Raw genomic sequence first — 65,650 nt, forward strand, 5'->3', positions numbered from 1 at the left:
GCAGCCCTGTTTAGGGAAGCTTTTAATCTTTAAGAAATTAGTGTATTCTAATATTTGTGTTGGAAGCTGCCCAGAAATAAATAAATAAATATATTATTACTATTACTATTATTATTATAATTATTAGTGTGCTGCATTGAAGCAGCAAGTAGGAATATGGCATGTCTCCTAACTCTACAAAACCATTGAACATCTAGAGTGCCTGGTAAACGGCAAATGGCAGAGCCTGTGGCAAAGTGATTCCTTTACCCAAGCTGCTTTCTCATATGCACTAAACTTGTTAAGGGGTTGTGGGCTGTGTTTGCTAACTCCACCCCCAATATCCATGAATTAGCATTTGGAAAGGGGAGCATATTCAGCTGTATATGTTGGCTCCCCATTGGGGGCAGGCCATGTGACATGATGTCACAAGCAAAGCCATAATGTATGGTCCCACACTCCCCATATTTATGGGTAGAAGCAGGTTATGGAAAGGACTGTAGAAGCGATTAATATGCTAATCATTTGGGGAGGGGGGGAGTTACTAGGGTACAGATACTTAACTGTATTAAGGCACTTAGTAAGCTGAGCAGATGGATTCACTGTTTGCTCAGCTGAGGGTCCTTCAGGAAGATTCGCTCCTCACAAGATTCATTGCTGGCCAATAACAGGAATGCATTCAGAAAGCCCACGAATGACATGAATATGCATAACTATTCATTAAAACAGGCCCCATATCAATAAATCAAATCATTTCTAAAGGCCACAGCTTTCCACGTTCTTGACTGGGCATTGTAGAGTGTTCCTGGGGATGAGGGGAGTGTCCTGGCAAAATTCTTCTTCTTCCATGTATACTCTTGCAATGGAAAGGGGTCAGCTGTGCAACCTAGAACACCTGTCCTGGTCCCTATCAGTCTTGTCAGAGAAAGTCCTTATACAGCCTGGATAGCTCAGTTGGTTAGAGCATGGTGCTGATAATGCCAAGGTTGCAGGTTTGATCCACGAATGGGACAGCTGCATGTCCCTGCACTGCAGGAGGTTGGACTAGGCGATCCTCAGGGTCCCTTCCAACTCTACAATTCTAGGATTCTCTCTGTGCCCCATTTTCTCTCTGCCTCGTCATTTCATGTAGGAGAAGAAACCATAATGCTTCCTTCTTTACTAAAAAGGGAGAAAAAAACACACAAATATGTTATCAAACCGTTTGGAGACACAAATTAATCAGTTCTCCAGATATAGTTGCAGAAAGAACTTTATTCTTACAAATACGTTTCTAAGAAAAAGTTTGGCTAAGTGCCTCTAGCTGTGAAAGAGATAGGATTAATGAGCATGATTTGGCTTCCCCATGCATCTCTAATGTTCCAGCTCCACATACAACCCTGTTATCTGGTAATTAGTTAATGGGAGCTTATTCTAACCATCTTTGCCCATGCAGACAGCCTTTCCCACCCACCATCAGTGGTATTTTATGCGCTTTGGAAAACACCACTTTCTCCCCCAATAATAAATGCACAGAAGAGAATAAGAGCAATAAACACTCTCTTTGCTGTCTCCGATTGACTTTGCTCGCATCCACACCATACATTTCAAGGACATGGCTACCCACAAGGAATCCTGGGAACTGTAGTAGACTTCTCACAGAGTTACAGTTCCCAAGATAATTTGAGAGAAGTTATGTGCTTTAAATGGATTGTATGGGTGTGCCCTTTGTTTCTACATTGTCTGGTGTGGGCAGCTCTTTATTTCTCAGCCCTATACGGCCTCGGTCCAGTATACCTGAAGGAACGTCTCCACCCCCATAGTTCTGCCCAGACACTGAGGTCCAGCGCTGAGGGCCTTCTGGCGGTTCCCTCACTGCGAGAAGCCAAGTTACAGGGAACCAGGCAGAGGGCCTTCTCAGTAGTGGCACCTGCCCTGTGGAATGCCCTCCCACCAGATGTCAAAGAGAAAAACAACATCTACCAGACTTTTAGAAGACATCTGAAGGCAGCCCTGTTTAGGGAAGCTTTTAATGTTTAACAGACCATTGTATTTTAATATTTTGTTGGAAGCTAGAGTGGCCGGGGAAACCCAACCAGATGGGCGGGGTATAAATAAATTATTATTATTATTATTATTATTATTATTATTATTATTATTATTATTTATTAGCTGAGGCTGCCTATAAACTATACCTTTGAAGTATATTCAATGCACAGCCCCCCCCCCCGGGCACTGTAGTTTACCGTGTGGCATCACGTCCATGGCGCAGTGAGATGCCACACCTCAGGAGGCCTGACAGGGCTTCCTGCAGCTGTGGGAAGGCCCAGCAAGGTCCACCTCTGCAGAAGGTAGACCCATTGGTGCCCATCATAGCAACGGGAAGGCCCAGCAGGTGCCACTACAGGCTTTCAATATTGGGGGCCCAGTCCCCTCCTTGAAAATTTGGGGGTCTCAGCCTCCCACCCCCCAGATGGGTGCCTCTGGTGTGAGCCTGAGTTGGCAGGTGTCATTTGAGTTTCACCTATGTCATACAGAACATAGGGAAGGACTTAGGCTGCAGTTTACACACCACTTCACACTTGAGTACTTGGTTCAAAACTGACATAATCCCTTGATGTCAAGGGACTACTGCACTGAATTTTGCATTACAAATTTGCTTGGAAGTAAATCTAAATCACTGGGGCTTAATGCCAGGTAAATGTGTTTAGGATAAATCTCATATCCAAATATTCTAGACTGTGGGTAGTGTATGTAAAACCATATTGGAGCAATGCTTGCTGGATGCACAGAGGGAAGCGGCAAGAAGAATGGGCAACTGTATTCAGCTGCGTTTTCTGCTTGAGTCTCCTCTCACTCTCACAGACAGGTATTTCAGCCTTGCTCTTGCTGGAGGCGTAAGCCAAAGGGCACAAGGCTCTCAGTCGGGGGCAACCCAGGGAAAGCTTATCTTCCTTTGCATTCCAGATGAGAGGTGGATGACTAGGATGCCTCAGGCCTCAGGGTTCTGTTCTCTCCCCCATGCTTTTTAATATCTATATGAAGCCGCTGGGAGAGATCATCAGGGAGTTTGGGCTGGGTGTTCACCAGTATGCAGATGACACCCAGCTCTACCTCTCTTTTAAATCAGAACCAGTGAAGGCGGTGAAGGTCCTGTGTGAGTTCCTGGAGGCAGTTGGAGGATGGATGGCGGCTAACAGATTGAAGTTGAATCCTGGCAAGACAGAAGTACTATTTTGGGGGGACAGGAGGCGGGCAGGTGTGGAGGACTCCCTGGTCTTGAATGGGGTAACTGTGCCCCTGAAGGACCAGGTGTGCAGCCTAGGAGTCATTTTGGACTCACAGCTGTCCATGGAGGCACAGGTTAATTCTGTGTCCAGGGCGGCTGTCTACCAGCTCCATCTGGTACACAGGCTGAGACCCTACCTGCCCGCAGACTGTCTCGCCAGAGTGGTGCATGCTCTGGTTATCTCCCGCTTGGACTACTGCAATGCGCTCTACGTGGGGCTACCTTTGAAGGTGACCTGGAAACTGCAATTAATCTAGAATGCGGCAGCTAGACTAGTGACTGGGAGTGGCTGCCGGGACCACATAACACCGGTCCTGAGAGATCTACACTGGCTCCCAGTATGTTTCTGAGCACAATTCAAAGTGTTGGTACTGACCTTTAAAGCCCTAAACGGCCTCGGTCCTGTATACCGGTCCACCCCCACCATTCAGCCCGGACACTGAGATCCAGCACCGAGGGCCTTCTGGCGGTTCCCTCATTGCGAGAAGTGAGGTTACAGGGAACCAGACAGAGGGCCTTCTCAGTAGTGGCACCTGTCCTGTGGAATGCCCTCCCAGCAGATGTCAAGGCAATAAGTAACTATTTTACTTTTAGAAGACAACTGAAAGCGGCCCTGTTTAGGGAAGTTTTTAATGTTTAATGCTGTACTGTTTTAATATTCGGTTGGAAGCCGCCCACAGTGGCTGGGGAAACCCAGCCAGATGGGCGGAGTATAAATAATAAATTATTATTATTATTATTATTATTATTATTATTATTATTATTATTATTGGATCATCTGAAGTGCTAAGGAGGAGTGTAGAACCACTGGCATGCTGCGAGGACTGAGCTCATGCTCATGGTGATATTGGTGCTTGTTTTGTGTCTTCTGCCCTATCTGTTTGTTTTGTGGTCCCCCTACTGATGTTGTTTATTTGACATGAGGTAGGGCTGCTCCATACTATGTGTGGTATGATCCTGTGTACACATTAGTTGAGCTCTACCCATCAGCAAGTGCACACCCTTTCACATGAACACTTGTACCTATGTAGAGACAGCTTGTGCCTGTGTTCACAGTGTAGTATATGTGAACAAGCCTACTGACATTCCTATAATGGTAATGTGACTCCATGATAATGGGATTTACTTCTAGGGTTCAACTACTTTCTCCTGCTTTCCATCTTTTAAAAGTTCAGCTATCTTCATCAGCTAATGGCAATGATGGCAACGTCCCAGAACAATCTAATGAGCACCTCACTGCATCTACTCCCAAAGCGGCAGAAAATGGAAGAACCTGCATTGACAAAAAAGGTTTGGAGTCTATCAAAGAGCAAAAAGCATTTGGCCATCGTAATTCGGCTTCCCAAAATCTTCACTCTCCCTATAATGGATTTCTATGGTCACTGCTTCCTTGTAAATTAAAAACAGAGAACGATGTTTCAAATGCAGTCTTGCAGAAACGTTGCAGTGCCCAGCTCAGCAAGTGCAGTGAATAAAGACCTTTTAAATGCCTTCCAAATTCAGAGATAAATGGGTTGAGCAAGCAGAACTGAGAAGCTTTCAGATCAGCTCCAGATCAGAAATTCAGGCTATTATATATAGTAAACATAAATGTAAGAGACAAGACTTACTTAATTCAGAGTCAATCTGCCATCTTCACCCTGGGCTTTGCTAATGCTAGGGCTGTAGCCAGCCTCACTGTGTGATCCCAAGTTGTTCAATGTTGGCTCTGCTTTCTCTGACCCTTAGTGAGACGGACACTGCTCTTACATTAAATGGGGCTTCTCTAAAAAGCTGCAGAGGAGACACAGAATGCACAACAATCTACCTAGAATTAGCTTAAGGTTTCAGGACTGGAAACTGTCTTGGTCTGGTGCAGTCAGAAACATTGTTTTGCATTATCCTATGTACATAAGCGCGGACCGTTGCAACATCTATTCTAGAGTTGTCAGCTGAAACCACAAAAACCATATACTGTATGCAGGAAGGAAGAACTTGCCAAGAATTGATCACATATTGCAAAGTCCTGTTCTGTGTTCTCCACTTCACTTCAGAAAAAGGAAGTAGCTGTCAAGTAACTTAGCCTGTGTATATTTTTCTTTCACTGAATAGGGCACACTTATAAATATCCCTTCGGCACCTGAGACTGATGCCAAAGATAATTGCATGCTCCTTTGCGCCTGATGCATGCAAGTGGAATGTGCACCTCATCCATCTCTTATCATACACAGCAACACAAGAGGCTCTTCCATATTCACAGAGTGATGAACATAATAAAACTTTTCAGGCATTTTCTAGCATGCCATTGGAGATGATGGAAATGGACCAGGGAGTTCCTTAATATAATAACGTTCTTCAGCAAATGCTATCACTTATAATGACCTTTGTGGTATCTCCTGGTCTGTGCGAGCCAGCTAGGTGTTACTTTCCTGAGTGAGGTCCATATGCAATCCACCTGAGCTGAAAAAATCTGAGTTTTTAGCCAACAAACCTTGCTGACTCTTGCGACATCATTTCCCAGTCATTTGCTGTGTGCAAATGCAAACCCTTAAAAATGCCCCCAAAATCATGTGTGTGAATGTGCATGTGCATGCATTCACACACATGCACACATGCAGCTCCTATTCATTTCCGTGGAGTTCCCTGGTGGAGTCTGACTCACATTCATGGCAGAGATCAGGGTGGTTGGGATTCCACTTGGATGTTCTACTGTGGGTACCAAAATTACTTGAGCGAACCTTGTTTATGAATTGACCCCATGTTCCTTGCAGATGGATGCTGGTGGAACCTGTTTCTAGGATGTTGCAGTGGTTATTCAGGGGTTGTAGCTGAAGGTAGGGATGGTGTCAGTGGGTCCCACAATGATGCATGCAAAGTCGGACTTGGTGAATGGCTTTTTCAGCATTCTATCATTACAAAGCATGTACTGTAAATTCTATTCCTGATCATATGGTGACACTTTGTCCCATCAGGAGAAAATTTGCCATGGGAAATCTACTTTTCCGCTAGAGAAGCAACGGTTTCTCTGGAGACTTCTCATTTTGCTGTTGTGTTATTTTAAGATGCCAAAGAGCTCCAATGGGAAATGCCAGAAAATTGATCTCTGCTCCGTTTTGTCATCCTAGTTATTTGTTAATTTTAGTTCCAGGCAGGCTGTGTCCCTGCTCCAAGCACTGGAGCATTAATCTAGCCTTATTAAGGTTTATTGTTGAAGAAAGTGGGCTGAACACAGCTACCCTGCTTGAAGTTTAGTAAGGGCCAAAATAGATGTGTGCTTAAAAGATAGGCAGTTATAGACCTTATTTCTCCTTAATTCAGGGATGGGAAACCTCATGCCAAGGGCCAAATGCAGGCCTCTTTATCTGGTGCTTGGGACCCTCCCCAGACCACACCTTCTTTCTCCAGGCCACACCTCTCGCTGGCTTTGCATTGCATCCTCGGTTAAGTGCTTTTTCCTGGCTGGAAGTCTAGCTTCTCTGGACAGACAATAGAGAGGGGTGTGTGGAATGGGAGTCCCTTCCAAATCTATAGTTCTGTGATTCTATGAAATTGTTGTGGAGCTCAGTGGTGACAAGTCCCCCCCCCCAATTATAGAGAAAAGAAAACTATCTACATTTGTTTTTGCAAGTGACATTTGTTTGTATTCCCTTATACTCAGGTGGGCTTATGTAGTAGGCTGCCAGCAACTCTGTGTTGTAACAAGAATACACTGTATACTAATTATTCTAAAACTGAGGTGAGTGCTTTTGAATGCAATGAAGGAGGATTTTACTCATTCAGTGTTTTGGGAATAAATTTAAAAATCACTGATATGATTTTACTCATCTAGTGTTTTGGGATATTCCCAAAACACTAGATGAGTAAAATCATGTCGGCATCTTATTTGCCAGCTCAGGGAATTGTAAAAATTATCGCAGTGCTGCTAAACTGTCTGTATAACATCCAGTCTGAGGTTCTTGAGCATCAGTGGATCGAAATAGAAACATAAAATAAGATCTACACTTTAGCAATTCTTCACAAAATCTGAAAACAACATTAGGCACATCAGAACTCTGTTTCTAGAAATGATAATCCAATTAATCTTTTAAACTACTTGACTAACAGCACAATCCAAAGCATATTTACTCAGAAGTAAGCCCCATTTCTCTCAATAGAACATTACTCACTGATAAGGGTGCTTGGAACTGCAGCCTACATTAACATCCCAGGTACCAGGAATATTGACTAACAGAGCAATTTATTTTTTTCCAATAATGTTATAGTTAGATAATATTGTGGGGATATTGTTTTTGTTTGTTACTATGCTATGTATTTTTGTGTTTTTATATTGTAAACCTTCCTGTGATCCTTGGATGAAGGGTGGAATAGAAATTTAATCATCATCATCATCAACAACAACAACATTTCCCCCCAGCAAAAACTGGAACATGTTGTCCCATGCAGTACAGAAACAGCATTAAATGGAAACTTACAAACTCAACTAAATTCAACCCTGACTTACAGTGTGAAAACCCATGCAACATAACAGAATAATGCTTGCAAGAGGTCAGGCCAATCCAAGCAGCAAAGCCATTGCTGCATCCAGAGTCCTGCCTGCTTCTGCTTGTCAGGGTGCAAGGTTGGGGTGTGGCTTTTTTTGCTGTGCCTGGATGGTGCAGCAGAAGGGCCTCAGATGGGTCAATCCTGGAACAGCTTTGGATCCAGCATGTCTAATTCCAACCACTATGCAGCAGTTGGTCAAAGGTATGCCTTCGTTTGCTAATATGAAGGAGTACAATACGAAAGGGAGCCAATTCTCTAAACAGCCTTGGTTGCTGCCATGGACCATGGACCATGGACCTCTCTGCCACTGCATTTTTGCATGACATGTGACTTTCCTCCACACTCTACAGCACTTACTGCTGTGAAAACTGTACACAGAACAAATACAGTTGCACCTCTCAGTTTGCTCTTTAGTTTTGTCACCAGCACTTAGTTATTAGTGTTACTGTGCGGTAACCAGGCCATCATTCGATTTTAAAAAGATAGCTTTTAAATGAGCTCATGTTGAGGCATGGTAGATGGATGAATATTTTACAAATAAGCATTTTAACTATTAATTAAAGTGCTAAAGGTGGGGTGGTCGAGGGTTCTTGGCAGAGAGAAGTGCAGTTGCTGCGGGACCTCTGCTGTAGCAGAAGCCTGAGCTCTTTCCACAGCAGCCATTAGAAAGGCCCCCCACATGAGGTATTTGAAGTTATTTTACACTGTTTTTAATATTGCATTTTTATATTTTAATTGTTGTAACCTGCCGTGGGACATTAGGGTGAAGGGTGGGCTATTATTACAGTCGTACCTTGGTTCTCAAACGCCTTGGTACCCGTACGTTTTGGCTCCCAAACGCCACAAACCCAGAAGTAAGTGTTCTGGTTTGTGAACATTTTTTGGAAGCTGAACATCTGACACAGCTTCTGCTTGATTGCAGGAAGCTCCTACAGCCAATCGGAAGCCGTATCTTGGTTTTCGAATGGTTTCAGGCGTCGAACGGATTAAGTTCAAGAACCAAGGTACCACTGTATTATTATTATTGTTGTTGTTGTTTAGTCGTTTAGTCGTGTCCGACTCTTTGTGACCCCATGGACCAGAGCACGCCAGGCATTATTATTATTATTAGGCAGAATGGGACACCTAGAGATTTACAATCCTAAGTCCCATGGTTCCCTGGAGGGGGGGCCAATCATCAAGAGCCTCAATTAGGCCAGCCTGAAACTGGGGTAATGAAAACATCCCCAGAAGCCGGCAGAACTTCAGAGATAGGCGAGGAGAAAGTGGGTAGTGCTCAGCTACTCTCATGACGTTTACAGTATTTCTTCTAGTCTATGGACCTACTTATACTTGGATGGTTCTTCTCTCCTTGTTGGCAGTGGGATAACTCGGAAATGCATTGTTCCAAATTCGACAAAGCGAATCACTTGGTGAAAATACCTATTGACCAGTTTTAAGACTGAACGATTCTTCATCTGTTATCCTCTCTTGCCTGCAATCCCTGTAAGGGCTTAGACATCCTTTGCATTGATATCTGCAGTTCTAATCATGGAGCAAAACAAACCCGTTACTCCGAGAACAGAGTGCTCAACAGTGACTCAAAAGAAATCCTAGATGCAGCAATTAGGTTTGGAAAATACTGCCTGTTTTTGATTTATTGGTCTCAACATCTCTTTGGCACGGGAAGCTGTACCAAAAAAAATTAAGGGCATAACAGTGTATTTTGGCATAAACAAAGCTCAGAAAATATGGGCTGAGATCACTTGAAGCTAAACTGTGGAAGTAATGTGATCAAGCCAGATGGCTGTCCAGCCTTTTGGTCATTTTGAAGCCTGCATACTCAGTGTCTAAATGAGATAGGTGAGCTCCCCAGCCTGATTGAGACTACATATTCTGTGCCTAGAAGTTGCTCCTTCTGTTAATTCCAAGTGTGTGGGTTATGATTGGGTTTATTTTATTATTATTATAATAATAATAATAATAATAATAATAATAATAAAGTTAATAAATAAATAAAATAAATTATTATTTCTACCCTGCCCATCTGGCTGGGTTTTCCCAGCCACTCTGGGCGGCTTCCAACATAAGATTAAAAATACATTCATCAGTCATTAAAAACTTCTCTAAATAGGGCTGCCTTCAGATGTCTTCTAAATGTCATATAGTTGTTTATTTCCTTGACATCTGATGGGAGGGCGTTCCACAGGGTGGGCGCCATTACCGAGAAGGCCCTCTGCCTGGTTCCCTGTAGCTTCACTTCTCGCAGTGAGGGAACCGCCAGAAGGCCCTCGGCATTGGACCTCAGTGTCCGGGCAGAACGATGGGGTTGGAGACGCTCCTTCAGGTATACTGGACCAAGGCTGTTTAGGGCTTTAAAGGTCAGCACCAACACTTTGAATTGTGCTCAGAAACGTACTGGGAGCCAATGTAGGTCTTTCAAGACTGGTGTTATGTGGTCTCGGTGGGAAACATATCATGTGGGAAACATATTCTTTGAATACTTAAGGAGAGTTTCTTATTATTTCAGTATCCAAGGCCTAAAACATGGAGCTTCAGCTTAGTAAACCCAGTAGTATGGGGTTGGGAACGTTAATCAATATGCATTGAGGAACTCACGTTATGTTGTTAAAGAGCATGTAGCATCTAGACATATTGTTTGAAAATTCTTTTGGAATTCTTTTCTTGTTTACTTAAAAAAAAAGACTCCCACACTATAAGTGCAGCCCTTCATTCTTGATATTCTTAACTTGACCTTCACTTCTGTTCCTCCACAGGACTATGGACAAGGATGTGAGAATCAAATGACTGATCACAGGAAAGAGGTGTGCATTGAAACCAAAGTGACAGTGGCTCCCAAACCTTTCGCCCCATGAGCCACTTGAAAATTGCTGAGGGTCTTGGCAGACAACTTAATGACCTTTCTGCCCATTGCAGGATTTGTAATGCAGTGTGCTAGATGCTACATGCTAGTATCTCCACTGCTTCTTCCCGCCTCCCCCTCCTTAGATTGCATTTTATGGTATCGCAATCTGAATTCCACAGAATTGTAAGTGGCCTTTCTGAATGAAGCTTGTGGACCCCAGTTTTGAATCCCCTGTTATAAGGAATTCTTGTAATAGGGAGGTCGTGATGCTTCTCCAAGTTAGTGTTTTTACTACAACCTTGCTGCATTTGTTGACTTTGAAACTTGCTGGGAATGTGCCCCCTGCTGCTCATCATCCAAAGCAGTCTTATACATTTTTTTTGGGGGGGGGTATCTTTTGCAAGAGATAATTTGTGTGGAGAGGAAGTAAAGAGGAAATGATGAACGACACTTCAATTCTGCACTAAGGGTCCACTCAGAAGAAGTAAGCCCTATTGAGTTTGGTGGGACTTACTCCCAAGGAAGTGTATATAGGGTCGCTGTCCAACACTCTTATTCCTGGTTGAACACACAAAACCACACATACATGCACCTGCACACACTGTGTGAATACAACGGAGCGCCCTTCTTCCTTCTGTCCCGCAAAGAACTGAAAATCAGAGGTGACATGCTGACATTCCTGCCTTTTGTATTCTGGGGGAAAGCATGAGAATGTAAAGGCACAGTCTTAGTTGTTTGAAAGTAGATACGTTTTACCAGAAATAACCAACTGATAAGGTGCAATCATTATTTTGCAAGGCCTTTATCCAAGCTATTCATCTCCGCAGACAAGGAGGCAGGCATCTCTTTTGTCAGGCTCCAGTGACTGTGCAGTGAACATTTCACCCACTGGGGCTGCAGTTCATATTTTCAGTTCTTTAAAGTGAGTTATGGCGAAGAAACCATTCTCAGTTCATACATTCTCCACCCCCCTGAGCTAGCCCATAAAAAAGAAATACCAGGAGTGCAGGGGGGGGGGGGAAGCAGCAGCGGCAGCAGTTTAGTTTGTGATTGACAGCTGTAGCTTCAGGCCAGAAAATTATTTTACCAGGTTTCTGCCATTCTTTAACTTCAAATATGGCTTTGTGTGACTGATTAGCCATGTTTACATGGATACTTAGTGCTGACAACTTCTACCCAGCCGATCTTGAGATACAGAGAGGAATGATCTGGTGTAACTCTATCTGTTCTGACCAATAAACACTACTTATCATCTATATCAAGCATATCATAAAATCACAGAATTGTAGAGTTGGAAGGTACCCCAAGGGTCATCTAATCCAACCCACTGCAATGCACGTAGTTCCCCATCCAGTTTGAAACCATACCCAACCCTGCTTAGCTTTGCAAATTTGCTAGCAAAGCTGCACCTGAATTGTTTCCCTTGCCTCAACAAAAACTGCATTTGTTTGGCATGTTTTGGCTTGACCCTGGGTAGCTCCAAGTCATAATGCCATCATGCCATGTTAGATTTGATATGATAAGAGAGATGTGGTAGATTGAAAAAGGCTTTAATGAGGAAGAGTGTGCATCAAACTGTGCCAGCCAGCTATTTATTTACTTGCACTTCTTTCCTGCCTTTCTTCCATCGTGGAATTCAAGGCAGTGTATGTGTGGTTTTTCAGCAATTTCCCATCCAGGCATTGACGAGACTTAAACTTGCCTAGCTTCAGCAAGCTGCTGTCCTTGTGTGCCTAGCTATGGAAACCGAGGAACCTCCTTGGGTGTCTGGGTGAGGTAGTAGCAGGGCAGCTAAACAGACTAAGAGAAGTATCATGCACCCAGACACGAAACTAGCCTCAATGTATTCAATAAAAGACCCCTACCATTTCCCCCAAACTCAACTGCTCTGTTGGTTCTCAGCCACAACAAGACACACATGATCACAAACTGTAGTCTCAGTTCTTTATTGATTTCACTTATTTTCCCAAACGACTGCTTGGGTGATATACTTCAAAACAACAGTAATAAAATAAAATAAACCTTTTGACAAACATTGGTTCAATAATTTAAGTTGACACGTCATGGGATAGTTGGGATGCATTACATGTTTTTGTGATTGAGAAAGTTCACCCAAAGTTACATCTAAAAAGCAGCGGATTGGGAACTCTAGGAGACATAAGAGGCAACTCCTAGGGGCTAAGGTCCCATTGGCTCCTCCCAAAAAATATTTGAGCCCCTCCCCCAAGTTGATGGGCATTGCCATTCAAATGTGTCTTGTGATTGATTGTGAGGGGCAGGGCTTACCTGGGCCCCTCCAATATTTTGGCACCCCTGATAGAAGATCATACTCTATGTCAGGACATGTCTATTCTATGACACCCATTTGATACTTTGTGTTGCATCCAACGGAGCACTAAGTGAATCTTCTGTCAGCACAAGGATTTTTGCGAGTGTTTTCCCTCCCCCCCCATGCACACCCCCTAAATCTGTCCTAGGGGTCCCACCAAGCCTCTGGGGGAGGAGAGGGAAAGACCTACTGTGCAAGCAGTGATCCTTGTGTTGATGGAAAATTTTAGTTGAATGCCACCTTGCATCTCTGCTTTTGCCATTTGACAACACAGCAGCCTCTCAGTCCAGGCTCCCATGAGGATAGCCAGTGCTTGGGGGATATTCCCTCCCCCTTTCAGGGACTGCTGTTCCCCCCAGGAATGGGAGGGAGCACAAAGGTCTCCGTGTAGTGCTGGCTGCTTGTGGACCACGATCTCCCAGAGATCCTCTGGAACCTGCTTCTCCTCTGGAAGTAGCCGCTGCTGCTGTTAAAGGATCGCTGCCTGTTCCTCAAGTACTCTTTGTAGTTTTTGGTCAGCAAGGTGTAGAGGAAAGGGTTGATGCAGCTGTTGCTGTAAGTCAGGCACGTGGTCAGGTAGTTGATGTTCCTGGTGGCGTTTTGAGACACTGGGAGGGGGTCGATGTATTGGGAGAGGAGGTGCCATATCCAGAAAGGCAGGAAGCAGGTCCAGAAGACCAGCACGATAGTGAAGATCAAGTACAGCACTTTTTGGTTGGGCAGCCTCTTGGTCTCTTTCAAAGAAGTCGTTTGGGACACCCAGTAAGTCCTTGCCAGCCGGATGTAAAGGTACCCAATGACAACCCCGGGACCCACAATGCTGGTACAGAAGAGGATGGTGATGTAGATCTTGTAGGACATTTTGCTCCAGGTAGGGAGGCAGATGTTCTTGTCCTCTCTTACCAGCTGGATCATGATGAGCATTGGGAGGGTGAGGAGCAGAGACACAACCCAGATGATGATGGCAATGGCTTTCCGGTAGCTCTTGGACCTTTTCACGGTGTCCAGGGGCTTCAGCACTGCCAGGTATCTCTCTGTGCTCATCACCATCAAGGTGAAAATACTGGTGTGCATGGTGAGGAAATCCAAGCTGAAAAGGATCCGGCACCCAGCTTCTCCAAAGTACCATCCCCGGGTGAAATATGTCCCGACAATGAAAGGGATGGTGAGAAGGTAGAGTAGGTCTGCTAGGGCAAGGTTGATGATGTAGATGTACATAGAGGCAGAGTATCTCAGATAGTGGCACATTACCACCAAGGTGTAGATGTTGCCTGTCACTCCAATAACACACATGATGGAGAGGATAGTCCCGATGGTGCAGGTGGCTATGAAGTCCTCTGTGGAGGCCCCGTCCCAGGTTGTATTGTAGGAAATGTTGGGGTTGCTTCTGAGTAGGTTGCCCTTATCTGTGCCCACCCTCGCTGTTGAGGAGACTGTGCCCTCCATCCTCTTAAATGATCTAACTCAGCAGCCCATGAGCAGTGCAAAGTGAGTTCATCTCAGCTGGGCATTCTGGGCACAATAAGGAGGGCAGAACAGGCTTCATTTTTCAGCTGTTATTGCTTGTGCCGAAGCAGAGGCAGCTTCCCCGAAGTTTACACCAAGTGGTTTATTCTAGAGAAAGAACACGAAGAAACAGTGTTAAGGTAAGGAGAATCACAGAACGGGAGGGCTGCAAAGGTGGACGTTTCAACTTCAGTCTAGACTGTGAGTTTGGATAAGCGACAGGGTTGCAAACTGGCAGGCAGCCTGAGTTTTGTTAGCTAGTTAGGAATTTGTCCCCTTCTCATTCTGATTTTCTGAACAGCTAGTCCAACTCTCTGCATTCGTAGAACAAGATATTTCCTACCTTAGATACCTTAGATGCCTTAGGTGCCACCAGCAGATTACAGAAATGAGCATTGTCCAAGGTGCCAAAGGTGCTCTATAGCAGGGGTGGCTCCCCCTGGGCAAATGTTTCTGGTCCTCCAAGACCCAAACAACTTTTATGGTGATAGCAAGAGGGGAAACATAATAAACATGGCTCACTGTGCTTTCCTGGAGATAAAAAACGCCTACTCTCTGCTCATCAGACCCTCATCAATTGCAGTGATATGTTGTGATCTTTGGGTGAAGAGTGGTATACAAATTTTAATAATAATAGTAATGCTACTACTACTAATAATGTAATAAGCAGGGAGGGGGGATTTGTGTCCCTATTAGCTGAAATGAGGGGGCTGATTGTCTCCTCCCCAGAAACAAATGACTGATCTGATGAGCTAGTAGGGAATGATTTGCATCTCCATTAGAGTACTGTGCTAGGCAGAGAGATTTAACCCTCTCCACTCACCCCAGCATTATTATTATTTTCCTGCTTAGCCCAGCACTCATCAGGCCAGTCATTTGATGAGATGGGTGATAACCCTTTCTTCTGTTAATCTGCACAGATCAGCTGAGGAGGGAGAACACACGTGTGTGTGTGTGTGTGTGTGTGTGTGTGTGTCTTTTGTCGAACGGGTATACATGTACACATGCAAGAATGTGAGATAGTCATACCTACTGCTGGCATTCAGACTCCAGAGTGTTGGCCAAGGATGAATGCAACTCTTGCAAAAAAAAACCCAAACCAAACCAAACCAAACATAAAGCAACCACCCTGGCTCCAAAGGCCAGGCATAGGCAACCTTGGCTCTCCAGATGTTTTGGAACTACAACTCCCATGATCCCTAGCTAACAGGGCCAGTGGTCAGGGATCATGGGAGTTGTAGTTCCAAAACATCTGGAGAGCCAAGGTTGCCTATGCCTGCTATAGGCAAATAATACATTTTACTAAATTGAACCCCAACAGCTTTTGGTAAACTGTTCACACTCTTCAAAAATGAATCACCAATAATGAATTGTATTTCTATGTGGCTAAAGAAATGGCCACATGACTCAGCCTCTGTTTTTCAAGGAGCCCAGGCTGACTTCCAGGCTTGTCATCAGTTTGGGATGAGGTGGCGATCGTGGGCATGCTGTTACCCAGTGGTACTGCTTGGCACAACATTCTCATGTTGAACCACCAGACAGGCACATTTTCAAAACCTATGTGTACTGATTTGTCTTCTATCTTTTTAAAAAAATAGGAGACATTGGAATCCAGTCAAGAGTTTTTGATGCTTTGGCTGGTAATGGCGCACTGGCAGAGGTGTGCAACTGGGGTTCTTACTGCCAGTTTCTTACAACTCAACCTCCACAGTCTCCTCTTAAAGCCCTCTCAGCAAGAGTCCTTCATCTCACCTTGTGGCAAAGAATTTCACCAATTTGTTGCAGGCTGTGCGAAGTTAATTTGTGGGACTGGCTACTGCCATAAAGTTGGGTGATGGTTTCAGAAGGGTGTCAGAGTAACAAACGCTAGAAAAGAAGTATTGTCAGCCTCCAGAATCAGATGGGCTGCTCAGAAGAACAACAACAGGGGAGGGCCATTGCCATGTGGCCATCGGGTTTAGCATAGTGGGGAGCAGGATGCTAGACTAGAATATACCAGTAATCTTGTCCAGCAAAAGTGATTTCCATGTTCACCCCGAACAGCAGGGGTCTTCCATGGGCACACTTGGAATTTTGAGATGGTGTAAGGTGGCCACCTCATGAGAAGAGAAGACTCCCTGGAAAAGACCCTGATGTTGGGAAAGATTGAGGGCACTAGGAGAAGGGGACGACAGAGGACGAGGTGGTTGGACAGTGTTCTCGAAGCTACGAACATGAGTTTGACCAAGCTGCGGGAGGTAGTGGAAGACAGGAGTGCCTGGCATGCTCTGGTCCATGGGGTCACGAAGAGTCGGACACGACTAAACGACTAAACAACAACAAAGGTGGACTCACAAAATGAATGTTGCAGGACATGGCATAACACAAAAATGGATGCCATGTGAGGCAGGATGCAACATCAGATGGCTGCCGTGGGGCAGCATTAATGGCTGTCACACCTGAAAGAGCAGGAAAATAAAAAATGTCATGGGCACGCCCTCCCTCATCACCTGCCCCCTATCTATAGGCAGCAGGGAAAGGCACCTATACCAGCCCCCGCTACTCACAAAGAGAAGCTCTTTGCACCTTGCTTCTTTTCAGAAGAGATGGGCTATTTGGTGCCCAATCCTACCAACCTATGAAATGTGAGCATGTTTAAGGGTGGTGGGGTATTCGATGTAGGAGATGCTCAGCCAGTGCAAACAGGCAATGAGCAGGAAGGGGAAAGAGGCTGCTGTGCATTGTGGATTTCTGAAAGCATATTTACTGAGCCCTTTCACATAGGAATTACCAGCAGAGAGACATTTTTTGGGGGAGCCACTGCGATCGCAGCAATTTAGCACAGAGAGAACACATCACCAGTCCAAACCATGTTTTTCCCCATGATCTTGTACGTCGGGGTGGAGAACCTGTGGCTCTCCAGACATTGTTTGATTCCAACTCCCAGTTCACATAAATGTAGGCAATAATAAGTGATTTCCCCCCCATGGTCTGTACTGCCCAATGTTTGTTTTTGCATTTCTTAATAGTGTTTCCTGAGAAGGCTGAAAACGGGTCACAAAAATATAGAATCATGCATGAAGTTTTGACAGACCTCCAAGACACATTTGCTCCTCCACACACTCTCTACTGATTTGGAGAGGGGGGGGGACCATTAATATATTTCATTAATATTTCCGAGGAACAAATGATAACAAAGTACTTTCAGGCTTTTGCCATGAAGGAAACTGGAGACAGCAGGTGTTGAAAGTGTCACCAGCCTGGCTTGAGCACAGATCTGTCGCCCAGCGCCCAGCACAATTCCTTACGTTACAAAGCAATGTGACATAGCAGGGGGCATTTTTGTCCAGACTCAGTAAAAGGGTAGCATTTTAAACTGAGGCTTGCTTCTTAACAGATGTGGAGGCAGAGATTTAAATTATCTTGTTTGCCTCTCTTGAGGATCGCACACTTCTAAAGTTCCTCTATCCTTAACACAAGCAGTTCAGTCTTCATCAAAGAACAGGTTAGTGAGGCACTTCAGGCAAATTAGATCAATGCATTCATAGACAAAAAGACTGAGATAGTCCATTTGCTTTGATACATATAGTACTACTCCAAGGATTAAGGCAGCCTAGTCCTATGCCTTTTACCTGTAATGTAGCCCCACTTTGCATTCGACTTGCAGCTTTGACAAAATGCAAATAGCATTGGCTGGGGAGCTATTATCAGTATCATAGTAGGTATGGAAGGGGGGATGTAACTGTTTCCTCCCCCTGCTGCAGTACTGAGGAAAATCCTTCTGTATTTGTTTTGATGGTGAAATATCCCATTGGAGTCAAATTCCTCTTCCATGCACACACACACACGCACACAAGCACACACACACATGAATGAATGAATGAATGAATGAATGAAAAAGCTGCACATTCAATCCAGTATCACATATAATAATAACACTTCTAATTTGCCCCAAATACCAGCCCTAGTTTAGAAGTGGCACAATGATGCTACTTCTAAAGTATATCTTGATGTGTGCTCAGTTTGGAAATAGGCTAATAAGACCCAGACGATAACACACCTTCCTAACAATGAGAAAACACAAAAGATCCTCCTGAGTTGAGGGTAAGAAGAAGAAAAGACACAAATTGCAGTGTAAGAGCATCAGCATGTCAAAAATGAGGCACAGGCACAAACAAACATATACATACAATGTTTGCATTTTGATATCAACTGCCAAGGCATAATGCAGCCCTTGGAGGCATTAAGAAATAAGAACTATCCTTCCTGACCTTCAGCTACATCTTTCATCTCAGGTGACCAGCACACACATTTCAAGGAGTTTCCCCAGAAAGATAAATAAACTCCATCTAAAAATGGAAATTCCAGATCCAAACCTGACTTATGTGAAATTCCAGTTGATGAAGTTTCTTCTTTCTTGAGTGGAGTAAATAAATAATGGGTGGCTTGGTGAAAATGTCTCCACAGGATCTTCCTAGACACAAGGAAACGGTGCAAAACCCAGTGATCAGAGCATCTGGGATGACTGTGTGAAAGAGAGCGAGAGCGAGAAACCTCACTAAGTATGTTTGAAATGTGTGCCCTCCCAATCCTTGCATTCACTTATGCCTGCTATTTATGCTGCTCCCTGTGACGCTCAACATTGTTGAACTGCTACTGCAGCAGGCGAGCTAGCCGGGATCCTCTCTCTCTCTCTCTCTCTCTCTCTCTCTCTCTCTCTCTCTCTCTCTCTCTCTCTCTCTCTCTTTTTAAAGAAGCAGCACTTCAAAAACCAAAGCTGGTTGCTAGCCCAAGAGACAGCAAGCCATGCATCGTACATCAGGACTGTTTCTTCCTGACTGAAAGGGCTACTTACTGTATATACTTACTCCTTGAAACATCCTTAGCCTTTCCCCAAGCAGATCTCTGAGTAGGGAGGGGAGGGGATCCAATATTCTTTGCAAAAGCTTGGGAATAAAAAACAGGTCTGGGGTTTGTGTAAGAAAGGGTTAAATCCTTCTGGGGAAGGTGCCAGCGGGAGAATTGGCATTGAGATTTAATTCCAAAAGGGAGCTGTGAATTTGTTTGGGTTGGAGGATTTATTGACAGCTGATCTACTACTCGGGTATCATAAGTGACACCTTTAAGACATGCTGTCCTGATGATAATAAACAGCTGTCCAACTTGTTTAGGGCTCTCTGCTAATTTCTCTTTCGACTTGGGATGACTGTGGCAAACTAAAGGGGGAAAGATGAGCGGACTGCTTTGAAAATGAAAACTTTTTAGGACTGGGAGTGGGAGAAGCTGCTTCATGAAGATGAAAGAAAAAGGAGCTGAACACAGGTAAGGGCTGCAGATGCCGGGGCCAAATCACTTGCTCCCCTTGCTCTCCTTCAAGGAGCATTTATTGTTGACAGAATCATTCTCAGATGGACCCTTTACTAGAAGGTGGAATCTTTCCTTATACTGCCTTCTTTTAATTATTAAGCTTAAGCTTTGGAGCCTCTCAGAGTGCAGAGCTCAAATTTTCACAATACAGTAGTGCACTTTTCCATAAAACTTATTTGTGGACTGATCAATAATGATCAAGTTCAAATATGATACTGGTGTGAGGATACACATGGCACGACATAACAGTGACCGATATAAGAATGGTGCTTTTTTTAAAAAAACAAAGCATCAAGTTTATACTATATTATTGACTAATGCAAAATAATAATTTTCAAATATTGCGGAATGTGTGGTATTGCAAGTCTCTACACGCAGATATGCAGCCAATTTAAATAATTATTTTCTTTGAGCATGGTATAGCAAACAGTGGGTAATATACAACACAAGATCTGAAGGCAATTCAGAAAACCCTTCGGAACACCAGGATAGTTTTGAAAAACCCTACAGTTGTACTTTTTAGAAATGTTCAACAATATACCCATCTGCACAAATATTTGAAATTGTATGTCTCTTAGCTACATTTAATATTTCACACGTTTGTAGAAATGAAGTGGAACTTTGGGCACATGTTAAAAAGCTGCAAGGGAGCAGTTCGTGGCAAGTGTGGGGAGCTTCTGCGAGGGTTGTTGACAGGGGCTTGTATAGCGTCTCCATCATCTTTCTGAATCCAGCCCCAGCTTGCTCTGAAAGGAAGGGCAGGCTTGGACTCTGTGTCTCTTCACTGCACTAAGAGCTCTTTGGCAAAGTCAGTTGGTTCGGCTAAGAAATTGGTTGATTTGTGGATTAGCACAACAAACTGTTGAGCCAGTCTCTTGGTTGCATCCACGTTACCTCACTTCAGTCATATTATTAACACATCTTCATAATCTAGGGCTGCCATATTTCAAAAAGTGAAAATCCGGACAGAAAAGTTGTTGAGCTTTTTGGGCAAAATCGCTTTTTAAAAATGCAGTTTTTGAGCTATTTTTATGGGAAAACGACATTGCCGACACTGCCAAATCATAATCTAAATTATCAGTTTATGTGCTTCAGTATTAATACAGTGTGGTGTGAAGGAGAGTGGTAACTTATGCTTCGTGCTTTGTATTTTATATAGTAAATAAACCCTGTTAAAGTGCAACTTGGTATTTCCTTTATTGCCCACCTGAGTCCAAAAAGAGCCCCATGGCAAGACCATCCCTAAAATTGGAGTTTCCTCGATGAGCCCTGACTCTTTCTTTGCTCTGCTCAGTTCCTAGGTTCTCATCTGCACAGGTCTTCTATTCACTCATTTTGATCTGGTCTGTTGGTCTTCAGTGCTTAAGGCCTTTTCATTTTAACTTACCTTTGAATTTGTTAGGGTACATTAATTAGAGAACTAGAGTAGTACTATATGTGAGCGGGGGGATTTAAACTTCAGCACAGCCATTAATTTATAGAGCAGCCTGAAGAAATCTGTAAGAGGGAGTGTTAGCACTGGCTTATGACTATTGACGTGTCACAAGAATTTAGTTCTTAGGAAAAGTACTGATTATTATTGTACAAGTGTTATAATTTGTGGCAGGGGAAGGAAAGCTAAACAGAAAGTAAATTTCAAAGCACCGGGCATCAGCAGCAGAGGATGGAGTAGCCAGGAAATATGGCTGATCTTTTCAAATATATACATACCTTTTAAAGCCAAATAGAGTTAACTGCATTCTGAGTGGGTAGCTGAGATGTGATAAGATGATGGGCTTAAACTGGTGGGAGGAAGAGCTAGTTTAAATATGGGAAATAGTTTGCTAACAAATCTGGACTAGAAGAAGTATTTTATGGTTTATTTTGTGGTTTTCTAACATTTGTTACAGGCAGCAGAGCCAAAAAATAAAGCACCAATTAGCAATAAAATATCAGTAGTTGAAGCACTTTCACCAGTATAGCCACCCAACAGCTTTGGGATAGATAGCCATGAATTTGTCCAATGGTCATAGACTGGCCTTTTAATTTCCCTCATCCCTCTTGCTATAGCATCATCATCATTTTGCCTTGGCTATGTCATTCTGCTTCCTCAACACCCTTTTCCTTCCTGTACATGCTTGGATCCTGATTACCATTGGGCACGACGGTTGCATAGCTGCCAAGTTATCCCTTTTTTAAAGGGATTTTCCCTTATGCTGAATAGGCTTCCTCGCGAGAAAAGGGAAAACTTGGCAGCTATGGACGGTTGTCATGATGGTGCAAGCGCTGCTCACTCATTAATGTGTGAGATTTACCTGGGAAGAGATATAATCCATTGCCTGCTTAGCTCTGATCCGAGGCTTAAGGCAGCATTTGCAAACCACTCATAGATTGTTTCACTGTGCTTCAGGAGAACCAAATTATCCCATGCTAATAAGTCTTTGCAGCAGAAGTGAACTTGTCGTTGCTGCTGTTGGCATTTCGAAGATGGTTGTAGACAGATCTTCTCGGGGGGGGGGGGGGGGCAGGTGGCTCCTGGTGTCAGTCAAACTGAATTAGGACTCTGCATTGTTTTCCTCATTCACATGCCATTGTAATGACTATCAAGGGGAAGGGGAAAGGAATGCGACATCATGATTGCTACACTGCCCTCCTTTGAGCTGAATTTATCTCACCTGCTCTTATGTTCTGTATGTAATAAACTGTGGAGTGCATAGCTGCCAAGTTTTCGCTTTTCTCGCCAGGAAGCCTATTCAGCATAAGGGAAAATCCCTGTAAAAAAGGGATAACTTGGCAGCTATGGTGGAGTGTTGCTAAAAAGAGGAAAAGGGGGTCTCCAAGTATCTTTCTTGCCTAACCACTACAAACCATTCTCAGACCTGTTAGGATTTCTGAGCCCTTAGCACATAGCAGAGACATTTTTATTTTATTTTTTTTAGTATTAGGAGGTCTAAAACGTGTTTCTGTATCCACATGTGTGTTTCAAACTATATGAAACTGATATTGTGAAATAGAAGATTGGTTTTATGTGTTAGCAGAAATTGCAGTGGTTGGTTCTAGTTACTTGGTTTCCTTGCTTGCTTGCTTAAAAATCACCCTACAGCTCAATTCCCATTGTTTCAAAGTAATATAGCGACAAGGGAAGATGCCTTCTTCAAAGTCAGGCAATTGGTCAATCTCAATATAATCTACATAGGCTGCTGGTTTTATCTGGGATTTCACATGGTGTTACCTCTCAGTCCTACCTGGAGATGCCGGGGATTGAACTAGGCAGATGTTCTACCACTAAGCTATGGCAGGAACCCCTTTGCAGAAGATACGATGGCAAGACAACCAGAAGATGGCAGCTTCAATGATATAGAAAGGCACCAGCTTCGCTGCCAATGTCAGATGTATCAGCAGCACTTGGCCAGCCTACACTGGACAGGCTGATGCTTCAATTGCATAGCAACCACAAATCAGTTCTCAAAACAACAGCATGGGGAGGACAGTACCAAAACCACAGGTATTTGAGGAACTGGGTTCTCTGTTAAGAGTGAGTGAAGGATGACAGTGCTACAGAGACGGGACAGCATGGAAGCAGACTTTTGAAAAGCCCCCTTTCTCAGGATATACCGGTAGTGATCTATACAAGGTTGTATCCAACTTTGGTCCTATTCAGATTAGACTCATAGAAATTAATGGCTAAATTAATGGACTTAATTTCAGTGGGTCCACTGCAGGTAGGATATCATCGGATACAAAACCTATTAGCCCAAAATGGACAGTTGTCCATTGTATAGTTGTTTCAATGCCTGAAAGCTCAATTTATGACCATTTGCCATAATGGATTAAAATGCCACCATGGATTTAAAATGCCCTCCTCAATCAATATACTTATATTGTGCTATTGTATTGATTATACAATACAGCTCTACTATGGAAACATAGGGAATTCTTTCTAGAAGCAGTGAGTATTTTTGCACAGAATATTTTTACACCAACCTGAACAGAGCTTGTAGTAGAAATATCATCGTTAAAGAGGCTTTTTGTGTGTGTCTCCAAGCAGAGTGTCTTTCTGATTTGTCCCGTGCCAAAAGATCTGAACTTTCCTGCTTATTAACAATGCTCCCCTAATGCTGAGATTTACTTGTAAAGGGGAACGCAGAGTCTGTCTACTTTTTCAAATGTTTGACATCATGCCTTGTTTTCATATCTCAAGAGTCTATGCAGAAGCTTCCCAAGTTGTGGGAACTCACACAAACACTTTTTTTTTCTATTTACAGCAACTATCAGGATCCTTCTTGAGCTCTTTTAGTCTTTAACCCCCCAGCCCCCCAAAGCCTTTTGAATCCTTGATAATGGGAACTGAACAATTCATTGGAGAGTGTGGGCTGACTGCCCTTGGCAGGCAGGGGTCATTGGTTGGCTGTGAATACAAAATCCTAGTTTCATATTTAAAAGCACAAAGGATACTGTAGATATGTTGATGCTCTTTTTATTGAATTCTATTGCCAAGTGCCTTTTCAGTAAGTTATAGAAAAATAGCAATGGAAGAAAAAATGTTGGGTGTGTGGGTATGTAGAATGATATTTAATGTTTATAAGGCTGGTCGTGATCTTTTCAGAAGCAAAAAAAAAAAAAAAAAAACACCAAAAACTGACAGAGCCAAGAAAGTGACAGGATGCAACTATTTTTAAAAAAACAACTTTTTCCCAATTAGTGTTCTCTGTCCAATTAATATTTCAAAAGAACCATTTTGCTCCTGCTCCCAAATTGGCCACAATAACATACATAGAAAAACTACATATACAAAACAAGGCAGAGGGCCTTCTTGGTAGTGGTGCCCACCCTATAGAACGGACCCCCTTCAGATGTCAAGGAAATAAACAACTATCTGACTTTTAGAAGACATCTGAAAGCAGCCTTGTTCAAGAAAGGTTTTAATGTTTGATATTTTATTGTGTTTTTAATATTCTGTTGGGAGCCGCCCAGAGTGGCTGGGGAAACCCAGTCAGATGGGCGGCATACAAGTAAAAAAATACTATTGTTGTTGTTGTTGTTGTTGTTGTTGTTGTTGTTGTTGTTGTATTTTTGCCCTCTGATTCTTGGAGGACTATAAAATGTCTCCATATGTGATCAGAATGCTTCCGGCTAACTGCTTCCAAGGAGAGACTATAAAATTTAAGACAGGGGTCAGCAAACTTTTTCAGCAGGGGGCCAGTCCACTGTCCTTCAGACCTTGTGGGGGGCCGGACTATATTTTGAAGAGAGAAAAAAATGAACGAATTCCTATGCCCCACAAATAACTCAGAGATGCATTTTAAATAAAAGGACACATTCTACTCATGTAAAAACATGCTGATTCCTGGACTGTCTGCGGGCCGGATTTAGAAGCTGATTGGGCCACATCCAGCCCCCAGGCCTTAGTTTGGGGACCCCTGAGTTAAGAACTCTCTCTAGCCTGAGGTGTCAGCATAACTAAAAAGGCTGTTTCCTTGATCACCAGAACCTAATGGATCTCAGATGACAGAGATGCCCATCAATCAACATCAGAAGATTTTATTCACCACTGGGCAGGTTCATGTGGAAGCAAGTGGCCAACTTCTCACTTGACAATTTATACTTTTGTATAGATATGCAAAGGCTAAACACACACACACTTACATGTTGTGAAGGTCTGTCCTAGATGGACACAGCAAGGTCACAGCCTGAGGCTACTGAACTGCTTATGCAAATATTGCAGCATGCAGTTTAGTTGCTCACCAGCCACACAAAGTAGCTGCACACAAGCTCAAAAGCCTCAGCAGCTCTTGATGATCTTCTGTGAAGGTTTGCTTATTTTTGCTGCCTTGCTCAGGTAAAAGCAGCAGTCCAAAAGGGCAGTAGCCAGTGCCTTCTATCATTTAGGGAATGAAGCAACATGTATCCTGTTTCTTTGGATGGTTAATGTGTGAGTAAATTTGTTTATGTGTGGTTTTGGTTTGAAGGTAGGGTTGAGGAGTTGGTTCAGGAAACCCTAGGAAATATTGTCCATTGAGAAATGTTTCTTGAGGAAGCTCAAAACAGCTGCCTTTTTCCACACAATTTTCTCATTCACGGTTTCACTGCATGATGGACACAAGTCTTGGGGAGGCCACAGGGTGCTGGGAATTTCGTCACCCTTGCTTTCAGCACCTATGCAATGTAAAGCAAAAGTGAAGTTCAAAATATTACCATCACAAAGCACAAAAGGACATTCTTACATAGTATTCTGGTTGGAACTGAACTGTCTGCCACTCCAGCTTCTGTCTGCTATACCATGTGAGTGACGTTCTTCAAATGAAAGTGTTTGCTTTCCTTTAAAAAAAATAGGGATGAGGAACTTGTGACCATCCACATGTTGTTGGTCTCCATCTCCCATCAGCCCTGGCATGTGCAGACAACAGCCAGGGATGATGCAAGTTCTTGTCCATATCTGATGGGCCACAGGTCAGAGACATAGTTTACAAAGTTTGAAGAAATCTGATTTTGAAGAGAGAATGATGTACATACAATGATCGCTGCCAACACTCAGATTTTAACTGACGTGCACTGCAGTTCTGTACTGTGTGTACAAAACTGTAGTCTAAGTTTTTGATACTTAGATAATAACAAGGCAAAAATTAAACCTATTAAATTCTGAGATAAATTTAAGTAGGGTATTCTTGGATAACCCTTCTATCTAAAGAATATTATATACATAACAAGTTGTTGCGAACATAAAGGACATCAAGGATATGGAAAATTACCTGAATCAATTACAGGAGAGATAAAGTCTTAAAGGAAAATCTGAAAGAGTTACTATAAGAGAAGACAGGAAACCAGGAAGAATAGACGTGGACAAAGACTTTTGCTGCAAACGTACACATTTTTCAGTCAGATTTTGTAACTATTTCAAACAGAGGGAGTCAATAATGATTAATTATCAAGATGACTCTGTTATTAAGAACATTTAATATCTTAGAACACATCCTAGCTGTGGAAAGTTTATGTTTCTATGAAGAACTGCATTGTGCAGTTTCATATTTTCAGCAATTCTTTATACGCCTCCTTTCTAGTTTTATCTTTCTAAGATCTCAGTTTCTCCAGAGGCTACAGATGCAGACAGCAGCGATAAAACCTGTGACTCAAGATCTTGCTCTTCTTTTACTTTCTCCCTCTTTATTCAAGGACATGATTAACTTCGGTCCATTAATTTCAATGGGTCTACTCTGAGTAGAATTAACATTGGCTACAACCTCTAGAGACTATTTTTTTGTTATTAAATAAGTCCAATAAGTAATTGCATTAAAAGCAAAGCAACAAACAGAGGCAGATGGAGGCAACTAAAAACAGCTAAACAAAAGAGAATGTTGTAAACAGTCACTAAAAAGAAAACCCCAAAGCCTGAGTGCAACAGGTATGTCTTCTTCAAATGCTGCTGAAATGGAAACAAAGGTGCCTGACATACCTGTAAAGGTTGACCAAAGCTGAAAAATAGCCTCATCTTGGTCCTTCACTTCGGTGATGAATTCTGCTGGCAAGCTTGCAAAGCGCTTTGCAGCCGGTGAGAAAATATAGAAGTTCGTCATGAATTCTCTTGCTGCAGGAAAGACTTCTAATGATGCTAAGGGAAAGCAGAACAGAGAGAAAGGGCAAGGATGTCACCATGAGAATCACAGATCAGTAAGGTGGTGGTGGAGGAAATTGGCCTGTCCACACATACAAAACATCTTAGGCCTTGCAAGGTGAATTCAGAAACAGGCTCTTTTCTTTCCTCAAGGACAAATACTTCACAGTCACCACAGATAAGAAGAGCAACAAGATATGAGGCGAGTGCTTTTCCACCTCTACTCTTGAACAGCAATGGTTGACTTCAGCAGTTAAGTACTTCATTTCTGGATCACTTCACTTCTGCATTGTCCACACCACACTGCCAAACACTATTTTTTGTAGCACAAGGGAAATGACTGCAGAACCGTTTCCCTGTCTGCCATTCTGGACAATATTTCTGTTAGGCTGAAGGGAAAAGAGGCAGAGCTATGCACCTGGCCTCCCATCAGCCATGAGCTTACCTGGAGGGACAAGGCAACGGGAGCCTGGAGCAGCAGGAGTGCAACAGCAGAAGCCCATCAGGCACTCCCTCTGCTGTGCCCACACCACACTGACCACTCTGCCACCTCCTTCCTCCACCTCTGGGTAAGCAATAATACGGCTGAGGGGAGGCCATGTGTCTGGCAGATCCCCTCCCCCCCTTGTTGTAATGGCACAGTACCAGAGGCCCATTTTCAAGATAAGAAGAGGGCTTTCCTCTTCCCCAATTTTGGTAGAGGGTTGGTGGGCCCCTAGAAGTGTCTCTGTGAGTCTGATCTGCCCTACAGGCTGCAGGTTTGCCACTCTCTGCTCCCGTAGCTCAGACAGTACCTGGAGGTAGCTAGAGCTTCAATATGGATAACCAAACAGAAGGGACTTTGCTTACGGTTTGCCCCCTCGCTTTTCAGTGCTTCCTGCACTGCCAGCAGGTGGAAGATAATCCGGAGAGAGCACAAATAACTTTCGAACCCAGGTATGTTTCCTTGACATCCCACACAGTCTGGAGTCTCTGGAAAGCTGGCATTCAGACCCTGAAAAGCATGAGGAAGCTCTTTTAATGTAATAGTAGTAGAGGGTGAGCTTCGTCATCACTCCCCATCTTCCCTCTGTGTATGTGTGTGTGTCACTTGGCACATTGTTTTTTCCTTGCTTTTATTGTTGAGTCAAGAAATCTAATACAAAAAAGAAAAATATCCTAAGAGAACAGAAAGAAGAGGGAAAGAATATGCATAACATTAGCCCTTTCTTCTGCCTTCCAATATATTATGTCGACTGAGCAGTTCTTGTTGAGGCATCAAAACCAAAAGGAAAGAAATTATAAATGCCACTGTTGATCACTTCACTTGTGGTTCATGAGCATAATGTGGTGTGTGTGTGTGTGTGTGTGTGTGTGTGTGTTATTTAAAATGAAAAATCTCATTTATCACATTTGTAGCTAAATTGTATCTATATTCCTTCTTTTTAATTTACAAGGTAACCTGTGGGAGGGGAAAGGACCATGTACACAACCAAAAGCAAGAATTCAATTACAGGAGTGGGTATGAGAAAGTAGCTATTTTCACTGCCTTATTTTGTATAATTGTTTTTTTCTTATTTCTACAGTTGTCGAAGACGTGATGGGGCGGGGCACAGAATGCATACCATTCTAATTCAGATAAAATCTCCTAGTTTCTCTATTTCTCTCATTCATCAAACTTTGTGTGTAATTATTTTAGCCTCTGCAATTTCCCACACATCCTACAGGATATAATTTCCATTCTTTATATTTTGATACCACAACAATTTTCTCTGGCTTTTATTTTTGTTTGTGTATATAAATAAGATGAATTAAAAAAAATAAGATTGATCAGTTCTCCACATTTTTCTCAACTAGAATAAGCTTAATCTATGAAGATATTATTTGGGTACACTCTATGTTTTTCTCAGTCTGGGCAGTGATGGCCAGGTCCCGACACACATGAACGTGAAGCCAATGTGGTGCCTTCAACTACAAGTCCCATCATCCCTAGCAATTGACTATGAGATGGGAGGTGTGTCCAAAACAGGCTTCTGCTGCCATTGAACATTCCCCCAGGAACCCCTGCACCTTGCAGAGGACATTCCACAGCAAAGATATAGAAGTTTCTTGGCACATGGTGGTGTGGGGAAAGTTCTCTGAAGATAAACATTTAAAAGCTACTCAATTAGAAATTCTGGAAAATGGGGGTTGGGGGAAGAGATGCCATGGACACATCTTGGCTGGAAAGAATCTCTTTGTTTAGTTCATGTACCTCTTTTGCAGCTTTTAGAGCTTCTATCCATTCATCCCGTGAAATATTTGTCGACAAGTTGGACTCCTGCCACACTTCCAGTTTGTGAAGGTAGTTGTGGACCGCAGAGCGCTCAGGAAAATACTGAAACAAAGCAATAGGAAACAAGATTAACAAGAGGAGCCCAGTAAACTCTGAATGAAAAGTGGTGTGTGTATGTGGGTGAGTGAGTGAGTGAGTGAGTGTGTGGCTCTGTAGGCTATTTGCTGGGCTGTGTACATACTGCAGGGTTATGTAAAAACAAAGTACTGGGTTGTACACCACCAAGTCATCCCCAAAGAGCAAGGATGTCAACCTGAATAATTTGACTTCCTCTCCTTGCCCCCTGCCCCTACAATGTGCTATCGGGGTTCTACCAACCCACTTGGGCAGATTGGGGAGGGGCTTGAGACAACAAATTGGAAGTTCCAATGTGCAGGTGGAAGTCTTTGCACTCAGGGGAGAATTTGGATGGGCACAGAGTTCAGGTACTTGAGAATCTTAGTTTTTCTTTCTTTCCAAACTCAAAACTCCCCTTGTACCCAGGTATGTGTATGTACTAGGAGCTCAAAGGCACAATTTAACTTTAAATGAATGTCAGCTTGACACATTGTATGAACCAGGAATCCTGTTCCCACTACAAAGGAGTTAAGGTTAAGCAATCAGCTGTCTTGCGCTGCTATTATCAGAAAGCTGATTAAATATTTGGATTTAATCTACCTTCCAGGTAGAAACACAAAGCACTGGTAACCTGAGGTAACCCAGGATGATACAGTGGTCCATGGTGCTGAAAGTGTCATGTCCCTGCCATTATTTATTAAACAAACAAACAAATGTTTCTGGGGATTGAACCCGGGGCCTTTTGCACACAAAGCAAATGCTTTAGCACTAAGCTATGGCCCTTCCTCACTCCTGTTAAGACTCTCCTGGCACCAAAAGTTGAATATCTCCAACACAAGGTTCAAGAGCACCTCTGTCTGCTCAGGCAAAGCAGGGTAGACAATACAACCAGAGATTCAATCCTCTCTTCCATGCTTTACCCAAAGACTGGGTTCATACATTGCAAGGGGTTATTCTCACGGACCCTGTTTTTTTTAAAAAAAAATCAGGCACCTTGCCTTGCAACCCACACGCCAGAGGTATAGCATCAACCATATGTTTAATTCATCACATTAAGCAGAGAAGAATTACATTAGAGCAGTAAGGACCCTTCCTTTCCCTCCAGGTGTCTCTGGCTCCTGTTTCTTGCAAGTGAGCAGCTGCAGTAATTCAGGCAGTTGCTCAGTAGCCTGGATGCTCCAAGCCTCTGAGTAAGCAGATCAATCAATCTGAAACCTGGCTTGCCATCACAGCATGGGGGTACAATACAGATGTCACGATGCAGCTTTCTCTTCAGTAGTTCAGCAGACAGACACCTCCACCTGAGCTATTCTTCCTCCATTGTCTCTCCTTCTCTCTGCAGGTTAATTTGCTCGGATTTGCAAGCTCAGCATGCTCCAGATGGATTAGGAGCTCACAGAGCCGTCTCTGAAGAGCAGCAATCCATTTCTTAGCCTAGTGATTTTTTTCCAGGCAACTCAGTCAATAGCTCTGTGATTTCAGCCCGCAACCAGGAACAGGCTGACAATCCATTCTAAAGTTCCCAACAACTCTTCCCTTTAATCAAACAAAGTTGTTTCAGAGGAGGTAGTTTAAGGCCTTCCCTCTAGTGCTGACTCACATTTCAAACAGTCTAAGCAGCATACCAAGCAGGAAACTATTCTCTAGTCTATCCCAAACTCCCATAGTTCTTCTGTATTCTCTTCCTAGTATTAATTTTTTGGGGGGGGGGGTGAACCCCACTGCTAGATTGTATGCAGGAACCATTCTACTATTCACACTATGTCTTCCTTCAAAGTCTTACATCGGTGTCCAACTTCAGGTACAAACTCTCAAAATTGGATTTTTTTTCCAAGTAGGAAACTCAGAGTCTGAGATGGAACTCGGATACCGTGTTTCTCATATTTTAAGGCATCCCCAAAAAATAAGCCATGACAGGATTTCTAAGGGTTGGTGAAAAATAAGACATACCCCGAAAATAAGCCATGTCGTGTAGCCCCGACCGAGCGAGAGGCGAAGGCGCGGGACCCAGCAGGAGCTCCCTGCCTGCTTCCCCGAGCCGTCGCGCATCGGGGGACAGAGCCGAAGATCGGCGGGCGCTCCTTGCTGGGCTTGACAAGCCCGGCAAACAGCGCCCGCCGATCTTCGGACCTGTGCTGTGTGACAGGCAGGGGTGGGGGGAAGCGGAGATCGTTCTCCGCTCTCCCCCCACCCCCGCCTGTCACCAAAGATCGGCGGGCGCTCCTTGCTGGGCTTGACAAGCCCGGCAAACAGCGCCCGCCGATCTTCGGACCTGTCCTGTGTGACAGGCGGGGGGGGGGAAGCGGAGATCGTTCTCCGCTCTCCCCCCACCCCCGCCTGTCACCAAAGATCGGCGGGCGCTGTTTGCTGGGCTTGACAAGCCCGGCAAACAGCGCCCGCCGATCTTCGGACCTGTCCTGTTGGACAGGCGGGGGTGGGGGGGGGAAGCGGAGATCGTTCTCCGCTCTCCCCCCACCCCCGCCTGTCACCGAAGATCGGCGGGCGCTGTTTGCTGGGCTTGACAAGCCCGGCAAACAGCGCCCGCCGATCTTCGGCCCTGTGCTGTGTGACAGGCGGGGGTGGGGGAGAAGCGGAGATCGTTCTCCGCTCTCCCCCCATCCCCGCCTGTCACCGAAGATCGGCGGGCGCTCCTAGCTGGGCTTGACAAGCCCGGCAAACAGCGCCCGCCGACCTGTGCTGTGTGACAGGCGGGGGTGGGGGGGAAGCGGAGATCGTTCTCCGCTCTCCCCCCATCCCCGCCTGTCACCGAAGATCGGCGGGCGCTGTTTGCTGGGCTTGACAAGCCCGGCAAACAGCGCCCGCCGATCTTCGGACCTGTCCTGTGTGACAGGCGGGGGTGGGGGGGAAGCGGAGATCGTTCTCCGCTCTCCCCCCAGCCCCGCCTGTCACCGAAGATCGGCGGGCGCTGTTTGCTGGGCTTGACAAGCCCGGCAAACAGCGCCCGCCGATCTTCGGACCTGTCCTGTGTGACAGGCGGGGGTGGGGGGGGAAGCGGAGATCGTTCTCCGCTCTCCCCCCACCCCCGCCTGTCACCAAAGATCGGCGGGCGCTCCTTGCTGGGCTTGACAAGCCCGGCAAACAGCGCCCGCCGATCTTCGGACCTGTCCTGTGTGACAGGCGGGGGTGGGGGGGAAGCGGAGATCGTTCTCCGCTCTCCCCCCACCCCCGCCTGTCACCGAAGATCGGCGGGCGCTGTTTGCTGGGCTTGACAAGCCCGGCAAACAGCGCCCGCCGATCTTCGGACCTGTCCTGTGTGACAGGCGGGGGTGGGGGGGAAGCGGAGATCGTGCTCCGCTCTCCCCCCACCCCCGCCTGTCACCAAAGATCGGCGGGCGCTGTTTGCTGGGCTTGACAAGCCCGGCAAACAGCGCCCGCCGACCTGTGCTGTGTGACAGGCGGGGGTGGGGGAGAAGCGGAGATCGTTCTCCGCTCTCCCCCCATCCCCGCCTGTCACCGAAGATCGGCGGGCGCTGTTTGCTGGGCTTGACAAGCCCGGCAAACAGCGCCCGCCGACCTGTGCTGTGTGACAGGCGGGGGTGGGGGAGAAGCGGAGATCGTTCTCCGCTCTCCCCCCATCCCCGCCTGTCACCGAAGATCGGCGGGCGCTGTTTGCTGGGCTTGACAAGCCCGGCAAACAGCGCCCGCCGACCTGTGCTGTGTGACAGGCGGGGGTGGGGGAGAAGTGGAGATCGTTCTCCGCTCTCCGCCCACCCCCGCCTGTCACCGAAGATCGGCGGGCGCTGTTTGCTGGGCTTGACAAGCCCGGCAAACAGCGCCCGCGTGCACTTTATTAAAAAATAAGACATCCCTCAAAAATAAGCCATGTCGTGTTTTTTTGAAGAAAAAATTAATATAAGACATGACTTATAATATGAGAAACACAGTAGATTTATGACATTTATATTCTGCATGTGGTTGCTAACAGGCAGGCAGGCAGAGAGAGAGAGTGAGAGAGAGAGAGAGAGAGAGAGAGAGAGAGAGAGAGAGAGAATGGAAGAAAGAGGGAATGGTAACTGGAGAAATGACAGGTTGACCACCAGGGGATGGGCTGAGTGGGACAACAGATGGAGAGGAAATGGAGAAACTGGCTTGTTTTAATTGTGTGTAGAGCAGGCATCCCCAAACTTCGGCCCTCCAGATGTTTTGGACTACAATTCCCATCATCCCTGACCACTGGTCCTGTTAGCTAGGGATCATGGGAGTTGTAGGCCAAAACATCTGGAGGGCCACAGTTTGGGGATGCCTAGCAACCCTAGGAAAAGTTTGCTTGCATCCACGGCAGAACTTCAAACATAAAAGCCGCTTCCGCTCTCAAACAAATCTGCATTTAGCTAAGGGAATATCACAAGGCTAGGCCAAAATTATGCAGGAATGCAAAAGAATAATCTTACACAGTTAAGTTTCTAACTTGACCATGTCTAAAAGCCACCGACCAGCCTACTTCAGGAATTTTTTTCCTCCTCAAAACATAGCTTTTTAAAAAATAAAATAAAATATGTGACAAGCATAGTTTTTATTTACTGCCCCAAAGGACCAAGTGATTGCTCACAGAGAACTTTTGAAAATGGGAGAGCCCAAAAGAAAATTAAAAGATGTTGCAAAACGTTCAAAAACAGAGTCTCTACTATACCAACAACAGAGAAGCCTGGGTATATGTAGAAAACTTACCTTGGCTAGTATATGCACATACTGCTTCAATGCAGAGAGCCGCTCTTCAGTGAAGTTGGCTAATCTTACTTCAATTCTGTGCAGGCTGCAAAGCACTGCATACTCCAGGTCAGCCATGCACAACTGTGTTCTGTGACAGATAAGAGGGTGGAAAGATAACCTCATCATTGAAGCAGCCATATCATCTGTATCACAAGAGGGCAGACCTCAGGGGTCATCTGTGCTTTTACCAGAGATGAGCCAATTGGAGACAAGTGCAAAAGACACCCTAAGGAATTTTTAGACCTGGAATTTGGTTTTTTGAACACCAGAGCCAGAGGCATACCTAGGGGTTGACTAGGTTGGCCCCTGCCAAAGGCACAGGCCTAGGGAGATGCAAAAATTGCACCTCTCCACTGTGTCTTGGCTCCTTTGGTAAGGGCGCAAGGGACAGGGGATGGGGCGCCAATGCAGCTCCTTGCCAAGGGCACAAGGGAGCCTAGGTATGCCTCTGACCAGAGCAGAATGGAGTTCACAGCCCTTCCACAGAACAATCCATTCCTGGTTTCCTTTAGCTGTTTTCTATTTCCGTAGCATCATTTATGGTAAGGAGAGCATTTTGGTTTTGCTGCTGGGAGTCAGAAGTCCTTGCTAATTATTGGAAGTCACCTAGAAATCTATACCACTCCTGATCTACCCTGCAGGAATCAGGAACTGGCTTCTGAAGAACCAAATCAGGGCCGACTTTGGCACCATCTGGACCACAACTGCTGCTCAGAGTCATCTGCAGTCTTTGCAAAGTGTCACAAGGCCACACCATTGCAGGAAAATAAGCATCTCAGAGAGAAAAGAGAAGGCAGGGCACGAACCTTCTCCCCTGAGCTCTAATTCTTTATATGAATGCAGGTTTTAAAAATTATTTCTATGAAGGTGCTTTCAATCTTGCATTCTCCTACATCATACTCTAAAGTGGTTCAGTCCAGGAACAGTTTTATATGAAAAGTTGCTTATCTAGAGCATCAAAATTAGTCACTGCTAAGCATACCACTTGCCTTGAGCATTGTGATATCACTGGATATTTCTGGAGATAGACAGACAGACAGACAGATGATAGATAGATGATAGATAGATGATAGATAGATAGATAGATAGATAGATAGATAGATAGATAGATAGATAGATAGATAGATATAGGTATGTATAGAGATGGTCCCTTTGCCTGCTGACCCCTCCTTGTCCATTATACCTTGCCACGTGGTTTGTTGAGCTCAGACAGGCCTTCTTCCCTTCTGCTCCCCAAGCTGTGCCTGATCAGCTACTGAATGCTCACCAAGTGTCAAGGATGACCAGTGCTACATAAATGCAGTGAGAACAGAAGAAAGGGGGGCTACTAAGGTGACCCTTGCTTCTTACCTGTCTGCTACCTCCCAGGAGTCAGGGGTAGCCTTTGTTTCTGCTATTGGTGGCTTAGAAGTGCCAATGATTTCTCTCTGGACCCCAGGTAGTGTCCGCAGGAAGTCTGTGTAGAAGGATCTTGAATTGTTTGCCCTGTGATGGAAGTAAAATATGAGAGGAGACTCTACTCTAAGACGGTGGGCAATTCTGACCTTCTGATGCAGGAGGTCTCAACTGCAGGTCACCATGGGGGCTATCCTTCTTCTAACCCATTTCATGCAGCCTCTTCAGTTGTCATAAAAGCTGTTCAACCCCTTTCAAGGTATGCAAGAGAGAAACAGTGCAGGGCACTCCATTGGGTAGCATCAACATGCACCTATGCATGCACAGCTGCACATCTCCGGCACCACTGCCAAAAATGTTTCAGATTTTGTGTTAAGGAAGCCCAAATCTGCTCCCAGAATGTGGTACGCCACCCATTATCTAAAAACTGAATTGTGCAGAATTATAGGGCTAGAGCAGATCCTGTTAGGTTGCAATTTGACATGCAATTAAACATATGCAATATGATATGGACCATGTATCCCCCCCCCCAAAAAAAATCCTGTTGCACGTCCTTGATTTTAGTGGCTGAACTGAACCATGAACACTGTTATGCAAAAGCAGCTCATATATGTATGTCGATTATGGATACCCGCAGCAACTCACAGAACGATGGGTGTGCAAGAGCCTTTGCTTGAATACAGGAAGCCAGACGGGAAGGTGCAGACCTTGCATCTAGTCACTAGCTCCGCATTGCTCTTCAAGACTCTCCTCACAACAATGTTTTCATACTGGGCCATGTCCAATATGACCTAAGATCAGAAGCGCACATTGCCTTACAAATGGAGTTGCTCTTTTCGAGCCAGAAGCAAAGCGTCTCCCTTTCCTCTAATGCTTGTCTACCAAGTGATCAGATCATCTCTGGTGCACCTCAACAGAGTCTTAGTACCTACTTCCTTGAAGATGGTGCCGCTCTGGGTAACGCACATGCCTCCGATGGTTCCTTTACAAACAGCTGAGGTTGTGGGAGGGCAGAAACAGAAATACACAGTGTCTGTGCCCTTTTCTCCCAGAGAAAGCCCAAGACGGACCAGTTAACCCTTCCCCACACAGAACTATAAAAAGTATTAACTGCTTACACTGTGTAGAAGGCTTAGGCAAAAACCTTAATCTACAGCTGCCTTTTTTGTGTGTGTGCATGCCACCCAAGTGGCCTTTGTAAGTTTCTTAACTTCTCATTGAAACTGAAGGTATTTTAATCCTACAACAATCCTACAATTAATGTGAGTAAAAGTTGCTTGTCTCTAGCTGGTGACTTATTTACAGAGTTATGCAACATGCAAGTCTAACATATTTACAAGCCTAGTATCAGGCTTGTATCCAGGGGTACATAAACTTCAGGCATAAGGGGGTTTACTTTGTTTTTCACAAAACCCTTGAGATCCATCAACTGGAGATAAATTTCTGGACTCATAATTCTTTTATTTTGAGTATCAGAACTTAACAAACCTCATGGTTATAATTTTATAATTTACTCTCAGTTACCCATATCTTTCTTCATCCAGCAGTATAATTTGGGGTCATCTTGTTGCTGATACTGTTGACCTTCCAAGAGTTCAAAAACTGATCTACTGTGAATCACAAAGACCCTGTTTTTAATCAACCAATTAAAAATCACCTCTCTGCCCAAAAAGGAGTCATCCTCCTCGAATATCAGGGCTACCTTCCTTCCCGGAACGGAGTCAACAAATTCTGTTGAACTGTAAAATAACAAAGAGAATGGCATGTTAAACAAAATTTGGACTAAGTCCCACATGAACATTATTTTCATGCAAATACTGGTCCTCCCAATAGTTGAACATTTATTCCTGGACATATATCATGCACTGATCCCTTGACGTAACTGGATTTGGCATATTGACATGTGACACTGTGGGAGATTAGAAAATTAAAATGTGTTTTTAAAATTTATGTATAAAGGCATTTATATACTGCCAGCCTGTGTGAAATATCAAGGCAGCATACCATATAGTTAATAAAAGATAACACACCACCAATGATTGGCTAATCAAGAAATGTAAACAACTGTCTGCATAAAAGGTCTTCCATGCCTGAAAGTCAATAGTAAATATTCTTGCCCAATTTCTGCTGGAAGAGTATTCCATAGCATGGGACTAAATACCTGACTTCTTAACATAGCACAATTCAAAGTGTTGGTGCTGACCTTTAAAGCCCTAAACGGCCTCGGTCAGTATACCTGAAGGAGCATCTCCACCCCCATCATTCTGCCCGGACACTGAGGTCCAGCGCCGAGGGCCTTCTGGCGGTTCCCTCGCTACGAGAAGCCAAGTTACAGGGAACCAGGCAGAGGGCCTTCTCGGTAGTGGCACCCACCCTGTGGAATGCCCTCCCACCAGAGGTCAAAGAGAACAACAATTACCAGACCTTTAGAAGGCATCTTAAGGCAGCTCTGTTTAGGGAAGCTTTTAATGTTTGATGGAATTCTGTATTTTAATATTTTGTTGGAAGCTGCCCAGAGTGGCTGGGGGAACCCGGCCAGATGGGCGGGGTATAAATAATAAATTATTATTATTATTATTATTATTATTATTATTATTATTTGTGAGGAAATTGATTGAAAGATGCCTAAAATAGTTACCTGAGCGGAGCCAACAGTGGGGTGTCAGGGGACCACCAACTAGTTAGATGTCTCTCTGCAAAGGTGATTATGGCTTCCCTCAGGCTCTGAGGGTCATCCTTAATTTCTGAGGGGAGGAAAAGGCTGATCATAACTCTGAGGACAGCCATTGTGCATTCTCCAACTCAAACACCACTCACAAACAAATGCCACGTGCCAGCAAAGGCTGCTTGTAAGCCAGATCCAATTTCTCACACATTTTGAATGTGAGCTTCCCTTTGGCCTTTAAACTTATGAATATTTATATCCTAATCTTCATCTCAAAATCTCAGGCCAAGGAACATTTTTTTAAACAAACCCATTAAACAATAAAATCACACCAAGTAAAAAACAAAACAAAAACCTGCACAGCAGCATCTTTAAAAATCCCAAGCTGAACACTAAGAATTTCCAAAAACTTGAGTACACAGCCATGTTTTAAGGTTTCTTTGGAACAGAAACTCTGAGAAAAATAGTGCTAGATTAAAAAAACAAAACCAAAAAAAATCCCTAAAATATAGTCAGGAAACCACTCTGACCTTAACTTCTTTATGAGTATTGGATTGTAGGCTTGTGTGTGCCTATTTTGATTCTAACACACATATCAGGAAGTCAAGTTACATCTTGCCTTCAGGACCAGAACATATATCCCCATGACTCATCTTAACATATACAGTACTGTATAAATATATTTGCTAATATATTCCTATATGAGAGTGTGAACTCCAAGCTGCTGATTGTGCGAAGAGTGGCAGGCTATTCTTTTAATTGCTGACGAAACATGAAATGTCACAAAAAGAGAAAAAAGTGGGTAAGGCCAGAGAGATTGTGTCTGTCCTAGCCATTTGCACTGAATGACCACCCTCCACCTTGGACAACCATGGCTCTGTAAGGCTTCCGTATGACTATCTGTTTCATCTAGGTGGAGAATGGGGAGGAGGAAGCAAGAAGCTCAGCTCTCCCTCCAGCTAGTCTCAGCCTAGCAAATTAACCTCTGACCCTCACCTCAGCAGTGAGAGCTTTAGATTCAAATAAATAACTGAGGTTTAGAATCAATTTCAGGACACATACCTTCAAACTTTATGCCATCGCCAGCATATGTAGAGAATGGCTTTAAAAACTGGAAGGAAACAAACCAGCAAGTCAGGTTTTGCTTTGGGCATCATATTTTCAAGTCTGCTGCAGTAACTTAGGGTAGGCATCATACTGCTTAAGCACAAGGTTGCAAGTGGGGACTGCACCCATTTGTTTAGAAGTTCTGGCAAGGAGGATGAAGTCCTTTTTGGACATTTTGGTGCTGCTGGATTCTTCTGGTGGTGACTAACTGGATTGCTCTGGCGGCCTCATCTTCTTCCTCTCTTTCCCCCCCTTATATTGCTTTCTATTTGTTATTGCTGCATATTGCAATATGTACATAGCAGTTGTGAATGTTGCGCATCCATAAGGGATGTACAGGGCCAGGGTCAGCTGCAAGGACCCTAGGAACCCAAGAAGAACAGCGACACAACTGCCTCCTTGATCAACTGCTACCTGCTCTCTCTTTCATATGGAAAGCACAGGGACAGTGGGACCCAGTGCTACTGCTGCCAGTAAATAAGTTAGACCTCTGGTCTTCAGAGTGCAGCAGAAGGTTATCTACAATAAATGAATGACCCAGGAAGGTGTGGATGTATAAATGAATACATTTGCAATTTGCAAAATGTTACAGGAAAACAAGAAAATCAATCAAAAGGCATCCTTACAGTGTCGGCAGAACTTCACCATAGGCTGGAATAGAGCTAACATTATGAAAATCACGAAGTGATTAACTTTTGTTACAATTTAAGACTATTGCTCGTTATCTTTATAAGGATTCCAACAGCTTTTGAAGGAAATACTGAGATGTGAAAAAGGAAGAAGCCAGTACAGTAACACTGGAATTGTAATTATGGTGTTGTATACTACTATTTACTATTCTAAACCACAGAGCCTAGGGCTTGCCGATCAGAAGATCGGCGGTTCAAATCCCCGCGATGGGGTGAGCTCCCATTGTTTGGTCCCAGCTCCTGCCCACCTAGCAGTTCAAAAGCACGTCAAGTGGAAGTAGATAAATAGGTACCACCCCAGCAGGAAGGTAAACGGCGTTTCCATGCGCTGCTCTGGTTCGCCAGAAGCAGCTTAGTCATGCTGGCCACATGACCCGGAAGCTGTCTGCGGACAAACACTGGCTCCCTCAGCCAGTGAGCGAGATGAGCACACAATCCCAGAGTCATCCGCGACTGGACCTAAAGGTCAGGGGTACCTTTACTTTTATACTACAATTAAAACAGAAGAACGCCTGCCCCCTCAAAACAAAACAAAAATCAGGTGGATCTCATCAAACTACGTCATCCAATTTTTCACATTATCATTACCTTCACAGTTGGGTATGCGGTGACTTCAAAGTCTGAACACATTTTCTCATTGCACATCTTGCCACAATCTATCACACCCAGCTTCAAAGTAGGTCTCCAGTCTGAAAAGGCAGATAAAACCATATGGAGTGGGGGAAAGATTTAATAGGGGATGGCTGCGTAATCTATCATATTAGAACACAAAGATAAGAGCACTCAATGAACGCAGCAGCTTTTAAACATAAATGAGTCAATAGCACACACACACACACACACACACACACACACACACACACACACTGTATATATGTACGGTATCTCGCAGTCAAAGAAAGGAGATTGGAAAGAGTGAGTGTTCCAAAGAACAAGGGGATGAAAGGGCCAGAGGGTGGAATCTGAAAGAAAAAGAACATAGAAACATAAGAATCTGCCTTCTTCTCAGTCAGACCATTTGGCCATGTAGCTCAGTATCGTCTACTCGGACTGGTAGCAGCTGTCCAGGATTTCAGACTGGGGTCTCTCCCTTGATGCCTGGAGTTTCTGGGGATTGAACTCGGAACTTCTGCATGCAAAGGCCCTCAGCTGCTGAGCTACAGTTCTTCCCCTAAAAAAGAAGGCCTTGGAGACAGGACGAGCAAAGAAGGGGGGGGCATGCAGCTGCAGAGATGAAGGCTGACATCTATGTCAAGGGTGCTGCCAACATGAATAAAAAATGGGGGGGGGGAGTAAGCACCACTCTGCGTATCAAACATAAGACATGGTGCCCACATACCATTTGAATGGTCATCAACTTGGGGGGGGGTGGCACCCTCAAATATTTTATTTGGGGTGGCGAAGACCCCTCGGCCCCTAGGAGTTGGCTCCAATGCCTTACAAAGTGGTGTACAGGGCAAAATAAGAGCTGTTAGCTGGGGCATCTAACCTTTTTTGCCTCAAGGGCCACACCGACCCAAGTTCTATGGGGCAGGGAGTTGTCAAAGTGGGCATGGCCACTTTCTGATGGCATTCAGAGACCACCTACTCAAATGGAAGAAGCAAGAGAAATGATGGTTCAAGCGGGAAATACCATGGGAGCGTCACTGAGCTTAAACTCAAGGAAGAGAGGTGGCTGGTGTCTCGAGGGTTGAGCAGAGAAGGGGGAACGCACAGGCTCCTGTCCCTTAAGATGCAGCAGTAGCCGCTCTCTCTGAGCATGACATGGGCTTTCTCTAAATAAGTTGGAGGGGCGGCCTCGACGCCCTGACAATCCTGCCTTGAACAGCGCGCAATGCGACTGTTCACGGGAAAGAAAAATCTCTGAGCATGCACAGAGGGTCCTTCCGTCACATTCACCAGCCACCAACGCCAAATCTGACGGTGAAGGGGAGTGTGTGTGAGAGACAGGTGTCCCGGCAGCACAATTAGCCCGGCTTGTCCTACCCTTTATATCCCGGGCGAGCGCTCGCCACGTGGGGGCGAAGGCGGCGGAAGCGGCAGACCAGCGCGCGTAAAACTGGACAACCCAGGCGCTGCGAGAGAAGAAGAGGCTTTGCAGCGTGTCCGGCTGCAGCTCCACCACGGGGTCGTGGGGCCCATAGCGAGAGACGCCGCAGGCCTGCGACGGCGGCGATAAGAGGCAGGCGGCGGCCAGGAGGACAAGGCAAGCGGGCAGCCCTGGCCCGGCTCGGGGGAGACACCTCGGCATGACGAGCAGCAAGATCTGGGGCTTTAGGAGGGAGAGCGGCGCGCACACTGCTAGGTGTGCAGCGGGGGAGAGCCAGGGGCTTTTAATGGAATCCACCAGACCCGCCCCCAGACCCCACCTATCACGCCCACCCTCCAGACTTTGGAGGGCGCACGATGGGGCGGGACCCCCTGCGACTCCATACAGTCCCGGAATTGGAGGTCTTCTGTGCCAATGTCCCCGACGTTGTTTGCCCAGGGCAAACTCGGCGCTAAGCCGCTTCCCGCTCAAAGGGAGGGAGAGGAGGAGAAACATAAAGTTCTATTACCTTATTGGAGACAAAGGGCAAGAAGCATGGACGCAGCTAAGGGGAGGGGGCAGGGAGGGGCAGCTGCTCCCCCATCAATAAAAATACATAGCAAACTGAGGTTCTGCCCCCCGTAACAAAAGGCCTCTCCCCTCCCCAACAAAAATCCTGGCTACGCCCATAAGTATGCAATTCTGTTGGCCTAAGCAACACAAGAGACACAGGTGCATGCTGTTCAACAGTCAGGACATTGCAATAAACAGAATGTGCAATCTAATGAAGGAGCTCCCAGGATACAACACCTGTATTGTGGGAAACAGCATGTAAAGAGAAAAGAAAAATGCCCAGGATAAGGACAGCATATGGACAGTGTGTGGCAAGCTGTGCATTTGTATCAACCCTAACCTTTGAACAGAGCACAGTCATTACCCACTACCAACCATTGATGATGTGACCTATTCTGAGCCAATGTTCTCTCATGGTTTCCGGTAAAAAAAATGGATTCTGGCACATGCAACTTGACACAGAGTCAAGTTATTTGACCACTTTTGAAACTCCTGTTGGCAGATAACCTTGGCTTCAGCCCAGCCCCTGAAGTATTTCAGCACTGATTGAACCAGGAGCTAGAGGCCAGGAAAGTCAGAGATAGTTAGGAGTTAAAGCTTGTTGGATTATAGTTCTTTGTTTTACTATACTCCTGCCTGATCCTTAATGATAATTAACACCACCACCAGAAACATTCCCCACTTGTTGATTCCCATAAGCATTCAGATGCATACTTTGTCCAACACTAGGTACAACATAGCCTTGTCCCCAATGCTGACTCTTACTCCTCCCCAGAGGGATCAGCCTCATATTGTAATATTTCAAATTCTTGAGAACTTTCATCTTCTGAAGGATCTGGGGGTTGGGTTAAATCAGCATCCCTCTGAATCTGAAACCTCTCTCACACACAAAGCCTTCCTTTTTCTTCCAAATCTGTGACTGGTGTGGAAACCCATTGGGGTTTAATGCAATAGAGCAACTGAACATCTTGGGGGATTGTATGGGTATGGCATCACTGGGGACCTCAGTGGGGCAACTGGGGCTGACCTGCTGTATGCCTGCTTGTGGTGTTGACAAGGGAGAGTTGCTCCATCAGCCTACGTGTTGCTTTTATCTTATCAGATTCACATTACAAATGACGGCTTTCGGCAATATAGTAATTCCTATTCCTCCATCCTTGCTTAATAAAAAAACTTTATAAGCAGTGCATTAAATGTGCCTGATAATCACTTATCATAATATAAAACAGAATGGGATACTAATAAAACACACGTGCAATGTATTTTCCTGAAACTGGAAGATGGAATTACATTTATTTCAGAGGAAACCATGGGTGCTTGATCTTTGTCACCAATGAGCAACGTGCAGCAGACCAGGATGAACCAGGTTATGTGGGTGGCACAAGGCAGAAGTTAGGACAGAAGAGGAAGGATCAACCCAAAACTAAACCCCAACCAACAGATACAGGAATGGAAAGCTCTTGTTGTTCAAACAAGACTTCACTGGAAGAGGAAGCCCTCTGAAAGTCCTTTCTGTCCCAGAGAATCCAATAGCCAACAAGGATGGACAGAGCCAGGTCACAGCCTAAGGCTATTGAACTGCTTGTGCAAATATTGCAACATGCAATTTAGTTGTTCACCAGGCACACAGGGTAGCTGCACACAAACTCAAAAGCCTTCCAGTTCAAGCCTCAGCAGTTCTTGACGATCTTTCTGGAAGGTTTGCTCATTTGTGCTGCCTTGCTCAGATAAATGCAGCAGTCAGAAAATATTTGTGTCTCTTTCCCCCCCCCCCAATGACCTCAGCAGTTTGTTGTTTATTGTTTCACTGGATAACATGGATGAGGAGGTCACAGTTATACACCTGATTGACAGCAGCAAAAGAGCACACAATGGCTTAGCTGAAATGTCAGCAGCAATTCCAGTCCTTTTAAAAAATGGTTTGTTCATTCTTATCTTTCATAACAATGAATTTTAATTTTGCTGTAAATGAAGATCCACCACTATTGTCCCAAAGTTCACTATGGTTACAAGTAAGCAGGATATTGTGTGGGGTGTTGACTTATAACAGTAGTGCTTTACCTCCCTATGAAAGAACCCCTGAAATTTAACGGGGTTCGGTATGAAAGGCTAAACCAGGGATGGATAACTTATAGAATGCTCTCAGTTTCTATACAGTACTTAAAACAAATTACCCAAACCATATGAGGACACCTAATTTTTGGGGGGGGGAGGGGGAGGGCAAAACCTCTTCTTCATCTTCATCTTTGGATGAGTAACATTTTGTTGCTCCCATAAAGTACTCCTGTTTTGCACCTTAGAGCTATATTGTATCCTACATGCTCCTTTTCTACAGCCAATGCAAAACAGCTGGTTTGAGGTCTTGCTTAACATATTAGAAGTGGATATCAAGATAGACATTTTCTGCTCCCACAGGTAGCTGAGCCCTGCTTTTACTTTGCTTCACCTATTTAGTTCCCAAAGTATTTATATGCAACTATATCATAAAAATCAAAGCAGTTTACATCAACCACATGAATACAATAGAATAGAATAGAAATGTACACTGGAAGCCAGGTGAAAATTTAAGAGATCATCAATGAACTGCTACAGAAAGAAGTTTTCTTAATTGCCTGCATAAGCTTGGCAGCACAGAAATGTTTTCAGATGGCCCTGAAGGATTAAAGCACCGGCTGGATTCCACTGGTAGAGCATTTCCCAGAACAAGATGTATATAAAACAATAACACATCTTTGCAGTGTATTGTCCCTTCCTCTGCTTTAGTATGTGACAAACCCAATTGCCGGTGGAAGAAAAGTGGAGACCCACGAGGAGAGTAACTGCAATGCAGCTTCATAGGCCCAGAGGGGGGGAATTGTTTAATGAGCCGTGAGTGCAGATGCTCCGCTGCATCAAAGAAGCATTGATTTGATGTGCACTTCCAGCATAAATATAGCAGCTAAGAAATGGAAAACGTACTATCGTATCAGAAGCATGGAGTACCCTTCTGAGGAAAGGGCCATATCTGAGAGAGAGAGCTGTGGCTCAGAGGTGGAAGACTTGCTTTGATTGATCGAGTCACCTTTATGCTTCACATGTAACTGCTCCCAGGTTCAATGCTTGGCATCTTCAGGTAGGGCTGGGAAAGATTTCTGTAGTTCATTACAGGATAAACAATACTGAACTATTTCTTTATTTAACAAAATGTATATACCCCATACTGTAGCAGTAAATTCAGAAGGACAAATTCCATTCCTGATAGTCACAGGCACATCACCTCACATCCCTTTGAAGATTATACAATAATTTTTATAATTTTTATAATTTTACAATAATAATAGTAATTAGGTGTGTATCTCACTGATCAACGAGATCTTCCTGTGTTACCTTTCAGCTAGATTTGGAGTGCTGCAATATCTTCTTTCAGAGTGACTTCTTTCAGAGTGACTTAAGTTGTGTTTTCCTGAAGTCCCATGGTATGTAACAGAACTTGCACACCATTCACTTGAAACTGAGGCACCTTGTGTTTTCAGTGTTTCTAAATGCTTAGCTTTTAAGCACATTCAGTGTTCTTCTCGCATGTCTTCTCCAGGGTGACCCTAGAAGCCAATCTTCAGTGGCTGACTTGGCTCCTTTCACTCAGATTGGCTCCCATCTGCACATAGGGAGAGAAGAATTCTTCTCGGTTGCTAAAAAGTTCCCCTTTCATGCTGATTGGGTAGCTGTAGGATGCTGGAGATCAGTGGTGCCAACTTTAATAAAATAGGGGGGGGGGAGTAAGCCCTGCCCTGCATAATCGATCACATGACACTGTGCATGGACACCATTTGAATGGCAATGCCCATCAACTTGGGGGGCACCTCAAATATTTTATTGGGGGGCAGGCCCGGCTCTAGGGGTAGGCTGGGTGGCGCGGGGAACCAGGGTGCCGGGCCGGCAGGGAAGCTGTGCTGCACACTGCGCCCGCCCACCTGCCTACCCGCAAGAAACGAGGCGGGGCAGGGGCGCCAGAGTGATCTCTGCACCACAGGCCCAGGGCACCCGACATGCTTGAGACGGCCCTTGGCCCCTAGGAGTTGGCTCCTATGCTAGAGATAGGGACAATATGGCAGAAGTAGTAACAGGTCTTTGCCTGCCTGCGACCACAAACCACTGAACCACTTGATTGTACGAAAACCTCTCAGGGGTTTATAACTAGATGGAACAATTATTTTTCTTGGGATAAGGCAGCTTGCTTCCTGCGTCCCAGATAAGTCTCAAAGAACTGTATATAGGAAAATGTGCAGGTTTTTGCAATAAGTGTATTCATATAACTGATCTTAAATGCTTGTTGTTAAATACATTTCATTATCTTCCCCCCCCCCCCACATTCCAGGCATACTCCTTGAATTGGTGACATGCCTTTTGATAGCTATAATGTGAGGAAGAAACTGAAGTGAGGGAAAAGGTGTAAATGAACTTTCTGGCTGCAAACAGAATAGATGGGATGAATTGTGTCAGGACATGTTCTCGAAGCTACGAACATGAGTTTGACCAAACTGCGGGAGGCAGTGCAAGACAGGAGTGCCTGGCGTGCTCTGGTCCATGGGGTCACGAAGAGTCAGACACGACTAAACGACTAAACAACAACAACAAATGACCTATGAGCAAAATGGTTCTGCTGCCCATGCGATATTCTTTTGCCCATCCCTCCATGTCAAAGTACATCTTGGAGTCTTCCAAAACTGGACTGACCTTTCAGCACACCAGATTGGGCTACAGATGTGCAAGACTTTTGCCAGACATGGTCATCTGAGCAATTAATATCCATAAAAGGCTCTGTCTCATTAATTGTTGATGTTCCATCACAGTACTGTAGTCGGGTTGCCAACCTGAGGTTGGGGAGTGCAACACTGGACAGCCCTGGACAGTATATTTATAACTAGCAAAAACATTATAATCCATAAGTACCCAGTGACCTCTTTCCAAAGGAAACTAAATCTGGGTAAGTAGCCCTGGAACTTCTCACCACTCAGAGAACTGAGGTGAACATAATTATAATACAACAACAATGGCATAACGTTGCTATACTATCTAATTTTGTGCTCTTCCATAAGGGTTTGGGTTGCATTCTTAGTTTGCTATCCTTCTAAATTACTTGGGAACAGGAGTACACTGTTGGTCCCTCAGTTCATTTCCTTTGCATTTCTTTCTTGTCTATGCCCAGCATTTATATTTATCAGGTTTTCCTTCTGTAGAGAATTAATGAAGGGAAAGACTTCTCCAAGAAACGTGCAGCAAATTTTAGCCAAAGGAAAGCACTTTTCATTAGGTGAGTTCAGCATGTGGTTACATCTCTGCCAGAGAGATCAATGGGACAAGCAGCACAATCCTGTATATGTCTACTCAAAAGTAAGCCCCATTGAGCTCAAGACCAATCATATTTGCATTTCCTTGGCAGTAAGTTCCATTTAACTCAATGGGATTCACTTCTGTGTAGACATGCATGCCTTAGATTGCTTTGAACAGGATCATGGGCCTTGTTTTCTAAGGCTTGGAAGAGGCTTGGTTTCTTAATTGCACTTTTTTAAAAAAAAAATATTGATAATGGTTATGCCAATTATTCAACATTCAGATCTGAAAAAGATCAAAGACTGAAATAGAAAGGCACAAAATCGGCAAGCTGTTCTGTGAAAATAATGTGTTGTCTCTGTTTTTGTTTTTTGTTTTTTAAAAAACCAGGTAACAGAAAATAGCTTCCCCACACTGTAAAAATGATCAAAGCCAAAATAGAATTTCTTGTAATTTGATGAGATTTTGCTTTCCATCACAGCACCAGATTATTCCCATATGTACCCAATTGGACAGGCTCCTTCCAATTTCTTCTCAACACTGCGTACAGATGCAGTAAGCTGAGATTCTGCTCTGAAGGAGTTCACTGTGTTTTTATTTATTTCTGAAGGTTTCTGCTGCCAAATTAATGAAGACCAAATGATTCAGGGGCTGGTTTTGGATCATGGCTCCATTTAAAATTTCTAAAAGTTATTTTTCATCACAAGTCTTGCCCCCAAATTGCAGCATTAATGCTCAGACAAAACACATATAACCAAGGATATGATGATAATAATAATAATAATAATAATAATAATAATAATAATAATAATTTATTATTTATACCCTGCCCATCTGGCTGAGTCTCCCCAGCCACTCTGGGCAGCTCCCACTTGAATATTAAAAAAATACAGCATTAAATATTAAAAGCTTCCCTGAGTCCTGGATAACAGAAAATTGCTATTTTAATTGAAAAAAAAGTCTAAAAAAGAAAGGAAGGAAAAGGCAAGTTTTTACAAGCGTTCTCAAAACAAACAAACAAAGAAAAACCTTTTCTGTTTGGCAAAACTGTAAGCTCCCAGATATAAAATCACAGGAATATATCCAATGGGATGAAATGCAGTCTCACTCCCAACAGCAACTGTAGATAATTTTCTCATTATAAAACATGATGGAACAAAGGTATATCATTTTAAGATGGACATTTCACCAAGACACTTTTAGGATTCAAACAACTGATCATACATGATTATTGCTAAATACATTTCATTATCTGACACAACCTATGAGAGTTCATATGCTTGTTGTCTTTGTCCATGGACAGGAGTGCCTGGCGTGCTCTGGTCCATGGGGTCACGAAGAGTTGAACACGACTAAACAACAACAACAACAACAACAACAACAACAACAACAATGAGAGTTCATGTTCTTACAATAAAACAGTGCTCCCACCTGAGGCCTCTGCACATTTACTCAGAAGGAAGTCACACTGTATTCAGTGGTGCGCACTCCTGCATAAGTGTGTGCAGGATTGCAAATTTGGCCTTTAAACTGCTGCAAAGACCAACTATTTTATAGTTCTAACAGAGATCCACAGACCATCAGGGCTGAACTAAGGATGTAAAAAGGCATCATTTTCTGCTCCACCTTGTACCCACCACATGCAGTGTTGTTTCTGTGCTGCTGCAGTTTGGTTTCCACAGTAAGAATGTTACGAGACTCACAAAGTTAATAATGTAATTGGTTACGTTACTGTTACACAATTCCATACAATTCATTACAATGGGGGTGGGTAGGATATCATCAATAATTGGGGGCGGGGAGAATGATGACAGTGAATACCGATCACATTCACCCGCTTGATTTCCATTCCTGTTTCCCGATGAACACCAAACTGATGCAATTTCTGGTCCTGCTCTCCATTCTCTAACATCTCTACTCTTAAATTCAACTTAACTCCTCTGTGGATTATAGACTTACTTTCTGAGAAGGTTTTACATCATATCAGTGATTTAGAGTTTTATCCCATCTAGGGTAATGTTAATTATCTGTTGTGTTCTTTTCTTGGCTTATGAATGGACTATCCATGGGTTTCTTTAACAGTGTCAGCGGGGGTCAAAATTCATGCCGTGCCTGCCAATGTTCAGGTTTGTCTATTGATCAGCTGATAAAAGGGCAGAAAGGGCAGACCGGAAACTTCCTGGCTTCACAGGCCGCACTTGGAGCCAATTTATTTTACCAATGGCCAGATACAAATTCAGAATGAACTTCTGGTGAAAAGCTAACATTATATTCATAATAGAGGGGTGTGTACAATAAAACTCCAGGGCTTATTGTTCATGTATGTGAAAAGGCCCTTTTACTTCAGCTTTTCCAACATCGCCCAGGAACTCTGGCTTTCAAGAAGTGTGGTGTTAATGATGATCCTGGACATTAATTTCTTTTAATGAATAGACATTGGGTGACTGCTTAGCACAAAGAGGTACTTGCAAGTCTGGAAAGTTTCTTGCAAAGAACAAATGATGAGAATTATCAGCCTGCTAATTTGGATTCCGAAACTGAAAGACTTTCAATGAAAAACGGACATCCTATGGATTCCTAAATGGCATAAAATGAACTAGAATATTAAATAAATTTGAATGGCAAAGCATTAAAGCTACGGTAATAACAAGAGAATACAGTAATAACAAGTAAAGTACTTCATTATGAGACTGCTTAGCCAGTTCATAGGCCTAATGCTTAGCAGGTTGACAAGTGCAAACCAGAATGCACAAAAAGTATACATTTCCTACAAAGAAACAAAACTTTTGATTCTTTTTTTAAAAATCATTTTTATTAAATTTTCCAAATTAACAATTCAATCAAATCACATTAAATAATCCAAATTATACATATACTTATCCAAATATTCTGCCAAATTATATTTTTTGGGGGGGGGGGGGACTCCCCATGCTTCAAGTTTTGGAGGGCTCTGATCTTCTCATTTTCGCTGCATTTCCTAAATTCACCAATATTCTTCTATTTTCTTCTGTTGTTCTCCTTCATTCTTTCCACAGCCTCTGAGTTGTTTCCACAAACGAGTTAAACAAGCTGGTACTGTACCTGAGTACTATCAACACAGGAAGCAGTACCACTGCTCCATTTGCCCTAGCAACCTTTCCTTTGGTTCCCTAGGGGTTGTGGTTGCCACCATACTACTTGGCCTGTCATTGGCAGCATTGAGGCAGAGGGAGCCACCCTCTTCTGTGCCCATCCATTTTCCTATAAGCATCTATACTTTGAGAAGGGTTTTTGTTTTTTTGCAGCTGTCTCCTCCCCTCTTCTCTCTCTCTCAAGCCCACACCGTTTCTGTTTCTTCTCTGTACACTGAGAGAGGAGGGGTACCATTCATCCAGAACTTGGTTGCTAGCAAAGCGTTCTGCAAATACAGAGCCACGAGCTGATTACAGATGCCTCCTCAGAATGAGGCTGCACCTCAACAACACAGCATATCCTTTGCTTACAGATATTCCCTCATTCAATCCTTGGCATTGAATGCATTGAATGAAATTTCAATTATTATTATTTTTTCCAATTTTTAAAATTCATTTTCAGACAAACACACACCTAACAACAATAAAAAAGAACATAATAAAAAACCCCAGAAAAAACAAATAATACACATTGTTTGGAAAAGACCCTGGAAAAGACCCTGATGTTGGGAAAGATTGAGGGCACTAGGAGAAGGGGACGACAGAGGACGAGATGGTTGGACAGTGTTCTCGAAGCTACGAACATGAGTTTGACCAAACTGCGGGAGGCAGTGCAAGACAGGAGTGCCTGGCGTGCTCTGGTCCATGGGGTCACGAAGAGTCGGACACGACTAAATGACTAAACAACAACAACACACATATAATCTTCTCATTTCATAATTTCCCTTAACCTCTTCCTCGAGTCCCCCCTATCTGAATTTCAATTTTACTAATCTTTAGCAGTTACCAAAATTCTAAAACAAAATTAAACATAATCAACATAATTTCCTAATCAATATTTACCATAATTTCAATTTCTTAAATTCTTTATCACTAAACAACATTCCTACTTCTACACCAAAAGCCTATATCAACTTCCAAAAGAATTTCAAAATATCAAATATTACATTACAATACAATATTTTTTTCAAATATGCTTTAAATTTCTTCCAATCTTCTTCCACCGTCTCTTCTTTCTGGTTGCGGAGTCGTCCAGTCAGTTCGGCAGTTCCATAAAGTCCATCACCTTCATTTGCCATTCTTCTATGGTTGGTATTTCTTGAATCTTCCAATTCTTGGCAAGTAATAATCTTGTAGCTGTTGTGGCATACAGAAAGAATCTAACATCTTTTTTGGGAATTTCTTCCCCTACTATTCCAAGTAAAAAGGCTTCTGGTTTCTTGATAAAGGTGTTTTTCAACACTTTTTTCAACTCGTTATAAATCTTTTCCCAGAAGTCTTTCACTTTGGCGCACGTCCACCACATGTGGTAAAAGGTTCCTTCTTTTTCCCTACATTTCCAAAATTTGTTATCATATGTATGATATGTTTTAGCTAGTTTAACGGGTGTTAAGTACCATCTATACATTATTTTCATCATATTTTTTCTCAGTACATTACATGCGGTAAACTTAACTCCTTTTTCAACATCCTCTCCCAGTCTTCCAACATAATGTTATGCCCCACCTTGGCATTTTCAATTAAAAACAATCCCTCTCTAGGGAGTTGCCGCAAGCCAGAGGAGACTCTGCACTCAGTAAACAATACTGGGCTGGACAGACGGATAGTTGCGTCATATTTTTACATTTAGAGCTTTTTATGTGGAGCTCACTTATTTATTTGTTCCTGGTTAAAGTTAAAGTTTTATCAGGGCTTAATAAAACAAAGAAATGTGGTTCTTTATTTTTCCACACACTAAATGATTAAGTGCTACACAGAATTTCTGTCAAGGATGCTACGCTGTCACTGATATCCTCCTGTAAGGCCAAGTACAAGAAAACAATCTGTTCCTATCTTTATATGGTGTACAGTACTTTTATGCTTAGCTTTCCATTAATTATTATTTGATCGTGATAAGTAATCCTTACACTGAATTTGAAATCCTCCGATGGTTACAATTATCTCCACTTTGCTGGAGCATAAAACATTTACTGATTTAGCCAGTTGTGAGCCCCGAAAGTCAATGACAATTATATTTAATACTGAAAATAAATAGGAGAATGCAGTTTTCGTCTTGCCTTTATCTGTTGCTAGAGAAACAATAAAAGCAGAACTAGCGAAGGATAACAGGCGTCCTGGCATGGTGATTTTGTGGATAGTAACATTATATTGTTTAGTTACTAAGTGGCTCTGGATTTACACTCCATCAGGATTGCTGGTTTATTGTGTGTGTCATCACTGCATTAATAGTGCATTTGAAGTTATACTGGAGCCTCTTCACATCATCCTGCCTTATTAGTTCTGCGATGCGTCCCCAATGTTCCTGCATTATTGCATCTACACTTTAACTCTGCCCATTCTGTTGTCTGCACTGCCACCATCCCCGAACCCCCCTTTCATCCCAACTGCAAGTTAATTGTGCTACGCTGCCATGCCACCACACTTCCATTCAAACACTTTTAAAGGGTTTTTAAATGTTTAGGCTGTTGCAGTGGGCTAAACCATGCTTGTTTGTGGGGGTAACCCACAGGAATGGCCACATCCAGCAACAACTAGAAGTATATAGGAGTAGCGGAACAGCACACATTTATCCTGCTCCCACCCCACCAGCATAAGTTACTTGTGCTATGCCACAATTCTTTCATTTTCACACTTTGTTTTCAAGTTCTGCCTCTGTTTGCTCATTTTCATTTTCATTTACACACACACACACACACACACACACACACACACACACAAACAATCCACAAGAACGATATTTTCTGGCATCATTGGAAAGGTCTGGACCGTGCCTGTGTCACAAAGGAGCAGATGCATTTTGACACATTGCTAAGGCCCTCAAACTATAGTGCATTAAAAGAGAGAGGAAAACAGGCACAGCAACATTTGTTGCAGGAAACCATGGAACACTCAACAATTACAGTCAAAGCACTATAAATGCTTTGAAACGTTTTCAGATTCAAGAGGTGTTGAAAGGGCTTGTGTATGACCACCCCAATAGCATCACGAGCACAACTCATGATGAATGCATGATAAAAAGATATCTGGAGGGACCCTTAGTTGTATCTGCATGGAGCTCAAACTTACATGTTGTTGTTCTGTTCTTGATGGGAAAAGGTACATTTTGGCTGGAATTGCTGGCTGATGTTCTTCTTAAGCCTCCCATGATAAGCAAGTTATATTTGCTGCTAAAACAAACCTGTTTTGCCCACGAAATGAAAGCTAATAACGGCTAGTCTTGTGTCTTGGGTGTGTGGGCAGGTGTGTGTATAAGAGAGGGAGAGAGGGTGCACAATACATTTGACCATGTCATCCCAAGAATCTGGGGTGCTGATTGTATTCCTCTTAATTATTTCATGATTAGCTGCAGTCCCTGTGATTCTGTAGCTCCAGGCAACTGTATGTATACTGCAGGGGTCAACAACCTTTTTCAGCCGTGGGCCAGTCCACTGTTCCTCAGACCATGAGGTGGGCTGGACTATATTTTTTGGGGGGGTGGGATGAATGAATTCCTATGCCCCACAAATAACCCAGAGATGCATTTTAAATAAAAGCACACATTCTACTCATGTAAAAACACCAGGCAGACCCCACAAATAACCCAGAGATACATTTTAAAGAAAAGGACACATTCTACTCATGTAAAAACACGCTGATTCCCAGACCGTCCGTGGGCCGGATTGAGAAGGCAATTGGGCCGCATCCGGCCCATGGGCCTTAGGTTGCCTATCCCTGGTATACTGCCTCCTGGGTTGGGTAGCCCTGACTTTCACAAATGAGTATAATGCTATTAATCTGGGCAGAGAAATTTGCAAGAGGAAAATTTTCATGTGAAGGCTAACTCCCTTCCCATGGACTCCCAGTGTCCATCCTGTCTTTAGAGGCAACTCAATCTGCATACACATCCAATACATGGAAATCACTGAATGGCTAAGTCTGCTTTGACATTTTAAGGACCAAGCAATGTGTGCACTGATGGTTCTGTTTCCTACAATCAGAGAAGCGGTCATAGTTGGCTAAACAGGTACATTTTGTTTTTGTTTTAATGAGGGCAGAGCCCATTAAAATGAGCTTTATCTGCTTAATTACTTTTGGATTCAAGGAAGCCTTAATTGTTTTTTTAATGGATCCAAGCAGGCAATTATTATTGTTTCAGTGAACATTCTACTTTTTCTTGCATAAAGCTCATATGTATGCAAAAAGGAGGGAGGGAAGAAAAAATGAAAAAATAGAGATTAGTGGGGACCATCTTCTAAAAATAAGTGTTGGAGTTCAGGTCTGGCCAGGTGTCATATATTCTAACTCAAACATCCTTGTCCCCTACTCCCAGATGTGTGGAATATGACTGCGGTTATTCAGTAATAAGGGAAATGCACTCTGAAAATGCTCAGACACTTCTTAAAGTTATTTCTTAATGTCATACTTAAACTAGTGCCTGTTAAGGCCACCTCTGTACATATTTCTTTCTTAGAAAGCCCCAAAACTATTTCCTTTTAAAGTAGAATAGTACTGTATAATTTGCAAACAGTGAAGGGACACTTTGCATCCTGCATTGATCTGGCGAGAATAAAAGAACCAAACTTTTATCTAAGCTTCACAACAGACAATGGTCTGAGATGCCTTTCATCATTCCTGTCTAGACAGTTTTCCCCAAGTACTATGCAGCAAACACTTAATGTATTTGATTTAAATCTACCCTGTTGTAAGGGACAGGCCATAAATGCTGTATAGAGCATGTGTTTGGCATGCAGGTTCAACCCTCAGCATTTCCAGGTTGGGCTAGGAGAGACCTCTGCTTGAGACCCTGGAGAGATGCTTCTGGTCAGTGTAGATAATACAGAGCTCAATGCTCTGACTCCATAGAAGGCAGCTTCCTGTGCTCCCACTACTGGGCACTTGTAGTTTTGGACCAGGCCTGTTGCTCCCATGCTTGGAACACACTGACTTGAAACATTGCATTAAGCAGGGGTTGGCAAAGTTTTTGTGGCTTGGGCCAGTTCAAGGTCCCACAGACGCTGCAGTGGGCCGGAGTGCACGTGTGCAAACAAATGCATGTGCAAACGCTATTTCTGGAGCTTCTTCCAGCGCAGAGGAGGAGCGCGCAGCTTCCCATTGGCTGCAGGAGCTTCCTGCAGCCAATGGGAAGCTGGCCAGCGTCGTGGAAGGCGGTCCCCGCTCTGCTCCCATGCATGGGAGCCAACTGAGCAGGCGGCGGGGGTCCATGGGCTGGTTAAATGACCCCCATGGGCTGTTTGTGGTCCATGGGCCTTAGGTTGCTGACCCCTGCATTAAAGGACTGTGCTGTCCACCCCTCACCCAAGCCAATGCACTCAAGTGTTCTGCTCACCAATAAGCTTTAGCAAGCTGAGTTCACCGCAGCTGTTTTAAAGAGAGAAGAGCAAATAGGAGCAAGAGCTGGGGGGTGGGGGGGAGGAGATACTCTAAAATATATTTCTGGCCAGCTCACCATCCGAGAGTCAAAGATGCACATACTAATAAACAAGCAAAACACACCAAAACATGCTCATCATTTTCACTATTCAAATCGCTCCAATGAGAGACAGGATGCAACTCACTTGGTGCTTCATTTCCTGCCAGCCTTTTGCACAGGGTTATTGCTTTTACAATGAGCTATGACCTGGATTTAAGGCCAGGGTTGACAATGATTCCCCACAACAATCCTTATTTCTAAAGGGGTGGTGCTTTCTACTGCAAAGGACATGGAGAAGAAAAGGATGCACAGTGGTAAACAGTTCACTCACTTGTGAATGCATGTGGATTTTACGCCTCACTTAGTTGCAATTCCCATCAATGCTTCACAAACTACATTGCCCAGAATCCTTTGAGAGAAAGTGTGTGCTTCAAATGTATTTTAAAGGTATAGGGTGCACACAGCTATAGTGAGCAACATTTGCCATTTTATTGCCTATTCACCGATTTTGGAGAGATCTTTCTGAAACTCTGTGCAGTCCCTTTTTGTTTTTACCACCCAGAATAATCTGGCACTGCCAGCAGATTTGGGTCCCTCACTGCTCACTTGTGATTGTAGTAATTTATGAGCAAATACTTTTTTATTTTACTTGTGGTTTAACCCACAGCGCCACCTGCACCCCCTTAAAATTTTATCCTGATAATTTAACTCATTATTTTAATGTTTTTCCAATGTTCTCCCAGAAGAGGGTTTTCTTAGTGTCCAGGTCACTGAATCTTTGTGGTTGATACTCATCGAGGTACCAGTAACTCAGGTCCCTAGGGTGGTCACCAATATTGCTGGGTGCTTACACTAATACTATTGCTGAACAGATGTCACTGTTTCCCTGTGATAATTCCTAATAGCACCAGCTAAATGCAGCAAAACAGTGTTTACTACGAATTATTTAGTAGTATACAGATTCAGGTGTGCTATTTGTGAATGGTTCAAACCTTCATCTGTAGTGTAAAATGTACTTCCAATTCTGTGCAGCAATGGGGTCATCTAGTGGATATTTTGGGTAAGCGATTGTCATCACATTTCCATTTTTCTGCCTCTCTTTTACAGTTGCATTTTTCTGGCTGTCTTCCAAGGTGGGAATGCTGCTGTCCTGAATTTCCTTTCAAGAAGAGCTGCTGCTAATATGCAGCCCTGACGGGTGGCAAGAAAGTTTGCATCGTAGGCTCCAACAACTGCCACATGGGCAGGGGTAGGGGCTGCTGCTAACAGGCTGTAGTTCAGTTTGGACATAACTATAAATTAAAAGCAATGCATCATTATTTTCCATTTGCTTATACAGACCATAACCCACTTGCGCAGGTTTCATGATCTACCTGTGGCCCATGACCAGGCTGGGAAACACCAAGAGAGAAGATTAAATGTATTTGGTGACTTTTATTCAACAAATGAAAGGGATGCGGGTGGTGCTGTGGGTTAAACCACAGAACCTAGGGCTTGCCGATCAGAAGGTCGGTGGTTCGAATCCCTGCAATGGGGTGAGCTCCCGTTGTTCGGTCCCTGCTCCTGCCAACCTAGCAGTTCGAAAGCACGCAGTGCAAGTAGATAAATAGGTACAGCTCCAGCGGGAAGGTAAACAGCATTTCCATGCACTGCTCTGGTTCGACCGAAGCGGCTTAGTCATGCTAGCCACATGACCCGGAAGCTGTACGCCGGCTCCCTCAGCCAGTAAAGCAAGATGAGCACAGCAACCCCAGATTCGTCCGCGACTCGACCCAATGGTCAGGGGTCCCTTTTCCTTTTTTATTCAACAAATGTGGCTTTCAAGACTAAATAAATTTGGGGTCATGATTGACTTGAAAATGGTTTCTTCTAAAACTGTTTACACTTGATTTTTATTTTTACAATTTTACAGGGTTTTTTAAGGAGGTGGCTCATAACTTGTATATAAATTAAAAGTTAAGTTACCGTAAGTTAAGCTTTTCATACGGTAAGTGCAGACTGTGAACATCTAGGAGTCAGGCTTCACACATGAATCATGGGCATGGAATGTTTGGATAAGCACAGGTGAGGTAATTCATTGACTTTTGCAGTGGGACCAGATACACTAATAAAGGAAACTAATCCTGACGTTTTGGCTGCAAGTCCTGCCTGTGGCAATTCAAAAGGAGGTTGTCACTCCTGTTCATTGGAAATGTAGAAAGCAAACAAACTTTCACATACCTATTGCCTACCGCTATGGCTTTTACATACCTATTGCCTACTGCGAGTAGTGTCGCCTGTCAAAATTGATTGTCAGTCAATGGCCCTGCAAAACGTCTGCAGATCTGTGGCAAAATCTTGAGATTGTCCTATTTGCACAAGTGGAAGCTGTGGAGGGAAACTGGGATGGTATGCAACAATATACATCACTGATTAACAATATCTATAACAATATATATCAATCATTGATTAACTACAACAGAGGCAAAAAAAAGCAAAGGGTAAAGAACTTGTGTTCTTGAAAGGAGCATTGCAAGCAATAGAGAAAGGATGGGCATCCCTAACCTGTATTCCAGCAGCCCTTGGACATTATGCTACTTCTTCCAGTGTGTCCCAACTGCATTTTCCTGCCCAAACCTGCAGAGATATTGGACTGCTATGCCTTGGCCCAGTTCACCTGAAAGAGTGTCTCCACCCACATTCTTCAGCCTGGACACTGACTAGGTCCTGCACTGAGGGCCTTCTGGCGGTTCCCTCACTGCAAGAAGTGAGGTTACAGGAACTAGGCAGAGGGCCTTCTCGGTAGTGGCACCTGCCCTGTGGAACGCCCTCCCATCAGATGTCAAGGAAATAAACAACTATATGACATCTGAAAGCAGCCCTGTTTAGGAAAGTTTTTAATGTCTGATGTTTTATCGCTTTTTAATTGTTATTATCATTAATTCTGTTGGGAGCCGCCCAGAGTGACTGGGGAAACCTAGCCAATTATTATTATTATTATTATTATTATTATTATTATTATTATTATTATTATTTTACCTCTAGTCAGATTTCCTGAGACAGGAGGAAAAAACACAAAAAACAGAAAACAAAGGTGACAGGAAGTTGTTTTTCCTTCAGTGTGTTTCACACCTCTTTCTGCACAACTGTTCACAACAGTGTGGCTTCAATTCATTTCTGTTCACATATACACCAGGCGGCCTTGACAGGGGGTGGATGTCTTTGCGCTATTCAAAAATGTTCACCTCTTGGCTAGAGAGGAATCAGGAATCAGTGAAGCTGGTTTGAGAAACAACACTTTCAATAGTAGTATTTTCACAATAAACTACAGGATACACCTGCATTTTGGCTGTTTGAACAAGGATTAAAAACCCAGCACTGGAAATGCAGTGTGTGAACACAGGCTAAGATGGGAGGAGGCTTAGAGCAGGGTAAAAAATAAAGTATGCCCACATGCAAGTAACCCATCATGCTAGCGGAAGCCTGTGCAAGGGTTACAGCTGGCGTAACAGGGCTTTCCTAACTCTCCACCTCCTCCATTACCCCTTGCCTCCTTCAAATCCTCTTTGAAGGGCCAGGAGAAGGCTCCATAACAGTGCCTGGGGTGCATCACTGGCAAGCAGAAATGTGAAGATGGAATGATCAAAAGAGTGACTTTAATAGAAATTGACAGCTGAGGGACAATCTAGAAAGTGTAGCAATGGCCTGAAAGGCATGTCTTTTATCTGATTAGGATTTTTAGTGAAAAGAATAGTGGGAGGGAGGGTTAAACTGCCCCGGCCTGCTGTTGCTACTGCTACTGCTATTAAAACTCACTCAGGATTGCAGACTCTCCTAGGCTATTTCTCGTTTGTTTGTTTTTTAAATGCTAAGGCTCTTTTACATATTTAACAATCTTAAGCTCCCTTTCAGTGTTGTGTTGGGAAAGAAACACCAGGAGGAAGCCAACCTCTCAAACACAACTGTCTTTTATTGCTACACAAGAAAGTGGAAAAGGAAACTAACTTCAGAGCTTTGCAGCAAGCTAGACAAAAGGAACTCAGGAGGTTCAAAAAGTATTACCGGTACATTGAAACAAAGCACCCCCTGGCATACATAACATTCAGGGTCTCCCTACATCTGAAGTTTTAGTAAAGTTGTGGCCAAATTTTTTAATCCCATAACATGTTGTCTTGTCATTATTCCACCTGGGTGTCGCCCAGGTTTTTTTTGGGGGGGGGGTCCTCCGCCTGTCTGCGCAAAACGAAGTCTGGATGAGTCCCCAGTGTGTGTGGATTAATATAACCTTCTGTTCGCTTTGCAGTGGTGTTTCATGGTGTGCAGTCCCCCAATTTATTAAACAGAATAAAGTGTAGGAGCTGAGCAATGATCAAGATAAAACCTCTGTGCCCAGAGCCGGATTTAGGCTTGATGAGGCCCTAAGCTACTGAAGGTAATGGGGCCCTTTATATGTCCAGCTGTCCTTTGTCAGCAACAAATTGTCACTGTTTTTTTTGTGTTGAATATATGCTATATCGCTATTTATGGTCCTAATAGGTATCTAAAGCCATTTGCACATAACAAAATTCCGGTATGTATTTTTTCAAAGTACAGTAATTGTTGAACTGAAATCCGGAATGGGTTAAGTTTGAGAACCAAGGTACCACTGTATTTAGAAATGAGAAAGCCAGTGATATTTTAGGGAGCAGGCTAGCAGGCAGGATACATTACTTACATCATAGGAGCCTACACAACACAAAATACTGTTGCTGTATGTAGGTTTCATTTTATATGTTTTTTATCTTATATTTTGGAAATGTACAAGCAGGGTTTTTTAACCTTTAATTTTTTTGGGGGGGGCCAAGAGAGTGGGGCCCTAAGCTATAGCTTGTTTACCTTATACGTAAATCCAGCACTGTGCCACAGGATAAGAGTGGTAAAGTTCAAGTATTGTTCATAAAAAACAGAACCTGGTTTCCTTATTACCTTGTTTATAACGCAAAAGGGCAATCTGTTAGTTTAAATTCAGAAAGTGAAGGTGAAAAAACACATTAGCAGCTTAATGTGCAGTGAGGTCATTTTCAAGTCACATTACGTGTTACGTGTACACAGCAATAGTTAATCCTGAAGTAGGGTTTCACACTGAGGATATTGCTACAAACATTTTTAGTAGCACCTGCTGAACATTCCTCCACTCCAGTTTCACGCAACCTTGCATTCTTATGTTCTTCTCTCAGTCTCTCACACACATCCCAGCTAAAGAATAATATGAAACTAAAGGCTCTAGCCAGCTAATCTCCTAGCAGCTTCTTGTCTAACACATTTTTTTTCGCTGCAGGTAGCTATGTGCAGTAGCAGATAAACTATCATGTTGCAACTCATAAGTGTTTGGAAATGCCTACCAACAGATAATGCTCTCATTCTCCAATCGTATTTTATGCAATTCATGTATATTTTGTATGTAAAGGTAAAGGGACCCCTGACCGTAAGGTCCAGTTGCGGACTACTCTGGGGTTGAGGCGCTCATCTCGCTTTACTTGCCGAGGGAGCCAGCATACAGCTTCCAGGTCATGTGGCCAGCATGACAAAACCCCTTCTGGAGAACCAGAGCAGCGCATGGAAATGCCATTTACCTTCCCGCTTGGAGCGGTACCTATTTATCTACTTGCACTTTGATGTCTTTTCGAACTGCTAGGTTGGCAGGAGCAGGGACCGAGCAACGTCGGAAGCTCACCCTGTCGTGGGGATTCGAACCACCGACCTTCTGATCAGCAAGCCCTTGGCTCTGTGGTTTAGCCCACAGCGCCACCCGCACATTTTGTATGCAGTCAAGTATAAAAAAGCAGCATATAAAGGAACCCTTAGGGCCATTTCTGAAAACACACCTGTCTACTTGTCAGTAGGGAGTGGAAATTGTGTTTTTCAGTAAGGATTTGTTACATGGGGAAAATACACTGGGTGGTAGTCAACTAAGTTTTTCTCAGGGTAGACCTATGAAAATTAATGCATATATTCCTATCTACATAAAGAAGTAATGTTGCCATTGTGCAGCCCCCATTGGTGCCACATCACAATCCTGGATATGCATTATGTCAGAGTAGTGTCTCATCACAATCCTGGAATGGCGTGAAATAAGAGAGAATGCCATTATTTGTACTTTGGAATTTAAGATGTACTGCAAATGATTGGCCAGCCACGAGCAGGAACATTTCTTATCAGCTTAAAAACACAGCTGATTCAAAAACAACAACACTTATCTAGCTGCAGACTAGGTTTGCAGGAACAAAGTCCAAATGCCACACGCAGACTTGTTCCCAAACTCTCCCTCCTCCCCACCCATGGACTACTTGCTGGGCAGGTTTTTTCCTGCCTGTTTTAGCAATTGTAATGCACTGAGCTGCATATTTGTGGTGGGATTCAACACACTATTACAGACATTCTTCCTGCACAAGCATTGCAGCTTGCTGGATGGAACAATCTCCTGTCCCCTCCTCCCATGTGCTGTTCTGGGGGTTCTCCTGACTCCCCCTCCCTGAACCAATTGCAGGTGGTGTGGGGGGTATGTGTGGGCGAAGAGAGGAGGCAAAGCCCCATTGCACAAGCGGAAGTCCTTGTTTAGGGCTTCTGCTGATGTGGTTTGTTGGGTGACTCCCACCCTACATGGTTGCACACACACACACACACACACACACACACACACACACACACACTTCATTCATATTTTATTGCAATTTGAATTCTGCTGAAATAAAAGAAGCAATAAAAAGACAACTTGAAATATAAATACTTAATGTGGTGGATGTGTCATTGCTTGTCTTTAACCGCAAACACACAAATTTGCCACAAACCACATGAATGAAGTTTGGGATCTCCTGATCCATAGGAGCCAACTCCCAGGGAGTCCCATGATAAAATATTTGAGGGGGCTGCCCTCCCCCCAAGTTGATTGGCATTGCCATTCAAATGGTGTGTGTGCACTGCATCATGTGATTGAATTATGCAGACTGGGGTTTACCTGGGCCCCTACAATATTTTATTCAAGTTGGCACCCCTGTCCTGATCTAGCAACTTGAGAGGGAAACAAATGGTCATATGTAGACAGGCTATATTTAATAATAATAATAATAATAATAATAATAATAATAATGCACAACCAGGCCAAGATACATCCTTTTAAAGAACAGAAATACATTTCAAGAGAGGAACTGTGACAACAAAGAGTCCCTTGGCACCTGAAATCGCAACTTTTTTTGTGGCCTAATCTTTTGTGAAACAGAGTCTACTTCATCAAATGCATAGAATATTAGGCATTTATTTAACTATTTATTTAAAGCATATATAAATGGCTTGATTTTTTTTAAAGGAAACCCCTCTAATCGGTGTGCAGCATTAAAACAATAAACTATCACCATAATAATTTTTAAATAATAAGTTTCTTATTTGTACCTCACCCATCCTTTTAATGCTGATGAAAGGAGACATCTGAGAAGAACAGCTTTTCCCATTCTGCTGCTGGCAGCATCTCCTACACCGAGTGTAGCCATGACTCCAGGAGGGACCTAAACATTAGGAAGAACTACCTGACAGTAAGAGCTGTTCGGCAGTGGAATTTGCTACCAAGGAGTGTGGTGGAGTCTCCTTCTCTGGAGGTCTTTAAGCAGAGGCTTGACAGGCATATGTCAAGAATGCTTTGGTGGTGTTTCCTGCTTGGCAGGGGGTTGGACTGGATGGCCCTTGTCGTCTCTTCCAACTCTATGATTCTATGATTCTATGACAGGTTGGTCTCAGACTTCATTGAATGGGAATGGACCTCCTGATTATTGAGAGCCTTGTGGGCAATGGCACCTGGGCAGGCTACCCAGAGTCAGCATCCACCATATCACTGGTGGTAGTCCCAAGAACCGCACTATCTCTACCAGCCAGTGCAGCATCTCACTGAGCTGCATTAACAACAAACACGATGTGTGTGTTTTTTAAAAATGTGTATTTTAATGACCAGAATAGTGTGACAGATTGTGAGTCATGGCCAGGGCCGGATTTAGATTTGATGAAGCCCTAAGCTACTGAAGGTAATGGGGCCCTTTAAATGCCCAGCTGTCCTTTTTCAACAACAAATTGTCACTGTTTTTTTGTGTTGAATATATGCTATATGGTAATTTATGGACCAGTCCATGCAGAATATAGGTAACCTATATATAGAAATGAGTAAACCAGTGATATTTTAGGGAGCAGGCTAGCAAGTGCAGCCGCGGGGCCCATTACTTACATCATAGGAGCCTACACAACACCAAACACTGTTGCTGTATGTAGGTTTTATTTTATTTGTTTTTATCTTATATTTTGGAAATGTACATCCAGGGTTTTTTTTCTTTAATTTTTTTGGGGGGCCCCAAGAGAGTGGGGCCCTAAGCTATAGCTTGTTTAGCTTATATGTAAACCCAGCACTGGTCGTGGCAGCAAGGAGAATGTGTGTATGAATTTAGCAGTGCTTAGTTTATTTTTTGTTGTTCTCTTAACGTTGTTAATATTGTTTTATCGATTACAAATGTCATATTGATTTGTTGCTCATACAATATGACTTTTGCTCTAATTGTGGTTTATCTTTTCTTTTTAAGTCGCTGCTTTGTTAACAGTGTTTTGTATCACAATTGTTTTATTGAAGTCTTGTTAATTATTTCATATGATGTTCTGCTATGTTCTTGTTGTTTATTGTTTGTAATCCACTTTGGAATTCATTTGAAGGAGAAGCGGGATAGAAAGACAATCAATCAATTTGTTAGCTGCAAACTTTGGTGAGGGAAAAATGTCTGCTTCGTTCTCTGAAAGCAAAGCATTAACTGTCTTCCTAACATGCTGCTGT

At 43.7% G+C, this 65,650-nt stretch overlaps 2 protein-coding genes across 2 annotated transcripts; both read right to left on the reverse strand.

Moving 5' to 3' along the window:
* Nucleotides 1-12,555: 12,555 nt before the first annotated feature.
* UTS2R (urotensin 2 receptor) lies at nucleotides 12,556-19,016 on the reverse strand. Its single transcript, XM_035107962.2, has 2 exons — nucleotides 18,804-19,016; nucleotides 12,556-14,556 (listed from the first exon to the last, which is right to left on the reverse strand). Exon 2 carries the CDS (start codon nucleotides 14,386-14,388, stop codon nucleotides 13,279-13,281), a length of 1,110 nt encoding a protein of 369 aa, XP_034963853.1. The 5' UTR covers nucleotides 14,389-14,556; nucleotides 18,804-19,016; the 3' UTR covers nucleotides 12,556-13,278.
* A 5,218-nt stretch (nucleotides 19,017-24,234) lies between these two features.
* LOC118079884 (sulfhydryl oxidase 1-like) lies at nucleotides 24,235-42,644 on the reverse strand. Its single transcript, XM_035104592.2, has 12 exons — nucleotides 42,327-42,644; nucleotides 40,929-41,029; nucleotides 39,607-39,655; nucleotides 38,518-38,623; nucleotides 37,537-37,618; nucleotides 36,525-36,670; nucleotides 35,835-35,969; nucleotides 34,443-34,572; nucleotides 29,616-29,738; nucleotides 28,232-28,376; nucleotides 27,224-27,379; nucleotides 24,235-25,929 (listed from the first exon to the last, which is right to left on the reverse strand). The coding sequence occupies exons 1-12, from the start codon at nucleotides 42,589-42,591 to the stop codon at nucleotides 25,772-25,774; spliced, it is 1,596 nt and encodes a 531-aa protein (XP_034960483.1). The 5' UTR covers nucleotides 42,592-42,644; the 3' UTR covers nucleotides 24,235-25,771.
* Nucleotides 42,645-65,650: the final 23,006 nt, after the last annotated feature.

This window comes from Zootoca vivipara, chromosome 2, assembly GCF_963506605.1.
Source record: "Zootoca vivipara chromosome 2, rZooViv1.1, whole genome shotgun sequence".
NCBI classification, from domain to species: Eukaryota; Metazoa; Chordata; class Lepidosauria; order Squamata; family Lacertidae; genus Zootoca; species Zootoca vivipara.

Excerpts from the sequence above, each read along its gene's own strand:
- UTS2R (XM_035107962.2), bottom strand. The coding sequence starts at position 14,388 with ATGGAGGGCACAGTCTCCTCAACAGCGAGGGTGGGCACAGATAAGGGC.
- LOC118079884 (XM_035104592.2), bottom strand. The coding sequence starts at position 42,591 with ATGCCGAGGTGTCTCCCCCGAGCCGGGCCAGGGCTGCCCGCTTGCCTT. Across the intron at positions 34,573-35,834 it reads TCCTGGGAGGTAGCAGACAG|AACACAGTTGTGCATGGCTG; the intron begins GTAAGAAGCAAG and ends TATCTGTCACAG. Across the intron at positions 25,930-27,223 it reads GCTTTGGTCAACCTTTACAG|GTGCTGAAAGCAAGGGTGAC; the intron begins GTATGTCAGGCA and ends TACATTGCATAG.